The 72,089-nt window shown below is 38.9% G+C and overlaps 1 long non-coding RNA gene across 1 annotated transcript; it reads left to right on the top strand.

Moving 5' to 3' along the window:
* Nucleotides 1–13,090: 13,090 nt before the first annotated feature.
* On the top strand, nucleotides 13,091–66,235 carry LOC125693555 (uncharacterized). Its single transcript, XR_007377148.1, has 6 exons — nucleotides 13,091–13,335; nucleotides 15,781–16,716; nucleotides 16,798–16,901; nucleotides 62,942–63,051; nucleotides 64,313–64,470; nucleotides 65,854–66,235. It is a non-coding gene; the product is annotated as an uncharacterized LOC125693555 (long non-coding RNA).
* The last annotated feature ends 5,854 nt before the right edge of the window (nucleotides 66,236–72,089 follow it).

Here is a 72,089-nt window from a genome sequence, read left to right as displayed (position 1 = left end):
CCCACTGCTTCTGTTTTCGCTGTTACCAACCATCAGGTAGTTGAAGACTTTGCATAAATCCCCTCCAGGCCACCCCTTCTCCAACCCAATTCCTTCCCAACTTTGCACAGGCAAAAACAAAAATCCAAGCCATAACTTTAGGCCAGGTGTCCTGACAGGAAGACTCTTGCCAAATACATTCAGTGAATCCAAGCCCTGAACGAACTCAACTGCCCTCCCCAGCAAGGCAGCATGAACAAGTACAATATCTTTATTGTACTTTACAGCACCTGCCAAAGGTGTCGTTATCAAGGAAGATAAACACATAGTTCAGGCAAAAGACTCTGCCACATGTTTTTCCAGCCTTTGTAGAGCCAAAATGATGTTTCATTGTTGTTAGCAAAATCTGCTTCAGTGAATTTATGTCAGTGTCTCACTGTTTTCCTCAAGAAGACCTTGTTGGAAACATTCCAGGAGCAGGGAGACTGACCAAAAGCAAAATCAGATTTTATTGCTGAAGATCAGTCACAGCTCTGGTTGCATTTGCTGCTGTAATAAATGGCTTGAGTTTTATCCAGGTCTACAGTGCAAAAGCTGCTCCTTGCTATTTCAAATGACTGCTTCCACTGTTACTGTTCCCATGTAGGTAAGCAGGGTGCTGTGAAAAATGCCAGCATTTCAAATCTGGACTGCTCAGATAGTGCACATTACTGCTTGAGAGTCTTCTTATTGTCTGTCTTTTCAACCAGTTGGCTATGAGCTCTTCTTCCCATCCATAAAAAGCAGGTGGTGTACATACACCTGCAGTGAGCAATTCAGCAACCACTTCCATGCCTTCCCTTTGTGTTGTTGCAGCTGCTGTGGTTATTATCATGGCAAATCCTGACAGCTCTGTTCAAGGAACTGACCTGAGCCATCTCAGCTTCAGTAAATCCATCTGTATGAGGATTAATTTCATAAACATGAGGTTAGCACACTGTAGTCAAACTCTTTGTGTCAGTAGAGCATTGCTGAGCTGTTCTTGGCAGTACTTTAACTGACCCACAGGTTTCTCTACATCACAATTCACAGTGAGAAGGGGCATCTTGGGATCAGGAACTGCTGAATTTTGGTGAAGAGAAAAATATAATTAGTAGGTTTATCCAGTGATAATATACTTCTTTAGGCATTTTCATCAGGCCTGTGTGACAGGCATGATCCCAAGCTAGGTGAACTTTTAGTCTAAGTACTATTAGGTGCATTTATCCTTGTGCAACAGTGGAACAGAACTAGGCAGCACCACGCCATGTAGGGCTGACAATTTGGCTCCTGCCAGAGGAACTGGCGTCAGGATGAGTGCTGGATGCCGCAGCAGCACAGCCTGGCTCTCCAGAGGTGCACACTGCTGGGCCTGTGGTTTACCCACAGGGAAGTGCTAAGGCACAAGGACCAAGTTTCATACTGCCCAGCGATGAGTTCAACACCGTGCAGACCTGGAACCCAATGACACCATTTCTTCAAATGCCTTCTTTTGTTAAAATTTCAGCCCTAAGAAGGTGTTTTGGTGTATTATATCATTTTGTTGCGTGGTAGCTGAGGGTCTCCCAGGATGCAGAACAAGTTCTGTGAGGCTGAGCCATGGGCTGCTCTTGACTGTGCCATTTTCTCACTCCTTGTTCCAATTTTTCCTTGATTAGAATGATAAAAAATTGTTTTGTTTGTAGCCAGCAAATGATGTGCTAACTACCGCTAAACGACAGACATTTCTTCTACTCTTTCTAGGGCCATGCAGAGGATGGGAGCTAGGGGCACGTATTTTATCCACGTTTTCATCACGTTCAATTTGGAATTTCATCCCTCCTTGCAGAATTTTTCTGGCAGCCAACATATGGTGCTGTAGTACCTCACAACCCGGCTGCTGTATGGGCTGCCTGGCAAAGCTGCTGCTGCTACGGCTGTCAGACACACTGTTTCTGCCCTTTAGCGTTAGGTTGTTTTAAAAACCTGACAGGCTGTCATCCAACAGCTGGTCTTTACACAGGTGCCAGAAAATTAACCTCCAGGGGGAGCCTCATCTTCACCAATGATTCTGTAACAAGCAACAGTTTAAAGCAACAAGACCCCACAGGGGGAGAGCTGCAGAGATGGGGTGAGCATAGCCTAGGGCACGTGTGCAACACACCAGCAGTCACCAGCTTAAAGCAAATTTATCAGTCCTGCACTTGCTTAATTAAAACCCCAGTGTTGCAACTGCATATTTACCCACATTGTAACATACAGTAATTAGAGTGCATAGCAGAAATGCTATGCAGGTATGTCTTTTTTCAATCACAGCCTTGATTAGCATTACTTAGCAAGTATCATTGTGACTCCAGGACGTGGAGGCATGGAATCGATCTGCAAGGAGTTCATAGAATAGAATCATAAAATCATTTGAGTTGAAAGAGACTTTTAAAGGCCATCTGGTCCCACTCTTCTGCATTCAACAGGGACCAGAGCCCCATCCAGCCTGACCTTGGGTGTCTGCAGGGATGAGACACCATCATCTCTCTGGACAACCTGGGCCAGTGCCTCACTGCTAGGTAGCAACTCACTGACCATAGTTGAGTCAGCCTCATTGCAGGAATCTTCATATACCCCAAGGCAGTGCAGAAATGAGTTAATTAGTTAATTATGCATTACACTCCATTCTGACCACCGAGGAATGAAAAATCCTGAACACTGTTAATTAAGATTCTAATAAATATTTATTTTTGAAACTCCTTCAGCCTGTCTGGTAAACCAAGTTAACTAGTTAGAAGAAGAAAATATCTCCTGTTCCTTCGCATCAGGGTCACCTTCGATTTTGTGTCTGTGCCATGATATAGGAGTGCATCTTCTTTGACCTAGTTTTATCACTGTCACAGGAGGTGTCATCATCACCAATAGCAATGGCTGCTTCCCTTAGCAATAGTTATGGCAAAGTGTCTCAGGGATTTGCTTTGAAAATGAAGTTGGAGTTTGAAAAACAAAACCAATTTATGCTCTCCTGCATACTCCCAGATTGAGAGCATTGTTATGAGATCACCCATAAGAGTTAGGAAACAGATCATTAGAGTAATTCACTCGAGATGGTTATGCCAAAGCTAATTCACTTTTCAGCCAAGTAATAAGATCCCATAGGGTCATTACTTCTTTGCTACATCACCAAAAATAACGAGATTCATTTTTCTCAGATTATGTGGAAATGTACACTGTCTCTTATCATCCTCAGCTGAGTGGAAATGACTGCACAAGTTCCTTTCTTGAGATTTGCCAAAGGTGAAAAATCTTAATGTAAGATGTGAGATTTGAAGCATTAATACAAGAGGTTCAGATTGTCTTTTCCTGACAGTTGTGCCTTTTATCACTAGCAAGATGTGTAGAGGAATGAGCAACTGTGATAATGAGATTTCTTGTATATTCTGAAAAAAAAGGTATTTGTCAGAATCATTAATAATAGGATAACAGGATGCTCAGATGAAAATTGATTTTCACCATGTGTAATATAATTAAGTATGCTTTACTTATGTGCTTTACAAGCACTATCTCAAAACATGAATCAAGGCAGAGAGACCATAACTTACTCGAAGGGTCTATCAGTTTAGGAAGGTGATTTGTTATGCTCTTGGTAATGATGCATGTGCAGATGGTAATTCAGCTTCACCCATAGCAAAGTTCACTATTTCAGCAGAAATCCCGTCGTATAATAGATGTGTTAGGGCATATAGCTGAACAAAGACTTTCTCATAATCATTTCAAGGGACTTGTGCTAGCATAAACAAGAAGCTTTGGAGTTTTAGCTGATGGGACAGAAGATACAGTCATTTCATTCAGCTGGCTGCTGAACTTACTTTCTATCTATTTCTCCAGTTTGCTGACCTTCCCTCTGTTGTTTGCCCTCTCAGCTCCTGTGTTCACCTGAAAGGATGGACTTGCAAAACTCCCCTTGACTTTCACACACCTCAGCACCTCAGTGAAAAATTGGGAATTACTGGGAGAGAGGCACCACAGCAGCTTTTTATTTGCAACGTTGATGCATTTACCCAAAGACTTATCTGAGGTGGAGGATGAAATAAACTCCATATATTTCACCTTATGCAAGTACACAGGGCAACTTGCAATTTGTTCTTCACAGCAGGCTCACAGTAACACTTGCTAAACTTTTATTGGTTCACTGCTCACAAATCTCAAGCTTACAGAGAACTTGCAGTCTTGTCACATCTACCAGGTGTCTCACTGTCAGGCTACAGCCAGATCTCTAGTGCTACAGTTTTCTGCTGACAAGGTTTTGACAGTATTTCTGTTATAATCCCCTTGCATTTCAAATCAATTTGCAAGTCTTTATACAGAGCACATTTAGTTGAACCGAGGAGCAGTTAGTAGCTGATTAGCTCCCTTCCAGCGTCATCTCTTCGAAGATGCTTAAATTATATTAGTCTAGCTACTGTGTAATTATTTTATTTGCCAGCACTGATTAGCTGATTCACTGAAAATGAGGAAACTGAAAAGTGCTGACATTTTCACTTCAGAAACATATCTGCTAAGTGGTGTTTTTTTCTCATAATGACACCAGTTTTTATACCATTTCATACTGTGTGGGACTGTACCCAGGAACTGACAATTCAGCCTAAATGTGTATATAGTCTGAAATGAGTATTTATTTATGTCAGAGAAGTATCCTGAAATTACAATCAGTAGGACTCCGTTTTCACTTAAAACAGAAAGAGAAGATCATAGTGCAGAAAACACAGCCAACCCCTCAGTCCTTACAATCAAATAGGAATGGTGCAGGCTGTGAAAATAAATGAAAATATATAGAAGTTGTATGTTTTGTCCAGCAAGGTCATAGCTCACATGTGGACAAAATCTTAGTTTTCTGGCTTTTATTTATTCTAAGTGTTGCAAGGTCTAGACCTGGGGCACAGCAGGCAGAAAGGCCACTGAAGGAGAAGCAATGAGAGCAAGTGAAAATCAGAACTGTCTGAACAAAGGGAGGTGGTTTTACAACCATGGACTTGGGACACTCTTGTGAGGCTGCTCAGATGACCTTGTCCCCTCTCTGCCCACATGGGGAAACAAGTCGCTGCTCTGGGAGGACCCTGTGTATCCTGCACTCACCAAACCACATGGTGTTGTATTAGCATGTGCTCAGAAGACTGGTAAATGATGTGTAATAATCTCTTCATTTCTGCTGTGGGACCTGCAGGAGGAATGAGGATTCCTAGCTGAGAGCGTTCTCAAGAACAAGTACACATGGACACTACTATTTTCCTTGCTAGTAGCACTTTTAAGGAGCCACCTTTTTATCCCTCAAATGCCTTGAAAGTTGCCTTCCTGTAATAGAAATCCGGGAGAAAAGCAGCTGGCAGCTCAGACCCCTCTGGGACAACCCATCACATTCCCAGAGAACACCACCTCTATTCGTGCAGCTCAGCCTGCTCTTTCTGACACTAATGACAACCGTTTGTGCACCCAAGATTCCCATTAGCAGCAAGAAAACCTTATGCAAATTCCACTCCCATAGACATTTTTGTGACAGATTCGTGGTGCATGAGATTGCAGATAAGGAGATCTGCATTTAAATGGCAAGTCTCCCCTGTGGTAAGTTTGCAAAGTCCCACTGATTTTCAGTATGGCTGTATCACTTTGTGTTGGTTAAGAAGCATATTGTTTCCCTTTGCTTGGTACATTTCCTAGCCTAGACAATAGCTGATCATAAAATACATTCCTTGTATGTCATCTTAATTAGAAGTGACTAATTTAATAAACACACCAGAATTAATGTCTATTATACCATGAAAGACCTTATTTCCACAAACTGGATAGACCTTTGTTTCTCCTGCAACTGTAGCAGCCTGATTGTATTTGATCAATGTAATAAAAGGTACAGTAGCATTTTATTGTTTGCAGGCCTTCACTGGGAACATTAATTGCCTCTTTACTAGTGCTCAGTGCATTGGGCATGGGCATCCTTAACCGGAGTATTCAGCACGGTGTCTCAGCAGGGGTTTACACGATGTTCCAGTCTGAGGCCATTTTTCCACTCGGTTCTGAATTCAGATGATTCTTTGAAGTGAAAGAATAGAAAGAACAGTAAGTACAGAGTGCTTGCAGTGCACTGTGGCCATTCAGCCTTCCCCGCAGAAGGGCAAAGAAAGGTCTTTGTTTACAAATGCTTTCCAGTTTTGACCTGTGCTTTCAGAATAACTAAATTTGGACGCTGCACAGTGTGAGCAAAGCCACAAGGTGATGAGCCCAAATTCCTGTAGGGCTTACAAACCCTATCAGCAACATGTAGGGATGGGAATGTCTGAGGTAGTAGCTGGGACTACCGTTTTGAACTTTCAGTTCTGGATTTTTCTCCAGATGTGACAGTACTGCTGTAGATTATACTCAATACAATGATTTCTTCTGAACTTTGTATCTGTGAAATCCTGTATCAATGAAGCAATGGAAAAGCTTGTTAGGAAATCCCTTTTCAAAGGCTGTGTTTCCTTGAAGAGTGAACTCTAGCTCTGCGATGCTGAACCTTTCTTTTAACAGAAAGATCTTGCAACAGATTCAGAATTTGGTCACACTTAAGGCCTGATTCTCATTTAAACTAGAGCAAAGAATGAATAGCTCTGTTGAACATGAGAAATGTCATTAACATAAATATACTTAAAGAATCGTATCTTGCTGTCTCCCCGTATTCCACCTCAATGAAAAGGTTCAACTACGTTACTGGCAGGAATGAAACATGGAACTAGAGTAGGATGAGAAACTCATTTTCAGTTGTTGAGATAAATGCAGTTCTGCTATTCAAGCAAATAATGAAGTATATCCAAAGACTTCACAATGAAGAAGTGCACTATACTAATGGATAATACAACTGAACATAGTGAAGTATAAAGGAATAAATCCAGGTAAAAAATAATAAAAAATAAATAGTCACCCCAAGTGTTATTTTTTCAGCTAAAATGAAAAAAAAAAAAAATTTAAACATGCATACAAGTATTAATACTGTGGAAAAGCAAATATCCCAAGTTGTAAGTGCTAACACAGTATGGATTCAGATAGTTCACTTGACTGTTAATTGTCTTAATTTCCAAAAGTATGATGATGTCTTTCACTATTTAAGGACAGCTTCTTTGCTGAACCTTGGCAGGATGTTCTTGGATGCATTTCTATCTTTTTATTGCTCATTAAATATTAAATATTCTCAGTTTAAGATCTCTTAGTATATTAGTAACAATTTATCATTAATATCTACAAGAAGGACATTTTGACTTTTGTAATGGCATATAATAATAATCTCTAATGCCATTGTTATCCTTGTAGACATAGAAAACAAAGCCTCAGATCTTGATTTTTATCAAGAGTTCCTACCACACTATCTGGGGCTCTAAGCTTTCTTATAAATTTCTCAAAGCAGCAGCAGAATGGCTGCTAAAAATACTACTAGCAATTTCAATGCAATTATGAATAAAACCTTTGTGAAATAATCTGTTTACATCAAACGTGTTTGCAGTGCTCTGTATCTCCAAAGCAACTTCAGATCTGATCAAAAGCCACATGGTAAGGAAGCTTCTAATTTCTCTATGTACGTGACATCTGTTTGATTCCATTTTCTAATCCATTTTCCCCTAGAGATAATAGCAAAAGTTGTATTAAATGCAATAGAATTAGATTTGGCCTTTTAAATTTGTATGCCCTTTTTATTAGAAGTTGTGAGGGCATGCCGTGGAAAAGACGGGTGATAGGATGTCACAAGACTGTAAGATCCAAACCCCTTTAAGGATGCTGTGAACAAAAGACAAATCCTCTGAAATATGTACCCCCTTTATATAGGGCCATAACTGAGTCATGCCTTTCACCAGTGAAGTCAGCTGACCCTTGCTATTCAATGTATTTCATGTTCTCTCACCCAAATGCACATACTTAACTTTGCAGCTATAGCTCACTGTGTAGCAGAAATCCCATCAGAACTGAAATCTCAGTACCTTTCATTTATTTCTTGCTGTGAGCCTAATGAGAAAACAGCCAGAGCTACCTCAGAAACTAAGAGGAGAAATAGCACTTTTCAAGAGTTATCAGGAAATTCAAACACTTTTGAATGTGGGAGCCAGGATGAGCAATTCAAATATCATGAAATATCATTAATAAATAATCATCTCATTCTCTGTGTGATGAGTTGAGATTTTGTGTGTCAGAACCACGAGAAGAAAACAGTGGAATTGGACAGAAAACTTAGCCAAGGCCTGATGAAGAGAATTCAAGCTTATCTAATGGTTTCAATGGAAATTGCAATGCAACACTTTAATGTCCTCTTTCCCTTGTGAACCAAATTCTCTCAGAATGCCCAAATAAAGTATGCCCTTAAGGTTTTTTTTACTAATTCCAAAATACACAGAACTGGTATCTTAAAGAGGAGCAGTGCCACAAATGATAATCTTGACAGGAATGTCTGATGTTTTCCAGTGTCATATTTTCACCAGCCTCTCTCATGTCTGAGTGCCTTTCATGTTAACGCAACACCACAGCTACACCAATAAGAATGGCAATATTTCAATAGTGTTAATAGTCTGAAGTATGTTAAATCACTTCTTTTTCCACACCAATTCGGGATCAGAATGTGTATGTGTTTTGTTTTGTTCTGTTTTTAAATGCTGTCAGTATTCAAAGACTTTGGTTGTTACCCAGTTTTTTTGCTAGTGATGTGGAGAGCCATTTTCATAGTTCCCACATGGGAAAACCTTTCTCATTTCCTAATAATGCCATTGTTTCCATGTCAGCAGTGCTAAGAATCATTGACCTTGAGCAATGGCCACCTTGCTGTTTAATCTAAAAGCACAAAGAAAGACTTTCAGTCCTGCAGAAGGCTCAGGATAGCATTAGCACTAAGACCTAGGATCTGTCTGATTAGACAGCATGAGGAAGTTCAGCGATGACGTTATTTTTTTTTAATGTATATCTCAAATTGCAAAGCAGACATAAAAAGTCAGGTGATTGCATTTGCCAGAAAGAAATATCTTACGACAAAAGGCATAGTGTTAGCTATTCAGCTGCAAAGAAGGAGGAGTATATCTGAGAATGGGAATCCTCATGAAAACAACACCCAGTCTGGCACTGCTCTCAGGCAGAACAAGCTGTGTGGAAGTGGTCAGCTATGTAATTCATACAATTATGAAGATCATTATGCTCTGCTGTTACAAGACTGGTGGGTGATCAAATAACCCTATTGCTCCTCCCCTGCCTGCAATTTCACCTCAGCTAGCATGAAGTGTTTCCTCTTTGTCGGTGTTACCTAAACAGTTACTTAAACTGGCATTCAACTGGGAGGCTTCTTGCATCCCAGCTTCAAGGCGCCATTTGGTTGTATTTCCACACACACTTCCCTTCAACCTGTGATGCACAGCTGCAGATACATTCTGTCCTCACTAAAGCACTGAACCCATTCTGCAAATCTTTAGGTTTTGTGCCACAGACTCCTGAATACATGTAAAGATTCCTCTTTATTACAGAACCAGGATGCAATTAACACATCTTTGCTGAACTATGTAGATTTGAACTTACCTGTCCGGTTTCTAGGGAAGATCTATATTTCTTACCTTTGATAAGTTTAAGAAGAAAGAAATTGCTCAAAGATGAAGTAGAAAACCTGGCCTGAATTATTTTGAGGCCTTTTATCATGTCTTTCTAGATAGTTTTTGACCCAGCAGGCTGCAGCCTCTAACACATAATCGGTACTGAGTGGTACGTGATCACATTAGAATGACCAAACTACAGGGAGGGATAGAGGCTTTTTACACTTGTGTCACACAGGAACAAAGCAAATAACATTTTTATTTCACTCTCACACGCTGTAGGATGTCAGGCTGTGCTTCATTTTGGGACTTTCAGTGAAAGAACTGAGCACAGAAGTAACGGTGCCTCAGTGGGAGATGTGCGTCAGTGAAAGATGAATAAAAACTGACAGCAGACACCAGGGTGTATGTCAGGGAGTCCAAGTGACAGCTGTGATTGTGTGGAGATGAGGAAGGGGATGAGTTTCCTTTGTTCCCAAGGCATTTTGTGTAGCCTGTCCTAAGACTCAGCCCCAGTAGTTTGTCTCTATTCCTGGGACCATTAGAGGTATTCTGAGAATTTCCCCTAGCAGCTCCTCCATCAACACGCTCCATTAGCTCTGGCAAAGCATCACTGCTGTCTGCTTCAAAAAAAAGAAAGAGAGAAAGAGAGAGAGAAAGAAAGGAAAGAAAGGAAAGAAAGGAAAGAAAGGAAAGGAAGGAAGGAAGGAAGGAAGGAAGGAAGGAAGGAAGGAAGGAAGGAAGGAAGGAAGGAAGGAAGGAAGGAAGGAAGGAAGGAAGGAAGGAAGGAAGGAAGGAAGGAAGGAAGGAAGGAAGGAAGGAAGGAAGGAAGGAAGGAAGGAAGGAAGGAAGGAAGGAAGGAAGGAAGGAAGGAAGGAAGTTGAAAATATACTGAAGTTGATACATTTGTCAATGAATAAACAGGAAAATGCAAAAAAGATACTTGAGGTGAAGAAAGGTCCTACCTTCACTTGGAAACATCAGAGCACTGGGGTATCCTGGGGCATACTCACTAAAACAAGATTTTTCTTGTGCTACCAGAGCATTGCTGTGCTGACTGCTCTTGATGTAGCTGCCATGTGCCATTTCCTACATTTTCCAAAGAAAATGAAGAGGTTTCTGAGAAGGACATAGGACAGAGTTATGCCCTGAACAGAAAACAAGTCCTGTCCTCCACCCTGAGTGGCTGAAGAGACAAATTCCATGTGGGGTTTGCCATGCTTTTATTATAGTATACGATAAATTTAGTTTCTACTTCGTCTAGTATCTCACTGCCAATTTCCATCATGGTGACATGAAAGTCAAGTCCCCAGACAGAGAATCTGGAAGCAGTTTTTAAAAAGTAACAGTACTGTAAGTGATCATGATGAAATTTTCTTTCTTTCTTTCTTTCTTTCTTTCTTTCTTTCTTTCTTTCTTTCTTTCTTTCTTTCTTTCTTTCTTTCTTTCTTTCTTTCTTTCTTTCTTTCTTTCTTTCTTTCTTTCTTTCTTTCTTTCTTTCTTTCTTTCTTTCTTTCTTTCTTTCTTTCTTTCTTTCTTCACTCTTTCTCTCTTTCTTTCTTTCTCTCTTTCTTTCTTTCTCTCTCTCTCTCTCTCTCTCTCTCTCTTTCTCTCTCTCTTTCTCTCTTTCTCTCTTTCTCTCTTCCTTTCTTTCTTCCTTTCTTTCTTTCATTTTTTTTTCTTTTTGAAGGGGTGCATTTTCCATCCAAGAATTAGAACATGCATTTTAAGTCCTCCTTAAGTATTCTGTTGCCTAGGGCAGGAAGGTCTCATGGTCCTCCCTTCCATGTGAAGGACAATGCAGGTTTTCAGTCCAGGTCTGCTGCTGAATACTTTTGTGCTCCTGCAGTCCTGCTCAGGATCAGTTCCACAAGGAATGCAGTTCTCTCCACCTCCCTCCAACAGCTTTCATTCTTCAGTCTCATACTGCACAGCTGTGAGCCTGTCGCCCCGCACTCTTGGCAGGGGTGTGCATCTAAAACTGAGGCTTGGAAATCTGAGTTCAATCCCAGGCTTCACCCATTGGTCGTCCCAGATGTCTGCCTTGCAGACATCTCAACATGTGCTTGTGCTGTGTTTGGCATGTGGGAATCTCACTGTCTGCCTTGATCCTCTTGAAAACACCGTGATAAACTTATGCATAATGTGCTTGTTATTTCAAACTTTAGAGTCATCATAATTGACAGCTGCTTTTCAACTGCACTGTCCTCTCATGATAGGCAGACTTTAAGGTAAAAGAATGGATTTTCACCCATGCAAACTACAATTAATTTCTTAAAGCAAAATGGCTCATTTGTCCTGCACAGGTCAAAGTCACATACAAAACAATAACAATCTGCCTTTTGAGGTGTCTTGTATTTTTGACAGTTTTAGCCCTCAGCCTTTGATTAGATAAAGGCCTTAATATTGCATTACAGCAGAATTACCTACATTATGGCAGCTGCTTGTTGCAATTGTGTTGACATGAGTAGCTTCTCGTGTGAATGTATTCTGGTCTTTCTAATCTCTTTAGCATCAGCAGCAGGACATTTTATTTGCAATTGATTTTTAAATTTAGGAGTAATTGAAGTTTAAGCGCAGTTACCTTCTTACAACAAGGACAGGTTGATACTGTTTAAATCCTAATTATGCACTGATTAAAAGTGATTGCATTGCCAAAGTGAACAGGGGCTATAATTTGTTTCATTCTTAAAGGCTCAGCATAGAGAATTAATTATATTTCCAGGAAAACAGATCAACATAAAGAGGAAGCAATTAAGATTTCATTGCTGAATCATAAATTTCCTTGCAATCTTTGGATGGTAGACGAGGTAGACCTAACATTGAAAGCAGATCTTGACGGCAGGGAGAAGCCATTTCCTAGTTTTGGTATTTGATGGTATAAGCTTTGCTTGCAGTCAGTTATGATGAGTTTTGGTTAAATGCATAAGGTAGAAATGGGTTTGCTTTCACTTGGGAACATCCAGTTTTGCAGTGTTCTGTTGTTTGCTTTCCTTTCAAATTTAATAATGAAATGACAGCCTGCAAATTATTCTCATATAATAAGTAGGATAAACAAAACCAGTCACACTTTTTGTATGAGAAGGAGTCATTTCATAAACACCATAAGGAATTAGAAAGCACAAGAGGGAAACCAGAGCAGAAAAATACGTTTCTACATTAATGACAGTGAAAACCTGGGGTCTAAACAGGTTAGAGCTGGGAGCCCTGGATCTGAGTTTTGTGGCTGTCACAAGCAATGTTTGAGTAAGGTCTGAATGATCCCAGATTTAGGGAAACACTTAATAGAGACCTGCATCTGCTCAGTGTTACTTTTATTACTTCATATGCAGGATATGTCTGTACAGTGGGCTCTGCTGTTGTTTCTGATCTTTCAGTGATGGAATATTAGGATTCCCCAAGATGTGTACAGACAATTAATGCCACCCTCGTGCTGGAATTTTGATGTTTATTTTAGTTTTGATTGTAGTTGTGTTTTGTTTTTTTTTTTTTGTTCTTTTTCCTCTCTATCTGAAACAGTGTTTTTCTTATTATCTACCAGCCTGCTAACAGGACAAATCTCAGTTGCAGACAACAGGACTACAAAACTGAAGTTGCCAGAGTGCTTTTAGGATCATATGAGCCACTTGGTGCTGTACACACAAAGCAGCTGAAATAACCAGAAGCGGAGAAGTCGGTGAACAAGGGGTGATGCCATCTCTGAGACACAGAGTTATAACAGAGCAAGCTGACGTTATAAAGTGGCTGGAGAAACTGTGTACTTCCTTCAGCAGCAGAGGAGCATAAAGTGGTATGTGTAACTCTCGATTGCTTTGGCTTTCTCACTGTGCTTTCCTGCATGCTTTATTCAGACACAATGGCAGTTGAATACCAAAGCAGCCCACCAAAGGTGCTGTTATTTTGAATTTCAGCAATCCTCCATCATTTTTGAGCAGAGTCTGCAAGCTGTGGAAGCAAATTGGTGGTGTGGTTGCTGTCTGAAGGAGTATCCTTTGGTACCTATTGATTCAACTGATTTCATTTTGTAGAATGGGTTGGAAAGGGCTGAGCTTTGTCTTGTGTCACAAGGATTGGGAATTAAATCATTCTGTTGCCTTGGGCTCTGATCATGTTAACTCCGCAGCCTGCAGGCAAACATGGGCATGGTGCCTGGCACTGTGGTGATCTGTATTGTCATTCAGAAGATGAAACTGTGCAACATTCACTAGGAGCCAACTGAAAAGTCACTGGAGGCACTTTGTGGCCTTTTCTTTTGATGAAGAAACAGATCTTACTGGAAGAGGAGAGAGTTGCCCTGTGCACCAGCTCAACTCTGCTTTTTCACATCACTGCTTGCTAGCTGATGTTGGTCCCTGGCATGGGGCTCTCCAATTTTCATTAGACTCCTAAGAATCCTCCCAGTATTTCAGTGAGAGCATTTAGGATACTAAGATATATGTTGTTTTCTTTGACATTTTCATCATTGTTGCTGATTTTTTCCAATCTGTGGAAAGAATTGTGACTAGGAAACCACTGTGGTACAGGAACTATATGAATTCTGCATTCTTCTTCATATGTTTTTATCAAATGATAGATACAGCCTGTCCACTCCATTCTTTCTCTTTTTCCTATTCTGTGATAGCAGATAAAGACACCAGTTAAAGCCAGTTGTGAATATTAGGGCTGTTTTCAGCTCAACTTCTTAGCAAAGCAAGGCTTACATGCTTACTCTGCATGCAATGTTAATGTCTTATGAACACTTCTAGCCAAACTCTCCAAACATACCAGAAGAGCTGAGTTACCAATATACTTTGTTCCTACATTTTCTCCCATTTCAGCCAAAAGGAGCACCCCAAAAAGTCATCATCAGCATTTTTTTGCTGTAAGTGGGAAAGGTAGAAAAACAGCAGGAGAACTTTACATTTGCATAAGGAGACAATATAAAACCTCAGTTTAAATTGCTTAGTATCCATTCACTGAGAGACGCACATCCACAAGAAAGGAGTTGTGCAGCAACCGACGTTTTCTTATGTGAATACTTGTCAACTAGCAGACAAATCAAATAAGTCAGTTGGTTCTTTCCAGGCTTACACTTGTAACGTTGATCTTAAATGCTCCCTATTTCTGAATTCTGGTCCTGAGTCTAGGTAATGATTTCTTTCTCAGTAGTGACTTTCTGTACTGGTTGAAACATAAACTACTTAAATAACTGTACTCAATGCTTATTTATTGTCTCTTGCAGAATAATTTTTTCCAAACCTTTCTTGAACTATAATGTTTATCTGGGGAGCTCTGAATGTAGTCCATCCTAGATGTCTGCTCCAGATATTACCAAAAAATTGAATTTTGCATAATTCTTTCCATACGTGCATGTTGGTTTCTCAGTTAAATGATTTATGGACTCTTTCAGGATCAATTTCTGCCTTTGAGAAGATACAGAAAAAATAGCAGCCCTAATGCAAGAGGAGGATGTGAGGAAAATCAAAAAGCTTTGTGTTACCAGAGCAGTAAAAAAATATCTCAAAATGTTTTTCTTAAGAAAGCAGGTTCTGGCATGACCAGGATGTTTTCAACTCAACTTTCTTCTACCTTGTTTATACAGGTGATCATCAGTTTTCTTCAATTTCTGGTGTGTCAGTCTCAAAGGATATTTACAGATCACATAATATTGAATTAGAATCATGGAAGTGTTAATGTGCAATATATGCAACAGAATGGTGGCTAAAAATCAACACTGGTGTTCAAGCCTTCAGAAAAAATAATGAAAATATTCTACTCCTGAGATTTAATGCAAAGTGAATGAAAAGAAACAGTGACAATACTTTTCCATGCTCTTAGAACTAAGAGGATTCTTACATTAATCAAAACCTTTCACACATTCTTTTTTCCCATGCTGAAAATGGATCAAAGTTTGAAAATACAACTCAGAGATTATTATGTTTGCATGAGTATTTTACAGTCTATAAACAAGACCTTTATTAAGCAAGCAACTTCTGTATGGAAAAAGTTCAATTTCCCATAAAGAATTCACAGGAAGAGTTGTATGTTCAAAATGTACTTTCTATTTATTTCAACCCAGAAACTCATCTGACCAATTTCCTTTTCAGGAAGGAGGATAAGTGAAAGCATATGCTTGGTCATTCTATATTTTTTTAACTTCTTGAATTTCAGCAATAAGGAGATTTACTTGACTCAGCCTGAACTAGAGATGGATAAAGATTTTTGATACAGCTGTGAAACTTTCTGCTTCTTTCAGAGCTGAAGAAACACAGCAATAGAGCCATCTGCCACATCTGCTTCTGTTATGAAGAATCAAGTATAGTAAGGAAGATGATCCGTGGTCATGGTACATGTTAATATCACCTTCTGACAAAGCAGGATTTTCTTACGTTCAGTTACATACACTGACCTGGTATTGAGTGGAAGGATCAATGCCCTTTTACAACCTTTTGAACTTGTTCAATAGCCTTTGCTTCTGTTTGGAGAACCTGTTTCTTGTTAAAAAGCTTGAGCAACCAAATCCATCCTCCTTGAGCATTGCAGCTCACACTCCATAGAATCACAGAACTCTTGTGGGCTTTCCAAAGTCTGCCTTCTTAAGCTGATGGTGGTCTCCCATGATTTCCTTGAAAATCCACACAACTGTGATGAGCCAGATACCTTAGACTTACAAGGACAGCTTTCATTAACAGCCTTGAGATGTGAACGCTCATTGCTGCTTTGAAATCAAGGCCAAAAAAGCATTTTATTTTTACTTGGCAGTATTAGAGAGCTCTCCACTAAGCCTGTCCAAAACTTTTGTATTATTTGAGATGAAGTGAGAAGAGAAAGCTCCTTCTCCAGAAATTTTGTACTGTGAGTCTTTTGTTCAGCTGAACCCAAAGGCAGAATTTGGATCAGATGTTGTATTGTAAAATGTCCATTATTTCCTGTAGATTTTCCTATCACTGTTCAACCCAGCTGGGCAAAATGGTAATATTCATTACCATTTATTTTTCTTCTTTGAGCTATGAATACAACTGTCATTTGTCTTCTGTCAGTCTTATCTTCCTGTTTTTGGTGTTGTTTTTTTGTTTATTTGTTTTTTTGCTTGTTTGTTTGTTTTCCTAAAATATTTGGTGATCTGATCAAAAGGATACTGAGGAACTGTTGTGTGTTACTACCCTGGGTAAACTGGCATCCACTCCTGCAGGTGAATTTCATATCTAATCAGATTCCTACTGCATGACATCAGCTGCATAGAATTCAAATCAATACAAAAGTTCTCTTGCAGGTTTGAGCTCCTTCTGAGGGATCAGCTATTTCATTTGGCTGCTGTGTGCTGATTGCTGGAAAATAGCTGGGATGGTCTGAATGACAGTCTTCATTTCTGGTTCGGTGAGTGCTGTGAAAATTCTCTGTATTTTAGAGTGTTATATAATAGAAAGTCTTCTCAAAACTTTCAGTGGCAATCTAGATTGTCTTAAAAGCGTCTAATTCTCTGCCTTATGGGTGACAATAATGCAAGTGCTACAGTCTAAAAAGCCAATGGATGTGCTGGTTTCTTGTTGCTTTTTGTTTTTTGTGGATAAGTGTGCTTTTAAGCAGCTGTGGTGAGTGGTTGACTTGTGAGCTGCCAGAAACTAGAAAATGAAGTTATGCCTTCCAAGACGGCACCAAATAGCACAATTCAGCTGGAAGGGTCTATCAAAAATAATCTAGTCTAGCTGCCTAATCTTTTCAGGATTAGCCAAAAGTTGATGTGTATTAATAAATACATTGTCTGAATACCTCATTAACACTGGGATGACATGACTTAATATTCAGTTGTTAAATCTTGTATATGCTTGCCGTATGCGATAGGTTGAGAGGCCTTAAGTTGTACCAGGGGGTTCTGGTTGAATATTGGGAAGAGTTTCTTCTCAGAAAGAGTGGTGAGGCAGGCTGCATGGGGAGGTGGTGAAGTCAGTGACTGTGATTTTCACGATTTGTGGAGATGTGATTAGTGGGCACGGTAGGGGTGAGTGGTGGTTGGACTAGATGATTCTAGTGATTTTTGTCCAACTTTAATGTTTCTATGATGATTTTTCCAGCCCAAAATCTTGTAGTTATAACCTTGGCAAGTTGTTAGGGATTTTCTTATTTTATTTTCTCATCTTTTTAGGCAATTCAAGAAGCAAAACTATTTCACTGACTTAAAAAAAAAAAAGACCTAGTAGTACAAATCTCATAGGAAATGTTATTTTTAGACTAGTTTTGTTACTAAATCCATAAAACGAAACTCATATTTTGATTAATCAGCCTTTAAATTAATGTAGAAGTATAAACACATCTTTGTTTCAAATCACTTATGAAGAACTGCTAAGTTCAGAAGTAACAGTGTTGTTGCTCTTCATGCTTAACTCCTGGCATTCCTGTTTGAAATGAAAGCTTGTTTGAAGTAAACAGGCAAAAATTCCTCTAACACATTTGTTTATGATGTTTACAGGGGAAGTCTGAGCAATGAGCTTATGAAATGAAGTTACTTTTTAGGTAAGAGCATCACAGAATATAACATCCTCTATTACAGTCTTTGTCTCTTCGTGAAACTTCAACCTCTCCTTGGCTTGCTTTGATCGCACAGCAGCCTATTTATGGTCAAACTGAGAAGCCGAACAAAGGTTATTCTTCAGTCATTTAAATGACTTTACTGATTAAGTTTGACTTTTCATGTGCAGTCTGTTTTCAAAAGAAGAAAAATAAAGGCCTTTAATCTGCTTGAAAATGTCAAGGAAATCAAACCATGTAGTACAATGCAAACTCATCTATTCATGTTTATCAACAGTTTCTAGATCAAGATGGTGCACATCTTTAACTAGTTCTGTATCTGGTATCTTTTTGATACATGAAGTGAGCTGACTCTTGAAATTAATGGAGAAATATCTTACCCACCAAAAATCACAATTACAAGTAGTAAGGCTAGTGCCTTTGCTAGCAATTTTCATGACTGGCTTGATGATTAATTTTTTAGGAATTAGCTTTTCTACTATTTTGAGCTTTTCCTCCCCATGGGGAATTCTGAGCTGGTTGACCTAGTTGAATCCTGAAGACCTTTTGCACAGCTAAAGAGTCAGAACGGAGCCAGTCAATTGACACAGAAGGTCAAAAGATGCTATTACATATGGAATTGATGTACTGGAGTCTTTTGTAAGAAAATATCATTTAACAACTTAACCCAAGATGGAATTTCTCACTGAAACAGAAGTTGTGTCATAGAAAGTAAATAACCTCAGGATTACAGTACTTGCTTAAGAAATCGCATTACAAGCCCATGACTCAGACCAAAAATATGAACTTGTGTTTTCTGAAACCTGGAAAAGTATTGTATTTAGAGCTAAGTTATCAACATTGAGTTTAGTTTGTCACTTCTCATTAAAATACTCAATTCATAAATCAAGCAATAAACTCAAGAATACAGCCTTACCGTTATAGTTCTAGTTCTCAATAGTCAGTCTGTACATTGATTCAAACCAATCCTTTTTAGAAGTATCTCAGAATTTCTTTGTTACAGAAGTTGCTTATCTGTATGGATGCATCCTCCTGAAAGAAACTTTAGGATATTTCTTTATTTGGCTTGAAGTTTTTTTTGTTTTTTTTTTTAAATAAAAAAAAAAGAAAAAGCTGATGCTGCTGTGTTTTTTCGCAGCATAGCCATGATAAGTCCAATCTGTGTGCTGATAACTCAGGATCTTTCCTAGATATAGAAAGCTTTCATGATATTTCAACTCCTACCCATTGAATATCAAAAGCTAGAGAGGAAATCTCTTTTTCTCTGAAAGACTGTGAAGCACTAGTGCAAGTGTTTTTCTGTTGCAGTAGCTTTTAATCCCATGTCTGAAAACACTACTTTTATACTAAAAGCTTAGCTCTTTAAAGGATGTATTTGTAGCAGTGAAGGGGAGGTGAAAAGAGGCAGAAATGAAGATCTAGGATCAAGAATTCCATCAATATGAAGCTGAACTGGATGGCTTCCTAGCAGCTTTTCTCAATAACAGCTTCATGCTTCAGAATAGATAGAAATTAAATTAAAAACCCAGCACAGTCTTGCTCTGTGTTTATTACTGGTAATCTTTCACTTCTTTTTGAAGCCTTATGATCATACAATCTTCTAGGGGGAAAAAAATTCAGGGTGTTTGTGTGTTGCAGACTTCTTTTCCTAGTTAGAATACTAGAGAAAAATAGAAGAAATAGCGGATGATGTTTTCCAGATAGGGGAAAAATAGGACAGTAAGACTAAGTTTCTTGCTGGAGAAGAAACTGTCCTGTGCCAGGGCAGTGAGAAGAGAACTGCTCTTTAGAGCCAGAAAAGCTTACTGATTGCAAGCCTTCCTTTTCTCCTGTGTTGAGAGTGGATGTATTTAGCAAACATAGGCCCAGCACCCTCTTCTTCTAATAAACACCTCTCAGTGTGAGCAGGATGTTCCTTCCTTACCTGCTTTTGTATCTCCTATTGCAGGGCTGTTTCATGCTCAAGAGGTGAATAGATCTTAAATTTCTGAAAGGTTTCTCTTAAACAGGAGAATTATGTAGATATGCTCAGGAATATTTGATACCTCAAATATAAATGCTGCCCAAGCATTCCTAGATCTTCTGATGATGGTTTGACTATTTCTGACTATGGTTTGACTGTTTCAGTAGGGCTCCCTCCGCTTCTTTTCCCCCGCTCTTGCTCTACTTCCTGCCCACTTCTTCTTGAACAACTCACTCATCAATTTCTGTGTTCCTTTACTGCCTTTCTTCAATGCTACAGAGTAGATCAGCCATCCCTGTGATCCTACTTTCTCTTTCTTTGCGTCAGCATTCACAAATTGTACCATATCTTAAGTCATTGTAGTCTAGAATAAAGCAACTAGTTTTATTTTTGAAATTTTCTGTGAAATATAGAAATAACTTCTTTCTTTCTGCATTTAATACTACATTTTTGTGGGAAGTTGTTCAGTTCACATTGCCTAAAAATGAGAATATATTGGTTATGATAAAATTAGGAAATTCTCTATTTTTTTTTTTTTTTTTCTTCAAGTATTCACTGATTTTTATTTCTTTTCCTCTGGAGCAAAGGGCAGAAGTCTGCATTTGAGCACAAAGGGAATTTCAATGAAACCTGCTCCAAGCAATTCTTTGGTTATTACTTTTTAATACTTACCCGTTAGCATACTTCCCTCTCTACTTTGACATTTAGCTTTAATCTGCGTATAGATATAAACATCATTTCTGTGCTCAGACTTGAGTCTGCCCCAGTGCCCTTGAAATGACAGGCAGAGGTGAAGTGCATGAGAGGAACATGGCAACAGTATTATTGTGTAACTGAAGAACAGATGTTAAAAAAGAACAAAATCACAATTATTTTATTTTCCATCTAAAGTACTAAGATTCAATCCCAAATTCCCCGCATATGAGCCCAAGAGAATAAAAACCAGAAATAAATTCAATTGATACAACTTTTCCTTGTAATTACATGGGTAGAGATCTATGTAGCAAGCTCTAAATGTCAAGAGTCCATTTGGCTTCTCATTCCCAGGAGAGCTGTGCTGAACACAGGATTTATTTGAATTTTATTCTGAGTTAACTTGCTTCCTGATCCTCTCTGGAAGGCAAAATCAAAAAAAATTGGAGTAGAATTGAACTCAAGAACTCCTCTAATGAAATTCTCCTTGTTGTCAGACAGAATTAGCTGTTTTGGTAGCATTACTCTTTGATGCCCATCTAGCTTGCCCACAAAGATTTGAAGACTGGCAGCTTCGCTACAGGCTCTGAAAAAGGATAGCATGCTTCTTTGTTACAGTCTATTGAATACATGGGAATCATCATTGTGTTCCTTAAGCCTTAAAGAGACCTTCACTTTCATCCACCTACTCTGCATGTGTAGATCCCTGGAATATGGGTGGCTATAAGTATCACTTCTAAATGCTCTTCTGTAGATTTTTTTTTTTTTCCCCAGCCTTAAGGATTCTAAGATCATCCAGTCCAACTGTCAACCCATGCCCACTGACCACGTCCCTTAGTGCCACATCTCCATATTCCCTGAACGTGTTGGGGACAGGGACACCCCCATCTCCCTGGACAGCCTGTGACAGTGCCCCTCCACTCCTTCAGAGGAGAAATTCTTCCTAATATCCCAGCTGAACTTCTCTGGAACAACTTAATGCCATTATCTCTTGCCATCAAAATGGAAACATTCTGCAGGAGCAAAGCAGGATCTGGACTTCAGAAGTCTACTGGAAAGTGGGAATAAAGATTATTGTTATCTAATATCTGCTACTTGAGGGGAAAAAATCGATGTTCTAATTTAAAAATGACCTCTCACTTAAAATAGCAGGTAATGCAATGTAAGATAAACTGAGCTTTTGTAAGTTTATGAATTAATGCATTCTGAAATTATTACATCTCATCTAAAAACTCTGTTTAGAAATTTTACAATTATGAAAATATTTCACTTCTGGAGGGGAAAAAAGTCTGTAAATCACTCCAATATCTTATTCAATACAAAACCTACTCTCAAGTTACAAAGTCTTCTAACAGATGTGCTCTATAACTCATGAAACAGTTTGGTGAATTTGTATCTAGTGGGAAACAGTTATGAAGGAGAAGGGTCTTACCATTTCATTGTTAGATCTGTTGACGTTGTTTAAAATGAGCCTCCAGTAGTATGCTTCTGTGAAGGAGAGTATTTAGGACTACCCCCAAAGTTTTACCATCTGGTCACACAGTGGAGCACCCTGTAGAGAAAAGACATTCCCTGAATCTCCTATAGGCAGAAGCAGGATGAGTTATCTTTGCTTTGACTGTGAATGTGACTTACTTAAGGGCCAACTCAGATTCTGCTTGTATGAAGTGTTTAAAATATGCAAATTCCACAGTTCCTGAAAGGACTTCAAAATATCTAAAGACAGAGGAAGAAGGTGCAGTCACTGTGGTCTGGACAGCTTCTTTAGCAGCTGTAGCCACCCACATTAGTTGTTAATTTTCTGCCAGGCCCTCCAAAGCATCCAAACTTAAATCAGAAGTTCCAGGCTTCAGCACAGTCATTCCTAAGCAAAAACATAACATGTCATGAAAATCAATTGGGCTGTTTGATCACACCAGTCACTTTTGGTCTGACTTAATGAACTTGACTCAGCCTCTCAGCACAGACGTAGGAGACAGCTTAAGGCAGAGAAGATTTAGATTTTCTTCCTAGAACTTGGTAGTGGAACTCCTGTAGCTTGCAAACTTTCCTGTTAACTACATTGCTTTTCCCTGTATGTGATCCAGTCCCTTTAGCACCACAACAGGTTCTACCACCTGCTGTCCAACTTCTTAAATGCTGATATTTAAGCAAACTTAAAGGAGTTGGTTGTTTTATTTAGTTCTCAGTAATTTCATATACCAGGAGATTTTATCATCATTATTATGTTTTATGCTCCTCTTTCATGAAGTTTAATCTGTAATCCTCACGGAAAGTCTTCATTGTGAAACCTTAGGGATTTTCTGGAAGGTGTCATACTTTGGTGCTAATCCTTGCATATGTAATGCTCTCTACTTGGATTCATCTGTTCCTTCTTCTTGTTGCCTTTTAGGCAGAAAAAAAAATTGCTAGGTCCAAGGAAATACTGTAAAGAGGAAAAAGATATCACATCTCCAAACAGTGACCAGAATAGTGTCAAAATACTTTTCCTCAATCTCATTTGCTTTGTCCCATGCAATAGGATGTTGTTACAGGTGGACAGTAATTGTGGTACTCCATATATATACTTAATGTAGAAAACTAAGCTGTTAGCTCTTCTAAAGAACAAAAAAGTAAGAGAGCCTTTGGCAGAACTGGTACTATAGGTCACAGCTTAAGTGTAGAGACATCAGATGAGTCCTGTTGTGCAGCTGAACCAGTCTGCCTAATAATCAAGTGGCCCTGAAACCCTACTGCCACGTTAGGTTTTGTTTTGTGTTTTTGATTTTTTTTTGAACAGTTCCATCCTATAGTAATCAAATATATACTGCCCGAGGAAAAAGAAATGATGTACTGTTCGACTGATAAATGCTTTTGTCATATTTAATTGGGTTTATTCGTTAAGCCCTTTCCACTTTCCCTGCAGAGGTTAATCAATGCACACACACATAAGGACCTAGAAGGTGATCTGAGCAGAAAGTGTGAAATGCCTTTGAATTACAGCAGTTAAAGAGCCCTCTGATTTATCATCTACATTCTCTTCACAGTGCTTGAAGGACTTTGCTTTAAAATTACGTTAAAACAAAAGCAGCCAGAGAGCTGTCTTATTCAAAATGTATAATTAAGACTCTGCTTTGTTTTTTATTGTTGCTTTTTTCCTCTTCATGCTTTAATATTTCAAATTCTGTTTCTTTCTTGAAGAGTGTTTCCTGCAATCCAAGGCAATTTCTGCTGCACCACACTGCACATCATGTTGAAAACCTTTCCCTCCTCACCCAGTGTCCCAGAATGGGAAGATGTTTGAGGATTTCAAAGCTGAAGTTTTCTTTTCATTTTCAGTATATTTCAATTCTATACCATAGAACTGTATAATGTCACTTCTATCTGGAGTACAGATATTAGTTCAGGTCCCCATGATGATATCTTGATTCTCTGAGTCCCTTCAGTTATTATTATTATTATTATTTTAGAGCAACAAACGGACATCTATCAGTATTCCTGTTAGAGTGTGACTGGGTGATGGGAAACTTCTGTCACTATGTGGCCTTCCTCCCCAAACTTGACAAAATCCAGACTCAAAAGTCCTGCATAGCCATTTTTACTTTATTTTATGTAAACAATTTAATGTGCAATTTTTCTTTAACTGAGGTCATAACATATGCTATGATAGCAGCAGTACTGTAGGTGCTGAGAAGAGGGAACGGAGATAGACACATTCACAACTGTGATGAATGTCATAGCCAACAGTGTGAGCTGTCAATCCAATGTTCTGTGGCTGTGCTTTCATGTCAAATGCTGGCATATCTTCACTTACATTGTCTTCTGACCAGATGTTTGGGTGCCTGTGGCCATGTTACTATATTGGTATGCCTGGGCTATTAACTCCTAAGCCTCTGAGTTTCAGATTGATGTGGTAGCTGAGTTTCAACACTGGCAGAGATGTGGATTGTGACACGTTATTTGCAGGCACACAAGGCAGGTCTGGAGTGGCAGGCTGTCTGTTAGACATATTCCCTTTGCCCCTGCTTCTAGAAGGTCTCAGAACTTGATAGCACCAACAGAATCTCTTCTCCAGGCGTCCCAGCGCTTTCTCACAATACGCTTCTGTCCACAATTCACCATTAATCACTCAAGTTGATAAGCAGAGACAAAATTTGTTGTCTGCTTTGCGTTGTTTGAGGCCCTTTCCTGAGAAGGTGACATCTAAAAATATGTCCTCCCTAAGCACATATGCCATCTTTGATTGCACCAACTCAGTTATCCTGGCTGCTGCTGTGACTTACTGATCACTACCCTTGATGTTGTCTGATGTATTCAGATGCTGTTCACATTTGATTAGTATAAAGTTTTATAAATATAAAGTTTTCAAAGTAGCATCAAAATATCAAACATCCCACTGTTGAGCACTGGTGACCTCACTTCTGCCTTGTACATAGAACTTTATGTTCTGGTCTTCGGCCACTTCGGAGCTGCATTGCATTGATTGCTTCTATAATTCATTTTTCCTATGAATGAGATATCACTGCTTTACTGCCAAAGGAATTGAGTGAGATTCCTGGAGCTGTTGCTTGAGAGATATCTATAAGATTTGAACTCTCCTAACCAACAGATAATTAACTTCCTGTGCTGGTTTTCAAGAAACTCTGGCAGTAAAATATTGCTTTTGCTTTTTGATATTAAACATCTCCTCCGCAGTTTCATAGTGAAAGAGTAATATGTTATCTGAAATGGGAGGCTATAATACATTCTAAACATCCTCTCAAAGATCAAGATGGTAACATCCTGCAGTTATTCTGTAGCAAGTACTCATGGTTCAATCTTTTGATAACACGCGGTTAAGAAGATGAAGCTTTTCTGTTTTTGTTCTCATAATCATTTTGCCAGGCACAGCTGTTTGTTTGGTATGTGACAGATTTTTCAGAATGTGTTCTGCTGTATTTCAGTGAGAATGACCCACGCACCTTGATACAAGTGCTGATAAACTCAACCTCAAAAGCACAGCTAATTTTCAGTTCAAGAAACTGATCTTGCTCCATCTGTTCTGTAGTTAAGTAGTGCTCCAGAGTTTCTCAGAATGAGTGGACAGCAGCACTGCAGCTTGGTGGCTCTCTGGTGTGCATGTTCTGCAGACCTGCCTGCACCTGGGTTGGAGCTCATACAAAGAATGCTGTGTGCTCTATAACAAAATCCCTCTAAATCCTATATTCTACCTGAATCAAACTATTCAAAAATATCTCTCAATTATTTATTTTGATAGTAACTGATCTAGGTAATTCTCTAACTGAAAAACAAAGGAATAATATCTTCTCAGTCCTTTGAGATGGTTCTGTCCTTCAAAATACTCTTTCTTCCTTGAGTATTTTTGCCAATCAACATCTCAACACAAAATTTTGGGTTTTCTTAGAAGTTGGAATTCTGTACTGACTTGCAAAGCTGTAGATTTAACACTGTCATTCAGAATTCAAGCTCTGGGGTATTTACCATCATTCTTGAAGGGATGAGCTCTCTTTCTGGGGACAGAAAGGAATGACTTTTCCTTCTGAGATGTTTCATTTAATAACTGAGTAATCTACTGGTTAAGTGTGTTTTGTTTGTTTGTTGTCCTTGAAAGAAAAGCAGTTTCTGAAGGCAATGTAAAAGTCTAAATAGACGCATTTTGCCACAAACTTCCTGTGTCACTGTTTCTGAGTCACGTAATCTCCCACATACCTGTATGTCCATATGTAAAAAATGAAGGTGGGAATGATGCTTCTGCTCAGCTGACACAATCTCCTTTCAGGAGAAGTTTAATCCAGCCACAAGTCAGAGATTAGTCACTAACCCTTCTCCATCAATTAGTTGCAGTCAGTCCTGAGTACAATTTGTTAAAGCCAAACATGTGTGACTGATTACACTGGGCTGCATGAATTCTGTCTTGGCAGCTACCAGATTGGCCCCCTCAACAGGTATAAAAGCAGTGGAACCCTTCCCAGTCCAGAATGATCTGGCACAGTTAATGTGGTTAGTACTGACCTGGAACAGAAGTTTCTTGAACCTATTGGTCAGAAGTAGCTCAGTCTCCACCTTTCTCTTGCCTGTGTCCTGCAAATGACTGCAAATGGCCAGCAGCCAGATATTTCTTTACTCTGTTGCAGGTCTGGGGTCAGCATTTGCTGTAGTCAAATAAAATATCCCTCCTTTCACTTCTATGAATGTTGGATCAGACTTTGAAGAAGTGACATTTTTAAAAACAGCAGAGAAATGAAGTCCCTGAGCTAATTAGATATGCTGGCATGTGTATTGCTCCTTCCATCTGCCAGGCTTCAGGGAGCTGTATGGCTAGGAACAATAATTCTTCATGTTCTCATGGCAGATACCGTATGGTTTCATTTCCTCTGGCCATGACTCCTAATAGTGTTGGACTTCAAATTTCAGCATGCTGTAACATTATTGTTACATCTGATTTCACGTTAACCATATTTTACCTGTCATTCTTTTCATCTTGAAAAGTGGGCTGATTTTAATCTGCCTTTTCATTTCAAAGCAGCTGGCGAAAAGGTTACAAATCCAGCAAGCAAACAAGTTTTCTGGCAAAAGAGATATGGGGAATATCATCATTACATAAACTATGTCATTAGAAAAAGACCCCAACTCCCTCAGGGAATTGATTCTTCTCTTCCTTCTTTCTTCAGATGTTCCAGTTATGGAACACTGACTTTGTTTTCTTGGATTAAGTTTGCCCAATGTGTGCTTCAAAGGATAATCCATAGAAATTATCAAAGTATGCACATTTTAGAAGATAACAGCGAAATCTTAACACGGGCATTCATGCAAAGTTTAGTCAGAGGTTTTGTACTCGGGATCTCTTTTCAACCTCTTTCTTTCAGGGGGGTTCTAACAGGAACAGTTCTGTAGGCAACAATCTGAGAAACTTATTGTTGTATCAAAGATAGTTAAATCAAGCATTGGTTAAGTTACTCTTAAAGAAATGAACCCATAAGCTAGTTCTAATGAATTAGATTCTTACAGCCATTAAAAGCTTTTGTGGGTTTTTTTTTGTTGTTTTTGTTTTTTTTGGGGGGGGGGGTTTGTTTGTTTCTTTTTTGTCTCTGATAACAAACAAAGGCAAGCATCATCTTGGAGAAATTGTGCCCTAAAAGTGGATTGACTCAAGCAAAGTCTTTCCTTCTCAGGGCTCTGAATGAGCCACCTGAGACTATGACAAGCTGTCCAATTTGCTCCAAGCTGTATTGCTCCTGCACACTGCCAGGTGCCTTTAACTCCAAGCCTCAGTTTCCTCATTAAGCTTTGGCTGAGTAATTGGAGACTGGTGAGGGAGGACAACTGGAACAAATCTAGATCTAGAAATCCAAAGCTGTGTGTTTTCCTGCTTAACTCTGGCAACCTTGCTAGCATTTCCCTGCTTGCTTTTCTGACACTGATCAACCAGGATGTGGATCCATAAAGTCATTCACCTTTGGGTGAGACATTTCAGGCAGCAATAAAGGGTGAAAGAAAGCAGTAACAGGGCTACATGAACCCCTAAAAGGCTTGCAGCTTCCTAGAAATGTGATCACAACCCCACTCCAACTTCTGGTATTTTGATAGGAAAGAATTTTGTTAAAGTTCCAGCTGGGAAAAGGGCAGGAGAGGCTGGCAAAGGGCAGAGGCTGGCATAGAGTGTGCTTGAGGAAGGCAAAATAGGGTGCTTGGGATGGACGCCATGGTCTCTCAGGTGGGCTTTCTGTGGAAGGTTGCTTAAAGAAAGAAGCACAGACATGGGATGAGTCTTTGTGTGAGCTCATAAAGGTGTGATGGGAGAAAAAGATCACAGGTGATCATCTCAAGGGAAAGAGGAGATGCTTTGGTTCAATGCCACCAGGCATTGAAAGGGGAAGTGTGGATCTTGCCCTCTCAGCACTGTTGTACTCATACCTCAGGGCACTTGGGAGGTGGAAGGAGGATTTAGGCAGCTCGGGGGTGGCGTCAGTAGCAACAGTATGAGCCAGTATAGAAGTAACTCCCTATCCCACCAAGAGAGGTTAGTGGGGAAGCAGTAACCATGGCAGTGGCTGCTGCAGCCTTCCCAGGCTGCAACGTGTCCTCTGTTGAAGTTTATAAGAAATAGGATCTTAAGGGGAAAAAAAAAAAAAAAAACAAAACAGTTTGTCCTATTCCACTGAGATCTCTGGGGAAGAAGGCTTGCCAGAAGCTGGTTTTTCTTAATATTTCACCATCTCTTGCTGTCAATGGAGGTTTTTTTTTGTCAGGTTTTTTTTTTTCATTGAAGTCTGATGATGATTCTAAGTAAATCGTGTCAATTAGGAGTCCCTAATAACTTCTCCTCCATGTGGAGAAGGTGCTGGCACAGCTACTGTAGGGCTTTGATTTGTGAAGAGGAGTAAAAAGCAGTCCTTTGTTTGGCTGAAGGATCTGAACACCTTGCCAGTGAGATGCGTGTTGATCTAGTCCATGCTGCAGTTTGGGCCCGGCAGGGATGTAGTTTCATCTTAATGGATTATGATTGCTACAAGGCTTTAGCAAAAGTCAGAGGCAAGGTAGGCATGCTGCCTCCCTGATTCCATCACCAGGCTCCCATGCTTTCCTGCAACACCTCCCTGACAAAAGGCATTCATAAGTAAACAGGACTGTCAGAGTGTTGTAACTGTCTGTCTCCACAATTGAAAAAGAAAATTGATTGATTATATCACAGATTACATCCTTGTGCTTTCCCTGGCACATATGCTGCTTGCACCTAAGGATGATGTACTGTGACTGTCTCTACCTCAGCTCTGAAGCTCTATTTCTTTGCTTTGATTTTTTTTTTTCCCTCCATTTCATGATGAGGTTTCCTCCATTTCTAGACATTGGTTTATTTGCTGTGCTGCCTCTTGAGGAGAGGTAAACATTAGGAAGTAATTACCCTCAGGCCAGCTAGCAGAGGTTTTCTACTGTGAATCAGAAGGCTTTAGAAGATCTTTCCTACCAAGATGATGGGCTTGTAAATGTAATCAGTGGGCTATTTATGAAGAGACTTGTCTGGAGATTACACAGTGAGAAGGGGCTGCCATTTAGAGACCCTCTTTCACATCTCTGCCAGCTTGGCTGGAATCTGTCATATGGAATATCTTGGACCATAGCTGCATCACTCCTAAGGAGCAGAAAAACAAGGCAAAAGTAAATACATCTTCCTAAGTGACAGATGCTGACAGGGAATGGTGATTGGTGCAGAGCCTTTTCTCTATGCATTTATTAAGATCAGAGATTAAAATCTATCATTTTTGTTTTCAGCCAGTAGATTAAAATTTTCCAAAACTCTTTTATTGAACATTGAATGTCTTGTGTAACACTTATTTCCTGTCTGATGTTTCACATCTTGGATGTCAGATAATGAATCATAATAAACTCTTAAGGAGCTTTTTTCTTTTTTTTTTTTTTTTTTTTAAACTTTGGAGAGTTCTAAGGTGCATGTCAAAAAACAGAGTGTATTTCACATTGTAGAAGTAGGCAAATAAAGTCAGAAGTTGATAAGGTTTGTTGAGTAGAGCTGTAATGTAGGTACAACTAGAAACAGAGAACAGAGGGCTGCTGATTGTATTTCATTGTTAGGCTCTTTTTGCTTCTTGGATCCACAGGTTTTCCAAGCAGTATCCAGTGATATTGACATTTATTGGCTTAGCTTCTAACAATAGCACAATCAGAGGTATTTGCTGCAGGAGGGTAGATTCACACAAGTAAATAAGAAGTAAAACTGAGTGGTGGAGAGCAAGGTCTTTTTTAAACATCTCTGCCTACAAAGAATCTGTGAGCATTACTGCAGAACTAGGGCACCAGTCTATGGATATTACAATCTTTGTACTGAGAAATCACTAATAACAGCCTTAGAGTTTGTAACTACTCTCTCCTACAAAAGGACAGTAAATAAGGCACCAAATATCTTTCATTCAGTACTACAGCTGAACCACATGTAATTGAATAGATCAGAGAATCAGCAGGTCTTACGGTTTTGAAGTTTAGAAAACAAGGGCCATCAATTTCTTTTCCTATTGCTCCTGTTGAGACTAGTAGACTCAATTTGGAGAAAGTTTATCTTTTCAAATGGCATGTGGTGCTTAGAGGAGGATTTCAGAGACAAACAATCCAGCCCTGAAACTTTTTTTTACTGTATTCAAAGCACAATTCTGATTTATTTTTTAAACGTGTTCCAAATTTAATATTGAATTTCTGTTTTAAATTCAAATATTTTGTTTTTATCTTCTGTATTTGAACTCACATCCAAAACACCATTATTTTAGCCAATGTAATTTTTCAAATTGCACTTACGTATGTGTAAAGACTTCTGAACTTCTTTCAGGCATCTCAATCTTGCAGTTGTCAGCCATTTAATCTTGCAGGAAAAGATCTTGATTTTTAATTCTTCCAGGTAGGATTTTTATGGCTGCTTATAATCTGATTCTAAAAATTAGCTAATCTCTGAAGAGCTCATTTTCCTTTCAATCCCTCTACAAAGTTGCCACAGCTCACTCCAGATTTTTTTGTTTACGAAGTTCATTTAGAGTTTATACCTTACTGGAGAAATATTCAGTTTTACATATTTACCCACCTGTGACTGTATTGTTTCCTTCATTTCTTTTGTTGATTGCTTGTTATCAGAAGAAAATCAAAGTTTTTCCCTTTTGTGTCTGGGAGAATAGGTATTTGACATGCACTTCAGTTATAGAAATAACAAAGAGTAAACAAGGCAGATATAAACGGTCCTGGTTGGAATCTGGATACATGAAGGGAACTATAAAGGCACAGAGCCTATGTGTCTCCTAATTGTGTCTTTACATTCATTTAAGCTCGACAACAACTAGAAGTCTTTGTTGAGTGGTCATTAGGTTTTTAAAAATTGCTCTGATCTCATTCCAGTATCTGGGTTGGTCAACAACATAAAATATCCCTAAATGACGCACACTGGGTTATTGAATTTAGTATTTGAGTATTTTTTTCTACTGTGTTGGCTGTGTTTGTTCTATTGGAGAAAAATTGTTTGTATAAAGGCTGTAAAGTTAATATCACACTTGCTCAGGAGGTCATCACAAGCTTGACCTATGAAATGAAAAAGGGAAAAAAACCCCCAAACTTTTATAGCTTTAAGTAGTAGTCAAACAATGTGTTTAGCCAATTACATATTCTGAGGGGAGGCCAGTCAGGGTACACAAGGGTTTGATGCACAATCTGTTTTTCCTGGGAATTTATTAGTATTTATGCCATTTGGTGATATTTGTAATGGAGATGTTCAGCACAAACAGCTTTGAAAGCCTGTTCTACTAATTTAGACAAATTTTGCCTCTTCTTTTCACAGCTGATGCTAGTTCTAGATCAAGCACTAAAACTGCTTTCTTCATGAACCTTCTATTTCATGTAACATATAATTGTTTGAATTGGAAGGGTCCCTTAAAGGTCATTGGGTCCAACCCTCCTTCAAGTGAACAGGGACACCACTTCTTTTGTCCACTGATGCAGTTCTGGCATCATAAAAAGTAACAAGGTTAATCAAGTAGGACCTGCCCTTTGTGATTCTATGACTGGATGTGCTTTATTTCTGTGGTTGTGATAGACATGGGATAATTTCCATTGATCCTCCTTTATGGAGGGAAATAAAAGAAGGGTTTCAGCATCTTCTGTATCCCAGGCTAAGTCTGAATCTCTTGTCTGGATGATCAGCCTGCCAAGAACTGATGGGCTTGATCAGTCATTATTTTTCTCCATTTTGTAAGAGATAATGCACCAGATTTTATTTTGTTGGGGTTTTTTTTCCACTTCATTTTTGGAAGAAAAAAAAAGTTTGTCTGTCCTAGTACTATTCTTCAATAATACTGATATTCTTAATAGCTTCTGGAGAAACAAATTTTTGGGAAAAGTTTGAAGTGATGATTAAAAAGATACAAACCTAAAAGTTTTTTATGAGCTTATGTTACCTGTAATTTTGGCTATATTTCTCTGCTCTAATTAGAGTAAATGACATAAAGATTAAAAATTGATAAATAGAGCCTAAAACAAGAAGAGCTACAAAAGAAGTCAGAAAATGAAAGAACTGGGAATTGCCAATTCTAGCCAGACCTAATATATGGCAAAATCCAGTATTTTCCTACAGTTAGGCAGCTGCTTTCTGAGAGAGCAGGCCAGATCCTGTCTGCCTAGGGGCAGAAGCCAAGCATGTCAGCACGTGTACAAGGAGCTTGGCAAAGAGTAGAGGGCAGCTGGAGTTGAGAAGCGAGTTAAAAGAGCTAAGCTCCTTGAGCTTGCAACTGTCAAATGGTGATAAAACATTACTTAGTACTGTGAGTTGTACAGCTTAGCAGGAAGCTGTGAGGTGTCGTTGTCTGGACTGCAAGAAATGAATGGCAATTTTTCTTTAGCCTGAAAGAGAGTTGATGAAATGTGTCAAGGGCAAGAGAGGAAAAAACTTTGTGTTTGTCTCTAGGTGTGATATTTTACTTTGGTGCGTGTTGCTTCAGTTCTTGTGAGAGGTTCTGATTTGACAGCTGTAGTACAAGAATGGTTCGATTGCTGCTGAACATGCTTAGTCCTGACAGCAGAAGGGCAAGTTTCGAAGTGCCTGGAAAGGCTACTCTCCAGCTCATCACTTCCACCCTACTGAAATTGGGATTTCAAGGGCTTTTACTCCCTTTCAGGCATTCAACTCAACATTTGGCATCAAGCACACCAAAAGCTTCCGAAATCTTTGCCAAATTGAGGTCTGTGAGTCCCATTACCAATATTCTCACTGAAGCAGCCAATTTTTACCAGTCTTGGAAGTGGTTTCACTAATGTGTGAGCATTTAGCTGCAAGGAACAAAACTGAGAAGAGCAGATGTGTTTTAATAAAGCTAGAGTGCAGCCGAAATAGCCTTTTGAGTACAGTTTCATTAAGATGAAAGTGACTGAAGACTTGCCCACAACTCTTTTCACAAATCTATCAATCTCAATTTCCTATTCATTGTCTGATTTCAACTGCAGAGTACAAAACTGCTGTTACACTGTGTGTGGTATCTATTTTCATAAAGTGTATTAGCTCCAGTATCTATTCCCCTCTGCTCCCAAATCATTTTAATGCCTTGTTCCGTACACTGCAAAAAAAAATAAAATAAAATAAAAATAAAAAAATATATAAAAAAAAAAGAAGGGAAAAATAAAAGGCACATTCTATTAGATAAACCTTTCTGGAACACTGTTGCTTCTTGTAGGTTGTTTCAGTAAGAGGTAGAATACGTGTGTAAGAGAGAGCTTTCAAGATTTTTGCAGAAGTGTTAAGGGAGAAGGAATCGTATATGGGATATTTTTCCTTATTTTGTGTGAAAACCAAAGCTTACTGAAGTCGTTGCACATTTCCTGTTTGAAGTTGGGAATTTTGTTTCTCTCACAAAATCACAAAGTTTTGCAAGCTCTAATCAGAGAGAGAAAAAATCTGTGGCCTAAGAAAATAGTAATATGTTGGGTTTTTTTTAATCAGTAGAAATAATTGAGTCTGACCATGAAGGATGATATTCCAGAAGCCACATTTAAAAACTGTATGAGATCTAGTGCTAAACATGAAGAATCCAACCTCCTGCACTTCCAAACATTCAACAGTCCTAATATCAGCATTATACTTGGATTTAAAATATGAATCCCTACCTACTATTTGGCTGCTTTCCTGCCATTCATTCACTGTGGGACACTCAGTCTCATCACTTGGTAATAAAACCATTGTCATAGTTGTGGCATTATGGAGAGTAATGAATATGAAGAAGAATTCGACACAAACCCAGACAGATTACAATCAAATCCACTGTGTAGAATAGGATCTCATGTGGAATTCAAAATTAAGAAACAACAGCACAAATCACTTTGAGCCTGTGCTCTGCAAATTAGTCTTTCCTTACAAAGAAACAAGTTAATTGTGTAATTTGAAGTGTTTGTTTTCCCACAGACCACATATATTCAAAATTGAATATATGATTATAATCTTTGTGAAGGGTATTACAAATAAAAGTAAATATAACAAGTCCTAGTCTAAATCCCTGTCCCCAGTGGGTAATGACAATCTCCCACTGATTCCATTTGGAGCTCTAGTTTTCATTATATAAATTACTGAATTCTACAGTCACATTCTGTGTTGAAACCTCTCTTGCAGCTATTCCAGTGTCTGCTGATGTGAAAAGTGCCTAACATCTCAGTGTAGCACATAACATCCCTTTTTGTGTGCTTTAAAGTGAATGGGTATTAGCACTAGGGAAGGGCAAGACAAAGTTGGCTGGAGGCATAGTCTAAATTACTCCTGTAATAGTACAACTTTAAAAAGTAGCCAGGCAGGAACCACAAAACTTAAATCTGGGGGTGCATATCTACTGCACCCTCACTATCGTATCAGTTAATACTTACAAAATATATGCCCCAGTGTATGGTGTCAGAGATGCACAGCAGTATAGAACAGGAGAGATTCACAGGGACAAAAGTCTTTTTGGTGTGGAGGTTAAACAAGAAAGTCACAAGAAGATTTGTTTTGGTGCTGAGGTGTACGAACACAACCTTCTGCAGAGCATAGAGCTGGATTTTGGTAACTGCATGGCTGGGTATTCTGTTTAAGGTCATCCTTTCCAAACACAATATTCCTGTGTCTGGCAGTGTTTAGGTCAGAAATTCACTGGTTACTACTTCTCTCTTTGGAGAGAAGTGGCTATTTGATATATTATTTGACAAAGCTGGCAGCTAATTCTGGACACTAAAGGAGCTATTTGGAGCTAGAGATATTTCAAAGTTATTTACATTTTTCTTTTATAATTAAATGTCACTATTTTAAACAAGAGATATAAATGTTATTTTTGGGTTGGCCGAAGTGACTGTTAATATCTTCCAAATGACTCATGGGGGACTACACTGGGGGCAAAGGAAACCCCTCCTTCTGCAACAGCTCCACAGCTCACCCTTACTGCCTGCATGTTCTGTCTGCCCAGGTTTACTCTGGCACTCAGAATTAAGCATGGGACTTCTTCAGGAAGGCTGCCCCAGCAAGGAGTATCTCTGTTGAAGGTTAGGTGATGTTTGTGCTTTTTCATAAGAGGTTAAGGTGACAGTGACCTTAGTTTTCCAACTTAAAACAAGAGGATTAACACGTGCCAATCTTGTGTTATGCAGGCAAGATACCATGTTTCCTTTCCCTTATATATCCTTAAGTTCATCCAAAATTAGTGGTTGCAGTATCAATTCTCTGCTGCTTCTTATGGTTTGTGCTAGATCTTGTGTATCTCTAGTAGTATAAGTAAGTTAAAGATAGCTCAGATGTGTTTTCCCAACTTGCAGCTGTTCCAGTGCAGATTCAGGCTTTTCTACTTCACTTTATTTCTGAGACTTAGGGCAATGCAAAGAACCTAAAGGAGATGACATAGAAACGTAACTCGTGTTCCCTCTTAGTCTGGACAAGCACCTCCTTTGAAACAAATGGAAGAGAGAGATTGTATGTTAACATACAGACCCTACAACTTCAATTCTTGAAGTGAGTGAGGAAGCAAGCGAAGAGAGTCCCATGGAGTTACAGCTGTGACAACAAAACTTGTGAGCAACGGAACTGAGCTCTTCCAGTATGTCTGATACAGGAGTGATACAACTGGTAGTTCAGGCTGACCTGAAATCTTACAAATTAAGATAAAGCCAGATCACAGTGATAGGTTTTCTAGGAAGGGTTTCTGTTAGGATTTTCTGTGGCTTTGTATTGTTTCTTAAAACAAACAAACAAAAAAAAAAAACCCAGATAACTTATGTCCATGTCTTAATAGTTAACAAACAAAATGGCTCTGTGAAGAGAAACAGCTAGCAGGAGAAACTCCCCACAGAGCTCTCCATAAATAACGTGTTTCTCAAAGTGACTCACCAGTTTCTCTGAAAAATCTCACTTTTCTATCGATAAAAGGTTCAGAGATATTGAACTAGAGCGAAACTTGACATATGTATTAGCACATTGCCTGAAATGGTAGCCTGGCTCTGTGTGTTAAGAACAGCACAGTGTGTGAGGACAGGCTGGGATGGGGCTTTTCACCACTAATTAAGAGAGAGGCAGAGGGCTGGCTGGCTTTCAGTATTGCACGCAGCACTTGCTGACACAAAGGGTGCTATTTTTCACACCCTATGTTGGACATATCAACAAGGGAAGATATTTTAAATCCTATTGAGTGACCATCGTTTGTAATCCTCGTTGGTATCTCTCTAAAGCGGAACAGAACAAGATTTCAGTAACTAATCCTTGCTTATACTATATATATATATATATATATATATATATATATATATATTTAATTTATTTTAAGAATTGTTGTTCAGAAAATCTATTCTGACACCGTGAAACATGCAGGGCAACATGCAATGAGCAAAATCTCTCAATGTCTTCCTGGAATTACCACCTTTTGAGGGTGTTCGTGTTCTGTGACTGATGATCCAGAACAGCTAAAAGCCAGCCAGATCTGCCACGACCTTATAGAAAAAGTTATTTTCTCTTCTGATCATAGAAGCTGGTTATCCACAAACAAGAAATTCCGTGCCTTGTTTCTCTTATGAGACACACTGTTGCCAGGAGAGCATGGTGAGGAGTGCAGTTGTTTATCAAGAACTTCTAAATGTATTAGACTTCTTGGCTATGTTGTGAAAGAAGAAATGTCCACGCAGCCTATCTTCAGCACTGCCCAAACAAGAATGCTCAGGGAACAATAAGTACAGGAGAAGAATATAGATTAGAAAATATATGGAACTTTCCCTCAGTTTTCTTCTAATCTCTAAAATTTCCAACTCTAAGCCTTCATGACTCAAACATGGTTTTTATAATTACAGTTATCTTCAATGATTTTCTTCTTTTTAACTTAATCAGTTGTTCTTGAATTCATCCTTTACATCCTGTTATTGTGGAACAAGTATAACTGAGTGGTGGGAGCTGCCTGTGATCTCCTGCCCTGTGTGTTTTACCTGAGGGCTGAGCTTACCTGGAGAAATACAGTACCCCAACCCCTCCAGAAAAAGGAGAATGATCTGACTGGTGGAAGTCAGGCAGCTCTCCTGATTCCCAACAAACCCATTTAATGCCTGAAAGCACTGCTGACAGTTGAGTCAAAAGAGATAATATCTGACAGACTTTGGGGGAACAAACTGTGATTACATAAATGCTTGCATATCAAGGTGAAGTTAGTTTGTCTGTATATTTACTATATCTTCCAGCATGATACCTGCCTTGTTATTAATATTCATGTGCTCTGAGTTTTCTCATGTCATTTGTAAGACGGGGAAAATTCTCACTTACCAAGGCATTGTAATGATAAATAGAAATCAAACACACTAATCTGCTCAACTGTGGGGCTGACCTACAGATAAAAGAAACTGTTGACTTTTTTCTCCCAAGAGCAACAGTAGTCAGAGTTGTACTTGCATAACTGCAATCCACCACAGATACCAATAGTGACTGAAGAAAAACTTGTGTTATCTGTTATTTGAATATTTATGTACTTTCTGTGATAACTGCAATTCAAAATTAAATTTAAAAATATATATTCTTACAGTTCTGTAAATGTTTGGCCAGGAGATACCATATTACTGCAATTTGCAATCCTATGTTTGTGGGATCATTCAATAAATAACAGCATCACAGCATGTTCTTAAAATGCTGAAAAGTCTCACCTTCGCTGTTGTTCAAATTACCACCTAGAAATGATGCTCACTGAGATAGCATTATTATTATTATTACTGCTCCACAGGGCTATTGATCATTTATACATCCCTTTTCTTTCATCTTATGCTGCTCTAATAGTTTTCTGCATAGATTCCTTGACTGTATGATTGAACACTAGATAAAGGAAGGCTGATTAGCTTCTTAGTCATTTAATAGTGGTATTCAACATTCAGGAATTATTTTACAGTAGCCATTTTGAGGACTTCTTCCCAATCAACTGACTTTTTTAAGAGAAGGATGTCAGTTCTATCCTCTCAAAGACAAGCAATGACCCATATATATGGTGAATGCCCAACCCACTAAACAGCACATACTCAGAAATTATCATCCTCTCAAAGGTGGAATTTGTGTATGCCTCTCATAAAACTGCACTTCTGCCTTGTAGATGGCCTCCAGAGGATATCAAATGTACAATATCAGCCTTTTCGTGAATTTTATGATGATTTCCAAGGGTAATTAGTGGTCATTAACACTAAGCTTCTACAAAACCATCATGAACTGGCAGGAGGGTTTGTTCATTGTTGTTGTTGTTTATTTATTTCTTCATGGGTCCTACATGGCACAAAATAATAGTGGAAGAGAAAATAATGTGAGGGTCAAGTTCTTAGTGTTATTTTGTATCGCAATCCTGCACACACATTCAAGAAGAAACTATAAATGGCAGCAGTATGGAATTACAAAGAAATAAAGAATTCTGCCTCTTTTTATGACTTCATGTGCTGTTTCAGGCAAGAAGCTATAAATCAACAGCAAGGTCATAGCAACAGATCGCAGAACAGGTCAGTCTAGCACAAACAGGATTTTACTCTGGTACGGACACGGGTTACTTTTGTTACTTCTGGTTTTGCTTAGTGTGGAATTGAGTACTCCAGGTATCAGTGGCACTGAGGGTAGTGTATGCAGCACCAGAAAGTCCACTGACCCTGAAAGTGTGGTCTCTCCCTCTTTTTCCTTTCCTTTACTCTTTGTTCCCTTTCTTCCAGGTGGCTCACAATTCATTTCTGGTAGAAGGAAGAATGTTGAATGTGTCTCTTCTTTCCCTCTTTCTTCCCTCCCTTCTTTCCCTTTCTTTTTGCCGTTCTTCCCTCTTTATTTTTTTTCTTCCAAAGCTTCAAAATCTAACCATTGCAACAGGATTTAGTCTGAGTGAATCTAGCATCCATGTAGCATTTGATCATTTATCAGTGGATCTTCACTTGAGTCCATCAGTTTGCTTATGTAGGATCGCCTTGTGTATTCTGACCTAAAATACTTCAGGTCCCTTTTTAGCCTCTGATTACATAGTCTCCCATTAAAAAAGGAAAAATGTTGCTGCCTCCTTTCCCTTATGCTGTAAGTTAATGTGACCTGTGCTATTCTACTTTCTTTCTAATGCAGTTTTTATGGGGCATTATTATTACTTGCTTTCATAATGTTAATTAACGTCATGTATTTTGACAAGTGTTCTCACTCTACTTAACCTGTCTAGCTTGGTGCATGCAACTTATTATTGATCCAAGCCCTTTGCTAGACCTTGAGATAGTATTAGACAATTAGAATGTGGAATGTGGCCTTTCTAAAAGCCATTTTCTTCAAAGGTTTTGTAGGAGTAAGATCTTATTCTCTTTTCTGCAGGGAACTATCTTTCTCAATCTGTTGCTGACAAGGAGGAGAAAAAAAAAAACCTATAAAAAAAACCATATTTTTACCACTGAAAAGAAAGAAAACATTGTCGTAAGAGAAAGAAGTAGAACTCTGCATAGGCTGCTAGACCTATCTGTGTTATTCCGTGGTTAGGGACAGCTCCTTCTCCAAGTAGTATGGAACATGTATGCAACATGTCTGTGAATTGGCAAAATACTTCACCTTTTTGATTGGCTCTGCCTATGGCAGCAGGGTTGGAACTTGATGATCCTTGGGGTCCCTTCCAACCCATGTCATTCTATGATCAGAGCTGGGAAGTGGATCGTGAGATATTGCATCACTGCTATGAAGATGTATCTGGCTCAGAATCATACAAAGGCTTAGGACACGTAAATTTCTTAAACAAACATGCAAGCTTTGTGTGTTGCAAATGTGGTGCAAGAATATAATCGAAATCAGCCAGTCATGCCATGTATCTTAGCAGCTGGTGTGGTTGTGTAGAAATGTTATGGTTACCCTGCAGGCAGCTACTTTTTTGAGAAAAGCTAATAAATAAAGAAATTAGAATTCCAAAAAATTCAAAGTTGTATCAGTGCTGCCCATCACTGGATGTTCCAGAACAGACCGTGTTTTGATTATAGGTATCAGTGGATAGAAAATTCCAAAACTTCAAATGAGATGCAGCATACATCCCAAACACCTGGTTTCAGGAAGATGCATTCAAAGGAAAACAGTTCCTAGTAGCTCTTTCTAGAAAGATGAGTAGACTGTCTCAAAAGGCTATAACATTTTGGCTTGTCTAGCCAAGCAAAGTGGAGACTGAAGAGAGTTAGATGATTACTGTCAATGCACTAGAGACTGAAGTGAATACCAAGTAAAATAGATAGTAAAGCTAAGAGAAAAGTCCTAAAATGAGATGAGTGTGTGGGAAGTGATGAGTGAGAAAAAGCTGGCTATGAATTCATGTGTATATTGGAAGTTATAAAAATGTTTTCCTTCTAGCAGAGATGTACTTTTCTAGAAAAACCTTCCAACTGGGTCAGACAACTACACATCATTGAAGAATTTTGTGATGATGTCCTATGTAACGATTTCTTGAAGTAGCTGAAGGCTGGATTCCTAATTCTCTTCAGCAAGTGAGAAAACTAAAGGCACTATTTATTATCAGTTTGGAGATAAACTTCTCTTTTGAACCAAGCGTTATCCTGTAGCTGTTCCATAATTTGTGATTCAATTGCAAATTCTGACCTTCTTATAAAGCTGCTGTATAGAATGAGTGCACACAAAAACATGTGTCTAGACTTATATCAGTTCTAGTGATATGGGGTTCACATAAGAGAAGTATGAAGAAAAGCAGTGTTATGTGCAGCCTATTGGCTAGACTTCAAATTGTGGGGGGAAGATTGGTTATAATCAGTCATGTTTTGATTATAGATGATTAGGTGATTATAAATCTGAGCAATATGTATTTCTCCTTGAAAATATTTTATAAACATCGTTTCTATGGTTGCTTCGAATGTTTCTTTCTCTTTTATTTTCCACTGGATTTTCAGGAAAATAACAACCTGGTAATATTTGAAATTTAAAAAGCTAAAAAAAAAAAAAAAACCCTACACATTTCACCATGTAGAGATTTAATTTATTTTTTATGAAAATCTTTGGTGATATTTGAAGTCAAGTTTCAAACAAAAGGCAGTTACAAAGATCTTTATTTAGCACTTTCTATCATGTTTTCTTTGGGAGAAAGAACTATGCAGCCATTTGCTACTTGACATCCACGAGTTTTCAAAATGTAATATACAAGGTTCAAGGGAACCTTGAACAACTCAAAATACAGAGATGTTCTGTGCTTGTGCTAAAAAGGTAGGAAAAGAAAAGGTGTACACATTCAATGTACATTGTGTTCATGTGGACAGCATCTGCTATACTCATTCATCATCATTCATAGAATTATGAACTACAGTGCAATTCTGTTTTTAACACCTGGGCTTGCTTTAAAACAAAAACTACACTTATTCCTTCTTTCTATCAGCCAATTGCTAAAACTTTTTTGTCCTCATTTTTTTCTTGTTTTTTTCGTCCCTTTCTGCCAAATAATTTCTGCTTGAAATTAGCAGTCTAGCATGTTTCTTGCCTCATCAGAGTCAGACATGCAGCACAATGGAGTGCTGTGGGAGTATCTAATACAGAAAAGTGAATTCTGGCATCACTCTTCATCGGCAGAGTGCAAGCATTATTAGGATTATTTGATACAGTGCAACGTTAAGAATAGTTTAAGATTTAGGCAATAATTGAAGAGCAAGCCATTCTGAATTCCCTGAATGCATGAAAGGATGAAGTTCAGGGAAATCTGAGATTGTGCAGGGAAATGAAGATGAACAACTGTTAGAACAGGGAATTATATTTCCTGTTCACTGCCTTGCAAAGCCAATCTGTTTAAAACTCTTTTCGAATAGTGGAACCGTAAGGTCGCTTGACTTGTGATTTGTAAGGATGATTTATATTAGGCTCTGTGGTAGATGGATCTTTGATGTGAATCATTGCAGCTTCTTTGAGAAATAGATTATACCAATAAAGAAATAGCTCAAAGAAAAGGATATTGGTAAAATACTGGCTTCTTTCTTCTTTCTATAGGAGAAGGATGGGCCTCACAAACAGCCTGAAGTTTTTGCTCCTGTGGTTAACATGGAAAACATGTCATACACCAAGGGGGTGTGTTAATTACCATCCTTGCTTCAGCTGTCACTAGGGATTTAATAGATAGCTATGAGACAGAAGTTCTTTAGCTGTTTTTTGAGAGTGAGCTTGTATGTATTTAACATTCCCGTCTCCCAGTATTGGTGCATTCCTACTTACTAGGTAAGTAGATGCATACTACTCACTAGAGGATAAACTTTTTAGATTCTATAAAGAAGCTGTAAAGGCCTGCCTCTAGGAATAATGTATTCCACTGATGTTTTTAGAAACAGTGTCAAATATTGTGGAATTTTACTTAGAGAAAGAAAGAAAGAAGTCAAAAAGTATTCTATAGGGGCAGTCAGGCTGTGCAGTTCTCATATATGAGAAATTTACAACTATGTTTTTTGTAAGAAAAAGAAATAGTCCAAGAAAAGTGATTTCATCATACCTTTCAATTTTTATAAATGTCCTACTCTGTCTGGTTTGAAGGCACAAATTCTCTACTGTAGAAACCCTTAAGATGATTGGGTTTTCTGTGGTGAAGGTAAATTACTAGTTTCAGAAGTACTTAAGTTCTGACTTAGCTTTCTAACTTGTTCCCCAAACCATGCACTACGAGCTTGACAAAGAAATTGAAAATGCTGTAAAAATATATTTGTTATTCAGCTGATTTAAAGGAGTGAGAGTGACATCAAATCCCTTTACAGATTTAATCTGTCATCAGTTTAGTTATTACTATGAAATCGGAACATTCATGTATGGAAACTGGAGAGATGGTGTGTGTTTAAGTATAACTGAGCTTCAAATGCACAGAAAAAACTGTTCTAATTCAAACAAATTAATTCAGATCCTTTGCACTCTGATCTACAGAGTCTAGGCTGAATGATCACAGCATGTGTCTGGCTTCTTAACATATGAATTTGTTAATTAACTCCACTTTGTGTAGTTACGAATGTATAAAATGTTTCAAATCCACATCTGTTTGTTAGAACAGCTATAGTGGGTATCCTGATCTGTTTTGTTTTGATTTTTTCAGAAATGTAAGCAGAAATTGATCACAGGTGGCATTTAAGTGGGATAATGTATGTAGAAAACCCCAATTGAGTGTACCTGCAATTCCTTATATTGATGGTGAGAAATATCCCATACCCTCCTACAGTACATATCTTTTTTGATCCTACAGCCTTTACTATTTAATAATCATATTAAATAGGTGGTGGTGTATTCCCATAGTAATCGCATCCTTCCCTTCTTCATGGATGCAGCCTGGAGGTAGAGGAAAAACAACTGTTTTCTGAGGGAGTTCTAGCTTGTTCTCATTGTGTGCAAACTGTGATATTCAAAATCAAGGCACAGTGTTGCATTAATTTGGGCATGTGAGTAAGTTTTTTTTCCTCTCATGATAAAGCATATGGCAGAAACAGAAGAAACAAATGGGGGAAAAAGATGAGGAGATAGAGATTTTCACACATAGTGAAGTGAAGATTATTTTCAAATGTCTGAGTTTAAGACACTTGTTGCTGTTGCTGCAGTTATTTTTGAGAACTGACTGTTTTTCCAGGAGTTGGCTTGAATCTGAACAGCTGAAAAACAGCAATAGCAGCTTGCAGGTTTTTATGTACTCCTCTCACTAGTGAGCTCTTGCCATGAAAATACTGAAGAAAGGCTCCCTTGCTCACAGTGAAGGACTGACAAATGGAGACTGATGTTGTCTCTCCTCCTTTGACTTCTCGTTTATGAAATGCTTGCTAAATAAATAACCAAACGTATTGATTTGTTACGTCTTTTTTTTCTGCTGAACATTTAATGTGATGGCTTTCAAGCTGATTGCTAGCTTTCACAGGAAGATTGAGATTGAGGAATGTGAATAGACTAAGAAAATGCATGGAGCTGTCTTTCTTGCATCCATTGACCCTGCTCACCCTCACAGATACGTCACTAGCATTTCAGCTAGTAAAGAACAGGAAAGTGAGATTCTTTTAAATGAAATTAATGCACTTGTGTTCTCCTCTGTGGAGACTAATGTTTGTTTGGACGTAGAGAGAAATAAATGTAATAGGTATGTTCTTTTACTTCCAAGATGAAAGATAATGGTCAGCACCACTGCAGTAGAGACGTGTAAGCTTAAGCAAAAAAAAAAAAATGCCATTGTCCTACAAAGTATTTGCTGATTAAGTCAGTTAGTTTTGAACACTGAACTTGCCAAATGTCAGCAAATCCCAGTTAGGTGACTTCAAACATTCTCATTTTAACAGGCCATTTTTAAAGTGCTCTGTTCTTGTCAGATATCTATTTACTAGAGTATTCCAACAAATGCTAATTTCCAGGCTTTCAGATTAGTAAAGACAATACTTCTATTTTATGATTTACAGACAGTAAGATTGAAAATCGGAGGTGAATTTTTGCTGAATAGAGCTGGTGAAAAGAAACATCTGTGACTTCAACCTCTGCCTTTCTCTCTACCATAAGCCTGCTGACATTCCCCCATCACAGCATACACTGACTTTCACCACCAACAGAAGCATGTCATATGTACTGCTCTGCTATTGCAGCCAAGTACAAATTCAAGCTGGTCACAGGAGTTACTATCACATGTTGGCTTCTGAGAGTGCATTGCAGTCTGTTAGTTCGGTCATAACTTGTGTGAATTGCACATGCAAGCAAAGCATTCTGTAGGTCCCTTTCCATAAGTACCAGAATGAACTCAAGACCACAGGCAAAGCAGGCAACAGTTTTGCCTCTAGTGTGTGGCAAATCCTATTACTCCACACAAAGAAGAGGACAGTGAGATGAAGATTTCTTCTAGGGCAAATAGACCCTTCTGAACCCACGCTTCCTCCTACTCTTAAGCTTCACCAACCCCCAGCTAGCTCCTCCCCAGTCTTCCTCAGGTGTCTGAGATGTGTTAAGTGAGTGTTGAGGACTCCCTTGATAGATAATTACGTAAGACCAAAATGAGCATTTATTCATAAGCTGCAGTGGGCTTACATAATGCATCTTCTCCCCTGCCAAATGTTTTTCCCCTAGGATTAATGCTGTTAATGGCTGCGTTACAGGAATTAATTATCTCTAGTTCCTTTTGGTAATATTTTACAATGAATTTGATGTCTGTTTCTTGCTTAAATAACAGTCATTAAGTAGGACAGTAACTTTTATCTGCTGAATACTCAGTTTCCAGCCTAGCCATATTTTAGGACATCTGCCAGGAGTATTGACAGACTTAAATTTAAGCAGATGTTTAAGTGCTTTTTCTTAGGTGAGATCCACTGATTAGAATTTCACAGGACTGATTCGTTTAGACAATAATGCATCACCAGAGAGGGAAACAGAATTTAACAACAGTAGTAGTGATGTCTAAATTACTTTCTAGATAAGATTCCTTCCTCATTAATAGTTATTTTCTCCTTTTTGAGTGGGTGTGAAATAATTAAACTTTAATCAACTCCAGAAATGCTTTTATATATATACATATATATATATATATATACACACACACACACATTTAGTAGGTGACTTAATGGGATCAATTGGTACTTACAAGCTTATTCCTAATGTGTGTTTGCATGAATAAAGAAATTATGTACTTTACTGATGAGAAATCAGTACATCTAAACCTAATCCTAACTAGTATTTGGATCAATAGCAAGCCATTGGACAAAAGGAAATGTTAATCAGCAATCTGTCTTAGAAGCAGGCAACATTAGTGTCTGGGAACCTTCATCACATGTTTATCTTTCTCCTTTTTGATATAACCAGGGGTCAATAGCAGCAATCCATCAAACTTTCAAATTCAAATCCTTATGAGTTCAGGGGTATTCTAACTTGTCACTTAACTCTAAAACGTCAGAAACAGAGATAACAGGGGAGAGATGGAAGTGGTCTGTGAAATACATACAATCAGATTAAATAGTTATCTCACATTTTGGGAATATTCACAGCTGAGGCTGTGGCTCCAATGACTTTTCAGTCTTTACAGGCAGGTTGGTCCCCCAAATTTATTCAGGCTGATTCTTTTCTCCCTATCTCTGAAACTCTTGGTTCTCTTTCACAGAAATTAAGAAAAAAAGTCCAGATTTGGTTCTCTCCTTGAAAATTGGCTTTGTTAAGCTGCAAGCCCACACTCCTTAAGCCACATTTTTCCTCATCTTGGGGCTCCCAGGAACTCTCAGTGAGCTCCCATCCCCCTTCTTTTGGGGAACAAAGCTATATGTGAATATATGTACTGTTTATATTACTAACAGCTATAGATAGCAGTAGTCAATACAGAAAAGTATCATCATAGAATAGCTTGGGTTGGAAGGGACCTCAAGGATCATCCAGTTCCAATCCCTCTGCCAAAGGTAGGGCTGCCAGCTGCTAGATCAAGTTCTGGATCAGATTGCTCAGACCCTCATCCATCTTGGCGTTAAACATCACCAAGGATGGGTGATCCACAACCTCTCTAGGCAGCCTGTTCCAATGCCTCACCACTCTCACAGTGAAAGGCTTTCCTCTGAAATCTGATCTAAATCTTTCTTCCTTTAGTTTAAAACAATTCCCCCTTGTCCTATCACTATCTATCCATGTAAAAAGCTGATTATCCTCATGTTTATAAAACTCCCCTCAAATATTGGAAGGCTGCAATGAGGTCGCCACACAGCCTTCTCTTTTCCAGGCTGAAATTCATTGACCAGCTTGTCTCTGCCTTTCTGATAGAGTTTGGCCTTATTGGAGGTGAAGAATCTCACATTAGGCTCCATCAGGTCTTTTATTCACTGACTTCAGTTATCAATTCTAGCCAGTGACTGAGGATCTTTACTTGAAACATCACTTCAGATTTAACTATTCCCTGAAAAACCATCTCAGGAAGTTAAATTTTTTGTTCTTTGTGAATTTCTGCTCGTGAGTCTTAGTATTGTTTTCCTAAAACATTTATCACAAAAGAATAGTTGTGTTTAAGAATTATACTCAAGAAGCATTAGTTTTAATATAGAAAAAAATACATATTAATAGCATTAAAACCTGGCCTTTTCCATGTATTCCTTCATCTTTCTTTCCACCTAGTGTCATTTTACAAGGAATCAAGTTCTAGAACTATAAGCTTCACCCAGTTTTGTGTAACTTCTGCCATGGATGATTCTCCATCATATATGGTAGCATCACATAGGGCTGGTACACATTATATTGGCCAGAATCCAATGACAATGTTTATTTTTAAACAATTGTGAAAATATCTTCTTTCTGTTCTAAATACATACCTGGTGAATACTGGAAGACTATCATTTGCTCATTTATCTTGATTACATATACTCAAGCATTGTTGACCTGTTTTCTTCCTTTATTTCTGCCTGCCTGCCTTAGCACCAGAGCAGCTAAAAGAGAAGAACTAGGAGTTGAATGTGAAGGTTTTAAATCTTGTCTCACTGCACAGAATTTGATAGAAAATATCCTCTTGACTTCAAAGAATACTGAATTCTACTGAGTTGTATAAAATATCTGTGACAGATCTGGAAAATTAACCTACTCATGCTTAAAACCCCGTTCAATACCTTAATTACTCATTGAAAATATACAGAAGCACCATCACTATTATATGTCCATCTATTCTGATGGGAGCACCATCTATTCTGATCATGACTTTCAAAGCAGTAAAACATTCCCTACCTAAAAGTAGCTTTTCTTCTAAGACAGTCCCTGGATGCTTGCAATTTCAAGTCCCTTCCTTTCAGTTCTTAGCCAATTATTAGCCAAGATTCTCTTTTTGTATGTAGCCATTTAACCTAGCATCAATTTTGTGTAAACAGAACGTGCTGTTCATTAATCCTGCAGTAACTGCTGAGTTCTTCAGCAATGTATGGGTGTTTGAAAAAAGACCAGCTATGACAATTAAAATTGTGTCCTTCATCAAAATAGAATGGTTGCAAAGAGCTCTTTCACTACTGTGTAGCTATCAATCAAACACAGTTGAATGTGGGCTAATAAAGATGTCGCTTTCTTTCTGCTGCCTATGGTGAGGAAGAATAATAGCTGACAAAGGGCAGGAATGGAAACACCTGGAGCAGATAATTGCATGCTGCTTACTGGGCTCTCTGGCTCTGTTCTGAAGCTTGGTGCAGTAATAAGGAATAATGCAGTAACTGCATAGTCTAGGGAAAAGAGGGATCAGTAAGGCAGATTATTTTCCCTTTTCCCAAGTCCTCTGCTCAGTCTTTGTATTTTGAACTTCACAGAAACATCCCCAAAACAAGAGATGTAGCAGAAAGCTACAGGCAGAAGTGCTGGCTGTCCTGCCCTTTGTGCCTTGGTCCTAGCTTTGAAACATGCTTTGAAGGTTGTAACAGAAACCAGACTCTTCATCATCAAAATATGAATTTTGACAGTGTGACCACAGTAGCTGAGACTTTCATTGGAACAGGCTCCATCTTACAACCAGCAGTGCTTGTCTCTACTCATGCAGGGAAGGGTCTGTGTGCTGTGGAGGGACGTAAGATGTATTTTAAGACTCTCTGAAAGAAGTTACTGGCAGCATTACCTGAGGAAATCAGGATGATGGTGGAGCTGGTGAACACCTGTGAGTGCTTTGATGGAAAGCTAGGAGAGAGCTGGGACAAACAGATCCAGAAAGTTAAAAGTGTTCATTGACACATTGTTAGGCAGAGTTTGGTTGCCACTGTGCTAGTGGTAAGCTGATTTATGGAATTATTTTCCATGTATAGATTAAAAAAAATATTCCAAAGGTTTCAGAGAAGGAAAATCTGTGGACTTTATTTAGGAATCACTATCACATGGTTCTGGCTAAGCAGACTGTTACAGTTCTGGGTTCCCTTTACCCAACTTGGCTGGGATTTTTTGCCACAGAAGTCTCAGTCTTTAAATTAAGGTATTGTGGGATATGTGACTGAGCTGGGGACTTCAGGAGAAGGCAGGCTATTAGAAGGATATGTTATGGAGTAACTGACCCAATAAGACCTGCATGAGATACTGTTAATTGTGTGTTAGTTCCTGTGCTGGCCAAGTGTGAAGTTATATGGGAACAAAATGTCACTGGAGTTCTCAGGAAAGTTCATGTCAGGTTGATATATACTCAGTTACTTCCCCCAGCAGGACAAGAGCAAAAACTTTGCCATTTTTTTTGTCACTCAAGATTTACTTCCCATTCCTATAGCCACCATTACAAGGTCTTTGAGCTCCAGGAGTGAAGAAGGAGAGGTTTAGGCTTTACAGCCTCTCTTAGTGCAAAGCCATTTGTATCGGTTGACTTAATGGGGGGGAAGAGGATAAGATCACTATCACTCCACCTCTCAGCACACACAGTTCTTATTTCTTCCCTTAAGTGCTCAAGTAATTCACAGGCAATGAATGTGTTGACTTGCATCTTATACGTAGCTTTTCCCATACTTTTATCTTTCTGTGACACTCTGTATATGCTGGCTTGTCAGATCTGATACGTGTTTAATGCTGCAAACCCTGGAAGTTTTAAAAATAAGCAATTAGAGACACTTTTTTCATTGGAGTAATGGCAACTATAATGAAATGCTGACAAATTGATCAGCTCTCCTGTAGGCAAGGCAAACAAAGGGGAACAAACAAACAACAACAACAAAAACACACAAAAATAAATAAAGCAGGTTCACCAGCCTTTCATGAAAGCAAATAGCAAAGTATTTGGCATGCTGATTGGCTCTCTATCAATCCTCTTTCTGTGTACCTACCAAATCACAGCAAATATTTGCCTCCTGGTGACAGACAAACAGCAGGTCAACGCTGAGAAACAGATCATGTTGGTTTTGAACTCAAAATTGAATGCCTCTTATTTTCTGGGTGAAAAAAGTAGAAATAAGATTCAGGGAGGTCAAACAATAATCACAGTAATTTAGGGAGCTGAGATTGGATGAAAGGTTTGCTGGGGTAGAACCATAGAACAGCCTGAGTTGGAAGGGACCCTGGAAAGTTCATCACATTCACATCAATTCAGTGCTGGGTTTATATGAGCACTAACACCAGAACAAAGTATACCTTGTTTATGAAGAAATTTGATTTGTGTCAGTTAGGTAGTCTCTGCTACAAGTTCAGTACAGGCTCTCCAGCTATCTGGGCTCTGATCTTCTGCCCATCGTATCTACAGACAGAGATGATGTATTCCTATACTGCATCCTCTGTGCTGTGCTGAATGTCCATAGAGAGTACCATAGTCTATGTGGAGTTTTTGAGAGGACTAGAAGGTAAGTTAAAAGGGAAGAAGGAGTTCTGGGTAGGACAACAGTACAGAAAATCGCAGAACACTTGGGATATTTTGCTAAAAAATAAAAAATGAGAAAACAGACTTTCACCCCTTATCATCTTTTCCTTTCCTTTCCTTCTTTCTTGAGCATATTAATATTCTATCACTTCTCGTTTACTTGATGACCTGGCTCACATGTTTTTGACACATTAGAAACAAAACTTTCCTCAGCTTAACAGGAACAGCTTTAGAGAAGTCTGCTAAGGCCAGAAAAGGAGCTTTGCTGCAATGGGGTATGGATGACACTGGTGAAGAAAAACAGTGTGAATAATTCATGCAGCATATTCAGATGCTATGTGGTCCTGAACTAGTGTGAACACACTATTTGCTTTGCATTCGTAATGTTTCATTAGCCACCACAGAGATGAGCAAAGCAAAGTCATTAGCTTAGTGTAATGTTGTTTTAACACCAATTCTTGGTTGTAATACCATGCAAAGACTGTGACTACAAAGGACTTTGGTTACTTCCATGGGAGTTTGCTTTCAGAAATCACTTTCCGCTCCAGGGAACGGTTGCTGGAGAGCAACTTAATTCTTCCATCTCCCAGCTCAGAAAATGTGATTGTGTCATCTGAGATTTCAGGGCAGAAGGATATCAAATCCCTAGTGCTGAAGAGATCTTTTTCACAATGCAGACCTCTCATGCTGTCTTGTCAGAACTATGATGTTCAGATTGAACCAAGTTAGAGAGAACAACAGCTCCTACCCATTCCTTTTAGAAGTGTCAACTGAAGTTATTACTGGAAGGTGCAACATGGTGAAGTGTGAAAGGTTAGGATCCCATTGTAGAAGGGAACTGAGCATGGCCCTGTGGGGATTAACCTGCTACACAGAGAGAAAGCCTGGATGAAAAATTCTGGCAGAAAAAAAAGTCAAATTTTAGATACAAATCTCACTCTGGCGTTGAATCACCCATTTCAACTTGGCTAACCTTGTCCATGGCTGTGGGTTGGAACTAGATGATCTCTATGGACTTCTCCAATCTAAGCCATTCTATGTCTGTTGACACTACTTTTAAAGGTGAACATTTTAACCAAGAACTTTCTATCACCATTGTGAGAGATAAATCTGTAAACAACTGTGTTTTCTCCCATTCCCTTAGAATTTATCCCACCTTTGTTTAGCAGTTAGTGTGTCTCCTAAGTTTTTAATGACGATTTTAATTTTCAGTTGATCTAACATCCTTAACACAAGATCCCCTAGTCCCTGCTCTGTCTCTTTCTCTCTCTAAAATGAAAAGAATTGTTTCATCTTGGTTTAAAGAGAAACATACAGGCTTAAAAAAAAAAACAAAAAAAACAAAAAACAAAAAACAGGTGCTGAATTAAGAAGCGCCTGTCAAAGAGAATCTCTGATTTTCAGTGATGACTACAGGGTGAAAAGGACAGGTGGTATTTATACCTCAGGAGAATCTGATCGAAGACTTTCTACCCCAGGTTGCACCTCCTGTGATGTTCTTCCAGCTGTTTTAATTCTTGCTTCCCACTGGCTGAAGTGCAGGGTAGTTTGAGAAGGCTCTTACTGTCTGTGAGAAATGAGCTTAGTGATTTTAGCTCTAGTCAGAGATAGTTAGAATTTTAGTCACAGAGTCAGTGAGTTCAGACTCTATAGACTATTCTACCCAAAGCACATTGGCACATGAGCCAACCTTGTGTCCTCAGTGGAGTATAAGGTGAACTGGACTAGGGCCTGGTTATTTTCTCTGTGTACAGTGTGCAATTAATATGAAAGGTCCCTGAAAAGTCATACCAGTTCTTGTAATCACTTTGCAGCATTGCTTCAATATTGACTGTGTGAAATTTATGGCAGTTCTGCTAGAAAAAAAAACCTGTACAGAAGTATCTGTGTTTTTCTTGAAGAGAACTAAGCAATTTGTCTCAATCCATGCTCAGCTCCATTTCAACATTAAGCAAAACAGCTTAAAGCTAGACCATATGCTTGAAGATTTCTGACCTAATTCAGATTTAGGATTGTAGAAGGGGAATTAATTCCATGGAATATTCAAAGGGTAAACAGGTGTATAGAAAGTGGAGAATCATGGGCAACATATACGCTAAGGAAGGCTGTTAATTCTCACATGGTCTATTTCGTATCCAGAGATCTCAGAGAGAAGTATGTGAAGCTGTGAATGGGAGACTGATAAATGCTCGTTTGTTTTTTGTTGTTGTATTTTCTTTGCAAATTACTGTCATGCAAACACAAGATAAAATATAGACCAATCAATACACTGCTGTGGACATTATGTTTGCTCACTTATTACTTTATGCTGTGCAAATAATATGGTCTTGTATGAAGTTGAAATCTAAAAGCAACACTGGATTTGGCAAGCTGGGCAATAAACAAGCACAACTGGAGTTCTCAATAGATGAATAACAATCAAGTTATTTAGAATTAATATACAGTCAAGCCTGGATTGTAAACAGGAATTAATGATGACTGCAGAAAAGGAGACTAAGGTCTAAGATCTCCTAAGGTCTAAGTCTAACTCAGGTCAGTGAAAAACAGGTCTTGACCAGGGATTGGTGATCGAAGGAGGGATATGACAGTGTGACCACCTCAGGAACATTGGAAAAAGAAATGTGGGCTGTGTGGGATTCATGATGGAGACAGAGCAATAGTTTGTGGCAGACTAGGGAACAGAAATGATGTTCTGAACTGGCCAAAGTAAGCTGAATAATACTAAATATTTACTGTTGGGTAACCAAACACTTCAGCACCTCAGGTCTTTGCGTAAATGTTTTGGGTTCTTCTCAGTATATCCATTAGCAAATACAGTTTTGGTACAAAAGTGATGTCCAAACTGTCACAAGAAATTCTGTCTTCTCATGTCACCAGTTTTCAAGACTGTCTCTGAGGTCTTCCTGCCAGCATTTATATCAGCCAAGTATCTACCTCAGAAAGCAGTCATTGCTTCTGTTCCCGAACCTTAGTGCTGTTATGTGCATTTCTAGAATATTTTTTTTAGATAGAACTGCAAGTGGTTTGTTGCATCTGTCGTGATAACTTTGGGCCCAGCCATCTTCCATCTGAGGTCAATAATAAATTTCCATAAATTTAAGGATTCTACTCAAGTAACAGATGCATGTCTGCTTTGGAAAGACATAAACATTAGATCCCATGGTGGGGAAAAAAGAAAAAAGAAAACTATACGGGAGGATTAAGTCTTGTACAATTGTTTAAAACAATAGACCTTTATTTTTTTCTTCATCTGTGTCTGAGTGTTTCATACATTGAAGAAAGAGGCAGTGAGCTTTTTTGGTAAAAATAAGTTTGCTTTCCTAGTTTTACTCTTACAGTAAAACTGTAAAGAGGAATCGTATTGAAAACCGTATTCCAGGAGTACTGACAGTTTATTTACCACTGGAAATGGAAAACAGAGATGTATATCAAGCACCTCTTTAAACAATGCCCTCCAAAATCTAAGGCTTGTTTTATAGATGGTGAAAAACTCCCTGGAGAGTTTTATGTGTTGTGTGATAACATGGAACAATGGGCAAATGGAAAAAATGCAAAACATGAGCAGGACAGCACTTTTACTCAGTCGCTTGATATTTGGATTTTCTTTCAGTAAGGTTACTCAACTACTTAAGGATTCATAAATGTCTGAATTTTTAATCACCATTATTGCCATGAGCATTACAACAGAAGCAGCTGTACATCATCCCAACCATTTTAGATAATATTGGACTTTGCAAGTATAAAATTTGATCAGGAAGTGTCAACTGTATATAAATTAGAGGAGAAGGTCTCTTTTCAAGTGCAGTCGTCAAAATACATTCATGATCCTGTTATTCAACATCCACTATTCCTCTAGCATACTCTCTCCCACGTGGATAAAATAAATACAATTAATTTGAAAAATTATACTCCAAAGATATCTGTTATTAAACAGATTTTAAACATCTTGTCCACAAACAAATTCCTGATCAGTTGTCTTTCCACCCCAGGAATATCCTTTGTTGTCTCATATCTCTTGGAAAACTCTTTCTTTGCAATTCTGTCTGGATAGGTCCTATGAGAAACCGAAAGGCCTTTAATTCTCTCTTCCATTCCCAAAGCTGCATGTTCTTCTTGCTTTCTTAGTTCTTAAAATAGGTGAACTCTAACTACAGAGAAAAGGTGTATCAGTGCTATCTCTAAACAAACGGAGATCATTTTGCACAAGCAGTGCTTCCTACAAATCCAACAGGCATTATATTTGCCATAACTGATCAGTTCAGGGAAATCTTCATGTAACAGGACTGGTTTATGTAGAAAATCTTCATTTTATTATGAAGATATCTACTCTATCTTTGTATGAGTGATGTAAGTACTGGAAGCAGCCTAGGTATAACAGCATAAATTTGAGTACCAACACTGACACCCTGATGTGTTCAGAGGGGAGAACTTCTACTTAAGTAATGAAATTATGCCATCGTGAAAACAAAGACAGAAGTGTTTACTCACTGAGGTGCTCAGTAATAACTCCTTTCAGCTTCATTATGTAAGAACAGCAGATATGATGTTAGTGATACAATCACCTACTTCAGTCTCTTGGTTACAGCAGGGGCCAATAGCAGATGCCTCTTGGAAAATATAAAACAAGATGACTGTACAATGAAATTGTCTCAAAATACTCTCACATCCTCTGGGAAATTGTCAATGAGAGACATCCTGTACCAGAGGTGTATTTCTGTATTTAATAGCCCTCCATGGTTTTGTCAGCAGTGCCAAGGCTTACTCACTGAGTTATGAGAATACATGGAATGTATTCTTACATGGTTTTTTAAAGCATTAAAATAAACAATACATTCAGTTGAGTATAATAAGGTCAGCCCCTTTCTATACTTTCATGGATACTCTGTGGATTTCAGAAGGAGTGTAGCAATCAGGTTGACACTTGGTTTTGGGACTATAATTGTTTGTCCAGTTCTGCTGTGGTCTCAGCAATCACCGTCAGGACTATCAGAAACAGAATAGCATAAGCACAACTACAGTTGGCCAAAGAGGCATTTCTAAGATGTGAGCTGTAACTGAATGAGACATATAGATGGTCAGAAATGCTCAAAGGAAATCAACACGTATATCTTGGATTTTACCTGGAGCCAGTGAGGGTTGGAATGAGGTGACAATAGTGAAACACTATGGAAAGGAATACTGCAAACTCTCTGAAATTACAGTATTAAACTAATTTAATAATTGGGTAAGGTTGAAATTTTAAATGTGTTTTTATAAGTCAACCATAAGTTTAGAAAGAAATCTACATGTACTCACAAGGCATAACAAAGTTAGGAATAGCAAACAAATAATGAAATTCAGGAAATACATGTATTAGAATTATTATTATATATATAATATGAATACATGTAAATACATATGTATTAGAATTATTATAAGGATATTCAGGAATGATTTAACAAGTTAAAATATTTATGTTATATATTGATTTGTCTTTGTTCAGTTAGACAGGCCTCCTCAGAGATAAGAAAAACCTTTGTTTGCCCTTTCTACATGTTAGTTAGAATGCTCCTGTCAGAAAACTTCTCATGTCACCAAAGATGTAGACACTGGGATTATCCCAATCTTACGGTTGAAGAGATAAAAGAGATGAGACCTTCACTGAAGATCAATACAGCCTGTGGGAGCCTCCTGATTCAAGGCTTTCTCTGTCTTTGATTCCAACTCAGTTTTTGTTATTTTAGGTGTGATTGAACGAAAGTATTATTTCTCTGATATTTACATATAATTCCATGGTACTTCTGAACAGCAATGCTGCATGTATCCGCTACAGACATGCAATATAGAGTTGTATTCATTATTAAGTTTATAGTACTGAAGAGCTTGTTTTGAATGTGATAGGCATTGCAATGTGTTGGTTTATTTTAATAGACAAGGTATGTGGTCATATCCATTAAGAAAGTGTGATTCTTTTGTTCAACAGAAATTTCAGAGCTTGAGCAGTTAAATAACAGTTTAAAATTTTCATTTGACATTCATCTAAATAAATTCTAAACAATTTTAATTAGCTTGGATTCAATTGGAAATTGAATTGAAAGATATGAAATATAGTTTAATTCATTCCAATTCATTCACTGGAACAGGTTGCCAAGGAGGTTATGGATGCCCCATCCCTGGAGGCATTCAAGGCCAGGCAGGATGTGGCTCTGGGCAGCCTGGTCTGGTGGTAGGCGACCCTGCACATAGCAGAGGGCTTGAAACTAGATGATCATTGTGGTCCTTTTCAACCCAGGCCATTTTATGATTCTATGATATGATTTTACTCCTAAAACAACAATATTTTTCATCTTTCTGAGAGAACTACCCATCAGTCCTATCTTTTTTTGTGTGCGTGTTTTTTTGTTTGTTTGTTTTGCAAATATAATTTCCCTTTTTATGTTTACACCACATCCTATGCAGCAGGACTCTGAGGGTGTGGACAGAATTGTAACCTACCAACTACTATGTGACTATGGTCCTATCACCTACTTCATGACTTTCAGTGTGAGGATCAGCTAGACCTATCTGTAGCTGACTTGGGTAGATTTGGTTGTGTGGGTTGATAACAACTACTGATAATTCTCCTTTGGACAGCAGAAATATTAATCTAGAAAGGTCCTTCTTGTGGAAAGACAGAATTTGAACCATTCTTTCACATCTGTTCATTTACCTTTGCACACTAGCTTCTCCATGGTCAGCATTTGAGTCACCATCTTCAGTAGCAAGTTGTGACCCTGGAACAGCAAATGCCTTGAGCTAGCTGTGTTGATGCATGGTCACTTCTGGAATTGCCTTCTTAGAAATTAGTGCTTTTCCCTTGTAAGAAACTTAATTTACATGCTGTTTTTTTGTTGCTTTTTTTTTTTTTTTTTTTTTTTTTTTTTTAATATATCACATCACCTATCCATCTTGAAGTCCATATATGAAAGCTGAAAATTGACAATAATGTATGTTTGTCACTTTGGGGACTTGAAAAGTAGTTTAGTATTAAACTGCCCATGGAAATACAAGCTGAATTATGAGAGCAAACAAACAAAAATATATTAGATGTTCTCTAGTTCATGGTATAACGTGTAATAAATAGTGAGGGCTAAAACATAAAAGTATATATTGTGAGAGGGGAGAGGGAAACATTTGGCCTCTAACATAAATATGTTTTCAGAAAGTTGTTTCAGAGCTGGTATGTGAAATGTTCAGAAACAATCCAGTGTCTTTAGGCTACCCGAGTATCTCTAGGACACTACACTTGCATAATAAAAATAAGATCTTAGGCGTACTGTAGTCTCTTATGTGCTCTCTGTCTGTCTGAGGCTTTGGTCTCTTTACCAGCAAACTTTACTTTCTGCTCATGTCTCACCCTCCAGCAGCCAGGGGTGTTTTGTGGGCTGTTACTATAAGAAGGATCCTAATCTCCAAGAACACGTTGACATATGAATATGAAACAGACAACTGCTCCCCGCTTTCCCAAGTCGTGTTTTGTTTCTGTAAAATGAAATCTACCAATTTGGAACTTCTCTTTAGATTAAGAAGCTGACAAATATTTAAACCTTTTTAAAGAGTAGAAAAGACCTGGCTTATTACATGATTGCAACTACTCCTACTCTTTTTAATGATCTTTGAATCAAGCTATAATTTTGGTTTGAGATGAAAAGCCTGATGATATCTAACTGGGGGTAGATTAAATTCCTTGTGCTGCAAAATGAAGATTCTTTAGGTGTTTTTAAATGTAATGGGATAGGAAATTAAAAAAAAAAAAAAAAAGGGGCTGTAATTAATGTCAATCAACATTGTTCTGTGGAAAAAAAAAAAAGCTCTTGTCACACGAAATTTAATTTTTTCTTTGAACAAGGTCACAAGATTGGATGATGAAAGTATCTCTGAAACTGTAATGTTCTTAGAATGAGATATTGTTACAACCAGCCCTGCCTTGGGTTATGGGACAGAACTGATTATGCTTTTATTTCCCCAAGCTATACTTTCTCTTAATGTATTATGTCACAATTCTTTGAGGTGTTTCAAATGGAATTGCCCCAAAGTTTCATTAAACATCTAAAACAATCATAAATACAGTACATGGACAAAGAATTAACTAGTGAATCCTAAATGATATCTGGAAAATCATTAGCGAAGGTGTGACTCTTAAGTAGGTATTCTGGAAGTGATTTTACTTTGGAGCTATATTGTCATACATATTTCATAAAGGGTAGCAGGGAAGTATGAAGTCATTTCTGATTGTGGATGAATCATTTGGTTATTTGGCCAATACAAATGACTTCAGGTGTTCCAGCAGCAAAACGGTATGTTGTATCCTGGAAAACAAGAATTCTGAAAAAGGGTTTAGAAATCAGGAAACAAATTAGCTCAATAGAGTGATCTGATCATGGGAAGCTTATTTAGGGATGAATTTTACAAATGCCTTTGGAATTACATAGGTTACATCCAAAAGTAATGTGAAAAGAACTACTTGAAAGCCGCTATCCTTTTCTGTGATTCTATAAACAGAATAGAGGTCAGAAAACAGGAATTTTTTTTTTTTTAAGCTTACAGTTTGTAAGCTTAGCTTTTCTAGTACGGTGAATTTAATCCTGTGTTTTGAACGGAAGATGGATTCGTGCCGTTCAACAGTGTCCTGAACTTATCTTACCTGCAGATTCAGATCACACAGCAAAACACTTTACAGTCATAACATCAAGTCCCAGAAACAATAAGGAAGTCCTATCTATAAGAGACAATCTCAAAGAAGTATTTTTACAGTTAATGTACAGAAGTACACTGGGAAAGTCTTTAATCTGGAGAAGTATATCAAGTCAAACATAGTCAAATGAAACATAAAGGGCGATATTTGGTTAAGCTTTGAAGTTAATTAATCACATAATGAACCGCTTAGAGACGTGGTGACCTCCTTATATCCTGAGGTCTCCAAATCAAATTATGAGGCTGATACTGACTTATTGAGCAATGCTAAGACCTCTGGCATACCTCTGATTGGGAAGACTTGGCTAGTACACCCTTCTGGCCATAAATATGGACTGCATATAGCTCTTTTCAGTCTGAGCTCCCAGCATCGATTTGCTTGTGTTTCACAGGCTGATCCCTTAGCCTCTGTGCATCCCAAAGCTCTTTGGGTCAAGGAGAGGAGGGCAGGCCAGAGCACAATGCTTCGTAGCAAAGGCAGTGCAGCGTGTATGGCATTGATTTCTAGATGTCATCTCATGAAGAATTTGATCTTTTAAGTTGCACAAAGGACTTGAATGCTTTTAGGCAACCAGTAGAGCTGGCAGACGAATGCTCTTTTTTTTTGGGGGGGGGGGGGGGGGGAGGGGGAGGGAAGGGGGGGGGAGGGAAGTATTGTCGAACTTTTGAAACACCAAAAAATGTTTGGATTAAAGTGAGGGAGAACTGAATATTTTTTTACTCGCTCCTGAAAACTCTTTCTTCTCTGAATATGTTCTGTGGAGAAAATAAGACATTTCTAATTCATTCCAAGTCCACACTAGAAGAACTACGAGCACAATCTTTCAAAAATTCCATGAAAGTAGTGATTTATTTCAGAAATATAGCAAAATAAGACATTGCTTCCTCTCCATATGTGCGTATGTGTATATAAAGGAAGGAATGCGTATATATTTTATATGCAAGTTATGTATTCACATCCAAAACACACACTTTGTGAGGCTGTGTAGACTTTCTCTGGCTTCCTGTAAGATTCCCAAGGCTTGAGGATGTGTTCAGCAGGTGCAAAAACTCCCTTAGCCAGAGAAATTCAGCTCCATCACTGCACGCTTGAGAGAGTAGCTCAGCCATTTAGTGGCAGTGTAAATGCAGTACAGACAGCTACATTGTAATTGCTTCTGTTGAGAGTGAGACAGCATTATTTCATTGGAAGCTTTTGGTTTACGGCTACACTCGCACACTCTAGATCATCTGTTTGCCTGGTGATGAGCTATAGCAAGCAGCAGGAGCCTTCAGATAGCAGGGAGCTCAGGTAAGGTTGTATTTGGCACCATCCAATGGCATGCAGTCCTGTGGGTCTTTATTCATTTCAGTTGTGAATGCCATGGCAAGATAAATTCAGCTTTGCTCCTGCAATAGGAATGGTATTTCTCCATGCTGTTACCTACTCTCATGGAGCCTCACATGTGATCAGAAAGGCAATAGATACTACAGAAGTTTCAAAACTTGCCTTCTGAAAATGTCCCATGTTCAAAGTGAGAAGCACCACCACAAGTGTGGAAAGAACTGGAATCCAAAATTTCTTTTTTCATGGCACGACCCCTTACATCTGTACATTTTGACTGACAAATGACTGGTTCATTTGGATAAAACCCAAAGATCAAAACTAATAAATGTATTGGCAAGAACATCCATGGAAACTAGTTTATTTAAGACACTATTGAAAGACATTTGCCAAGTGGGAATTTTAAATATATTGTCCTCAAATGCATGCAATGGGAAATCTGGATGCCATTCAACCACATAATGGGGGATACATATTGTATCATTTAAGTGAACAGTCACAGCAATGAAATTTTGATTGCGCAGTGTTCTCAAAGTGGTTATAAAGCGATCTACTAAGCAGAAGTGATTCACAAGAACGAATCTAAGAAAACAGTACACTGTTTTAAGGATCAGTACACTCATCCTAAGGATGACAAGAAAAGAAAAAAATTGCTGTGAGATGTGCGGATGAATGTTGCTTAAGAGACAACAGTGAATGCAGCAAAGTTAGAGCAAGCTGCCAGGCTGTGTCTGACTCTCAAAACCTCACAGCCTCAAAGAGGGCATGGATCTACTCCCGAGGGGTCAGGGCAAACTTGAGGATGGCCATCTCTGGGGCTGCTTCCTCAGCTGAGCGTGGGCTCCTCACCCTCAAAAATGTCTGTAGCAGCAAGCACTGCCCTAGGGAAAGATGGGCAGGGAGTGAACTTAGGCTGCAGAGTGTAGAAAGTGTAAAAATATTTCTTGGTGTCTCAGAGACTTCTTGTTCTTTTATTTTTATCTTTGTTCCTGCTAGCTCTGACCCCAACTCGCCTTCTTGTCTGGACAGAAAGAATTAGCAGAGCTTTTTCCTCCAGCTCTTCGCTACTGCATTTCTGGGCCCTGACAAAAGTCATGGCTTCATTTTCTTTAATTTCTTCCCTGTCTTTTCTTGTGTTATCTGTAAGTGCTAGTATCCAAAAAGATGTGTTCTCAGCAAGACGTTCTACAATACATCACCCCATTGATCCATACCTGTCAGCTCTCCTCTAATTTTCAGCTTCTCTTCCCCAACCTTCTTAGGGAATGAAAGTGGGCAAATGGCTGCTGCTCATCTTGCTGCAGCCACAGTCATCATACAGACCCAGTGGGGGGATACAGCAAATCGGCTCTGATTAGCAAAGGTAACCCAGGGACTCTGCCATGCTTGTGCTCTACAGTGAGAAGATCAGCAAGGTCAAGTTATATCCAAGAAATCAACCAACCATTTTTTGGAGTGCCAGCCAAAATCCTTATGTGACCTGACAAGAACTGAGGAGCATCAAAACCTCACTGCTTTTCTCTCTGTGTGTGAGGGACATTGGTTCTGACCTGCCTTTTCCAACACAAACATAGTTCTTTGTGCGTACTGTAAAAACACACAGAAAGAAGTGCTTCACTGCTCATTCGTCCCATGCTGGGGAGGAACAAATTGAACAAACAAATGGCATATGTTAGTCATATTGCTTCGTACACTGCTGGAATGTGTTCAGATACTCTGGTGCCTTCTATTAAGTTCACTGTAAATTAAATATAAATGGTTTTTAAGGACTAAACTGTGACATCTGAAATGAAGTTTGAATTACATGAAGCCAGACAAATGTGATATCCGTTAGAAAAAGCATTTTCTAGCCTTTATGAAGTACATGCATGTTGTGAAAACACTCATCTGGCTAAATTGAAAATGACTGAGGAAGGTAATTCTGGCATTTTTTAGTGCTATTCATACTATTTGAGTAACCATGACTGTAAATTGGCTTTTTTTACAGATACTGTGCATCCTCCTCTTGCACGAAGGGCAGATGTAATAATTTTAAGTGGCATCATTGAAGCTGGGCAGACAAATGACAGCTGACAAAATTGAGTGGAAGTGTCTCAGGTTGGTCAAAATCTGCAAAATTCTTTGTGAGAAAAAAAAAGAAAATCACGATTTCAAAATTCTTTTCCTTTTGAAAGCTTTGCACCTATTTCACTTTTAAGATTAATTTTCTATTGCTCCTCTTCTCAGTATTTTCCCTGAATATTTTACACAGTGGTTAAAGAGCATTCTTCAAGGATATCGATAGCATCATCCATCCTTTCATTTCAAAATTCTCTGACAGGCAGCACAGAATTTTGCAAATCCATCAATCCTTTTAGGGGGATTAGGAAGGAACAGGACCAGAGTTTTTACAGTAGATTTCCTCTCAATTCCCAGTAGTTTAACGATTGTAATCCTTTCTCAAACCAGAAGGTGGCAAGCACTCGTAAAGTATGAACTGCACGACGACAAGAACGTCTCCTTTCCGATAAATCTCAGTCACCACTGTCATCTGCTCAGCGTCCAGCCTTGGGTTTTCCAGCCAGAGATCTCTGTTTAACAGCGTCCCGTAAATCATAGCAGGACAGGACTAAAAAGGGAAACATGGAAGGGATTGAAACATTTCTTCCGTTATCATTAAAAAAAAAAAAAAAATCTAAGACAAATGTAGAAAATAATTGTGCAGAAAATAAAGCTGACCGGAAAAATGAAATTTCCGCACTGGCAAAGGGAGGGCTCTGCAGGGATGGGCTCTCACTGCAACGGCTGACAGCAACACGGGACACCTGCAGCGAGCCCTGTACAGCCACTGCCCCATACAAATGGCCATTCAGCTGCAAAATGTGGTGTGACAGTTTGCATGGATTTTCCCAGAAGGAGACTAGGCACTAACCTCAGATATTGGTTTTCAGCAGTGCCAAAGCTGTGCAATTTTCTGCTCATCTACCAGTCCTAGGAAATAGAGTAATTTATATGTACAAATAACAACAGGAGAAAGCTAATGTATTCTGGGTGTGTTGGCAGGAATTTACTTCCTTTCTTTTCAAGAATTTCAAATTTCAATCTGTAACTGATCCAGGGGAAGAGATCCCTCAGGTCATCCTACATGGGGAAAACTGAAAGGTGAATTAATACAACCTCCAGATAAATGCCTTACGAGGAAACAATATGCTTTCCACTTTTGAAATGTTTACTTTGTTAATTAATTTTAGCGCTTGGGCTTAAGACTTCATGTCAGTTGGATTCTTTTCATGACAGCCTGTGTTTTATAATACGGCATGAATCAATTGGTGGAGAAGGTTTTCAAGCAAAGGACTACATTTCTGAGCTTCTTTTTCAGAAGGCCTCCAAGCACCAGGAGGGCAACGCAGCCTTCACTGCCCATGAGAGCTGACAAGTGCTGATGACTTGGAGGCTGTGACCATACGATCCTGACATTAATCTGGGGCTGGGAGTGAGAGCTGTTCCTGCTTCCTCTTGTCCTCCATTATCCAATGGGTGAGTGAACACACACTGACAATTCATGCTCATCTACACCAGCCCATGCTAGCCAATCAGCAGGAAGGTGAGCTTGGCCCCTTGCACTTCTGCATGCAAATATGAGAGAAATCGGATGCAAGGACATGCTGGGGAATGGGGAGAGCAATGCCTCTGTCTCTACAGTAGGGCATGGCATAGCTTCAGCTTTTAGGGCGTGACTGCCATGTTCTGAGGGGCAGGAGCTTGTTGGGAGTTTTCTGCTTTGCGGAGATATTGCAGTAAAGGTGCAGACTGGATCACAGATGGCTCTGAGGAAGGATGCTGATCTTACTTGCGTTCAATTCATACTGAGAATCCACATAAAACTGATTTATCATAGAATCATAGACTAATTTGTGTTGGAAGGGACCTCTAAGATCACCTGGTTCCAACCCCCCTGCGATAGGCAGGGACACCTCCCTCTAGACCAGGTTGCTCACAGCCCCATCCAGCATTCACATCCTCACAGGACAACTTGTTCCAGGGTCTCACCACTATCACCATCTCCAAGTTGTTCCAGTGTGCCCATCCTGTACCTCTAATAACCAAACCTCCATCCAGGATCATAACCTTAGGCACATTTAGATTCATAGAAAGAAAAAAGACCACTAAGATCATCTAGTCTAACTGCCAACCCACTACCACCATGCCCTCTAACATGCCCCTCACTACTTCACAGGAAGCATCCTGGTGCAGATGGCTTCATAGTCCTTCAGCTCACAGCTTTACCATGGGATTGGCTTTGCTCCGGAACAGAGTAATCACAGCATATTTCACCTCTTGTCCTCTGGTTACCTCTCCCCAGGCTGCCAGCCCGGCGCTGTTTGCACTTGTGACTCTGAGCTCAGAGTGAAAAGCCCTGTGTTTACTGAGCCTGTAGGCTAAGGGAGTTCAGCATGCAAAATTCTGCTGCTCTCTGCAAACTTCACACCAACCTACTGAGCTGTAACCAATCCACCCACAGCAGGAGGAACAGAGTAGGTAACAGCTGAGATAACGCCAAGAGATACACTGCGGACACAGAGGAAAGCTGTGATAAGTACAGAGGAAGTTTGAAGCAAATAGATTTTAATTAGAGTATCATTCAGCCCTTTGGATATTTGCTGGGTGCAAAGCCAAATTTGACAGGGCATTTCCTTCCCAATCATCATGTACGTTAAAGATGGGACAGAATAAAGAATGAAAATCCTAAGGGAATCCTAAACAGAGAGACAAAAATAGGAGTTCAAAGGGTAAATTGTTTCATTTGCCCTGCTTACAGGTATCTACAGGTATCAGGTGGAAAAATGTTATTGCTTGCTCAACTCAGCTTCTGCTTAATTCTGCCAACTGGCAAAATGTTTATTATCCCACTTTTAATAGGTGTCACTGCAGACCTGGACTGCTGCGGGTGCCTTCTTCTGGACTGGACTCAAAGTAAGCACAAACCAAAGTATAGAAATAATCAAAACAAGTTGCTATTGAATAGGATTTGCAAGTGAAGATTCTTGCAAGCAGAAGGCTGAGGCTGAAAAGTGAAAGCTCCAAAGGCTTTTTGACTTTTTAGGAGAAAAACTGCCTCTACTTTTCTCCTGATACACACTGGTACGCTCTCTGCTCCTCCACACCTGCAGAAATGGATGGATGCTCCAAGTCTGCTCCTTTTCTGTTGGAAGAGCTGTGCTAGACAGCTCAGCAGTCTGCAGGTGCCAGCCAGAGTGTATCTTGCCAAGAAAAGGAGACTACTTCGTGCCTCTGAAGGAAGGTTTAGGGGCTGGTTTTGCACTGGAGAACTTATTTACAACATAAAGACCTTCCTGTTTAAGACAGACAAATCAGAAGCCATGCATCAAATAATGTTTCAGGGGATCTCAGCGAGTCCTCTCAGATGAATACAAAATTCACCTAAAAATGGATTTCCAAAAGAACTGACAAGCTGGCTATTGTGTCACATGGACTTTTAGCAGGTGGATAAGGGGTGAGAAGGGACAACCAGAAAAGACACAGCCAATTCTTATGTCAGTGTTCTCAAACTGCAACCATTCTGTTTTCTTTCTTTGCCTTCTAAATGGCATTTTTACCTCATTAAAATTAAAGTAGATTTTAATATTAAAACAGCTGTTAAATAATGTGAAAACAGAATAAGTTCACACAGATTAAAAATGTATATACATATCCTTTTTTTTCTTTGCTCCATTTCTCCAGATTCTACCAGGTCAACTCAAACAAAATGCTTCCCCTCGTCTGTCCATTACCAGACCATGATTTATTTAGCTTGAAGCCTGTGCTTAAAGGTGCATCCAGAGCTTTTTCCAACTGCTGGTATCACAGTGCTGACACTGTGCTGTGACTCTCCTCTGTGACCCTCATGCTTTCAAACATCCTCTGCCTCAGACTTCCAAAGAATAAAGAAATAGCTGTGGTTGGTTTGCTAGGTCAAAAGCCGTCCAGCTGAAAACAGACTCTTACTCTCCCCATAGCTATGCCTGCAACTGAAAACGGGATTTTCTTTTCAAGTTTTGTCAGCTTTCCAACTCTTTCAAAAAAGAGATTGAAAGGGGAATGAAAGGAGAGAGGGATGTAAACCTTAACGTGCGTACAGCTGTGGTGGGGAGCAAATGCAGGGAAAATTCGTACTGCAGTTGGTGTGTCCTCCTGCTGCCCAGGCTGAAGCAGCTCCTGTGGCTGCTGTGCTGTTGGCGGGTGTTCAGTGAATCGCAGCTGAAGATGCTCATGTGAACCCATGGGAATCTGTTCTGCCAAGTTCCTCATAGCTCTGCTCGGTTTGGTCTTATTTTTATTTAATGCTCTTCTCTTCCCTACTGCAGTTTGGTGCAGCTTCTCTCTGCATCTTCCATGAAGATGCAGGGGTGAGAAGTATTGCAGAGTTAAGAGAAGAGAAAGTCTCTCCATCTCTCTGTGATCTTGCTCAGACACGAGATTTAGGAAAGGAAGAGTGGAAGGCTCACTTGAAGGCGGCCTGAGAGTCTGCTGAGAAAGGATGTGCCGCAGCAGAGGAGGTGATTGCCACTCAGTCCTAGCTCTTGCCCCCAGAGAAGGCACAGTTTGAGAACTATCAAATTTCCTAAGTCCAGTGAAATCCTGAAGTACAAGGCAGCAGTGTGTCTTTCAGGGGATTTTTCAGAGCAAAGAGACCACAAGAAATGGTTTACCCAGACTCTAAGATGCTCCAAGGTCTGCATTTTCACCTTACCTGTCTGTCACTGTTTGGAAATGTGTGTCGTCGTTTATTGCAACACTCATTCACTATCCACACAGCTGCTGAGGCAGAATCAATGCTGCACTGAGTTCTCATTAACTTCTGGGTGAGATGTGCATCCTCCTGGCTCTGCTATGAAAATGGCTGTGATTCCCCCCCCCTCCACAGATGTCCCTATTTGTCACTGCGTTTGCAAACCTGACCCTGGAAGTCAGACTGCATTATAGCAACAGTCACCAGTCCAGAGGGTAATTAACCAAATAGTTGTGTTTTTTTTTTTCCTTCAGCACCAAACAAGCAAACAGCAACAAAATGCATCTTGGCAAGGTAATTGAAAGAAACTCATCACTTTTAATGAAAGTTGGAGTGATTGTATTCTAAGCCAGTTAATTACATCACTGCATTATTGCTGCCTGACAGATGAACTTAATTTACAGTCAGTGGGGAGTTAACCCAAACTAGAAGCTCATTGCAAAGATTTTATTGATTTTTAATGAGCTTTGGACTGGATCTTTGAACAGGTTTGCCTTCGTGTTTCTTTAATGCTGATTCATGTAAAAATAGAGAATCTAAGTCTACACTTAGTGCAGTTTTTTCAGGCAGAACTTCTTTAATGATCAGCAGTGATCGCATTCATAATGTAAAGTAACTGGGTTCACTTCTGACAAAATATTCCAAGTTAAAAAAAAAAACCTAAAATATGACTAAGTATGCCAAATATCCAACGTATTGTTACTAGCATTATATCTGCTTGAGGTATAGTAATCCCTTGTTGAAACTGGTGTTCCTACAAAAGGGATGTTGCTTTCTCACTCCAAATGTTACTATTTTGATATTCTTGTTTTCAAAATGTCATTTTTTTAAATTATTTTTTCACATTAAAGTCTTTATAAAGCCTGTATCACACAATAACTGAGTAGCATCTTCACTTTCAAGTGCTACTTTTCACATCTGAAGCACCACTCTCTCCTTTGGTGTTACAAATGAAGACACTACCTTCAAAAAGAAAGTAAATTGTCATTCATTTTCTGACTATTTTTAAGCTTTATTAAGGAACTGTTCTACAATTAAAGAAAATAGGAAACCTTTCACTTTATCCTTTATTTTCCTAAGGCAAAAATACTACTTTATATAAGGTAAGCTTGAAAGGGGACATTTTTCTTCCAAAATCTCTTTGGGAAAATGTTCTTTCTCTGCAGGATGTTTGTTGCAGCTTTTTTCTTCTTGTTGTTCATAAGACATTGAACCAAATCTCTTCCCAATCAAACGAAGAATGCAATGCATTTACTGTCTTCATTTCATGATCCACACTATAGCTGCAATCTAGGTGCTGTCTTGAGACAGTTAGATCCATCTGTGTGCTTCTGGACAGATTTTCAGTTCTACAGCTGCTCAGTAAGACCTAAGCTGCTTTCCAATTAAATCAGTGCTGTTTAATCTACAGTGTTTATACAATACTTGCTTTGAGTCACAGATGAAATTTGTACATCTAGAGACCATCTCTTATAAAAATATGTAAAGTAAGAATGAACACCAGAGACAGAATTATCCATATACAGAGATGGGATTTACAGAAAAGAGCTTTCTTGTGATGCTCAAACCATAAAAAATGCATCTGAAATTTTATTGTGGCTTTCTGTAATATCCAGACAGGAGCCTGTTCTGCTCTGCTCCTACTTTTTCAGGGCAAGTGTAAAAAGTTGAAAGTTTCTTGCTGTTGGTTATGTACTTGCTGGGAGAGTAAAAAGGTGAATTTCTGCTGCCTGTGCACTAACAGACAGTAGCTAGCAGGGATGAACACCTGGCCCAAACTCCCTGGAATTTTAAGTTCCAGCCTCAAAAGCATCTGACTGATCCTTCACATGTTTACATAAAGCAGTGTCAAATATCACACAGATTAAATGTTCGCTCCCTGAGACGCACGCAGGCTCAGCAAGGTTTAAAGTTCTCTTTTCAGCTGCTATAAAAAGCACTGCAGCATCTCATCGTTCCCCATGATGAGGGTTTGTCTCGTTTCTAAATTGCCTTTTCATCCCACCTGCTCTGGTTCAGAGGGGTGCTGAGCAGGACTCTCTCCCTGCTCCACAGCAGGCTGCATTGCAGTTGCTAGTATTGAAGTGTTGAGCACACAGCTGCGAGGCATAGCCTCTCACTTTTACACTTCAATTTCACGTTTTTGTTTTATACTGTAGAGATTCAGAGTTGAATCCTCTTATCAGCCCAAGCTTTGGCTCAGAGTCTGAGGAGTGTTTGCACCCTGATGCTAGATCTGCTATCTGCTAGGGAGGAGTCAAGAGAATAAACATTTCAAGAAGGTGAAAAACTCAAAGGCAAACTTGCATGTAAAGTGGCAGCCAGCAAAAGGTGAAATGTTAGCAGGCAAGGGTAGTTCCAGCTCTGGGAAAGAAAAGCCCTGTTATGAGCAGGAAGGCTCATCCGGGCTCTGTGACAGGAGGAGCTGGTAAGCTCTCATTGTTCCTTAACCTATGGACTCTGGAATACTGGGCAAGTCGTTGGTGTCTTGGTTATCACTGAATTCACCCTGACCTGGGTAATTTCATGGGATTTCAACATTTTTATGGAGGTACAGAATAGCATACACATGAAGAAGAAGAATGTAGGTTTGATGACAGGTCTGGAAAAAGAAATGAATCAGGGGAGGAAGAGGGAGGTGTTGTATGATGGAAGTCTGCTAAATCTTGTGTGGTGTGGAAATGTCTTGCTTCTGGCAAAAAAAAAAACAAGTAGGAGACATAGTTTCATAACAGAGGCAGGTTTAAAACAAAGGAAAGTATATACTTCACACAGTGAAGAGTTCTGGACATCCTTGCTGCAGGATATGTGTTTAGTGTGCAGTTGAAGTTTATGGCTTCAAAAAGAAACTGGACAAATGCATTGTAGAAACATCCCTTGGGAGCTATGGTCATCACTAACTCCACAAATAAGCAAACTTGAAGCAACTGATGGTTGAGAAAGCAGTCTTCCCCAGACTGGGAAAATATTACGTTGTATTTTCTTTATTTTAGTCTTCCATGGAAACAACATCCTGTGTAGGGGGGATGTTTGACTACTACATCTCAAGTTCACCCTGCATTGTAAGTTTGAAATTCAAAGATGAATTTACTTCTATATAACAAGTCATAAAATTCTATATAACAAGTCGTAGGTCCTCAGAAATGTAGCCTTCATTGATAGTCATAAGATTAGTTTGCTCAAATCCAAAAATCAGTTTTCGGTGATGGTCATTATTTTCAGATAATAAATGTTGTATCAGCAATTTTGATAGCTTTTTAATGCCTTTTCTTTTAGTACAATGCTACATGGAGAATTGCTTAATGTACCAAATTGCAACAAATTTAAGCTATCAAAAATGAATTTATAAGGCTGTTTAATGTATCAGTGCATTGTCATTTGCCAGGGAAATAGCACACTGTAGGCAAAGAAAACAAGGCAGCATATTTTCTTTATAATGCAAATGCACTTTATCATTTGCAAGGAAATTCAATACAGAAAGGAGCCAAAGTCTAACTCAAGGTTCAGTCTTGCTATGAGATTGCTCAGGTGAGCTCAGACAAGCAGATAACTTGTCCTGAGACAAGAGTTAGCCAACTAAACTGACTCCCAATTCAAGAACAGATTTCATGCCCAGTCCTCTGCCAGCTTCCTTTGTGTAACATTCATCCTTTACAGAAGATATTTGCAATTTCTGCTTGCAGGAATAATGAAAAAATAAGAAAAGTTGTCCCAGTCCAGGAGAACACAGTCATAGATCCAGATTCACTGGGAGTCAGGAACATGTTGCCATATTATAATACCTGAAAGGACTTCAATGCTTGGAAATCAACAATACTGTTAAGAGGTTGTACAGTGTATCTGCAGAGATAATAAGCACAATGTCTTACACAGAAATTAATTATGAAGCCAATCCCCTAACTATTTTCATGCAAACTAAAAACTGCTTCTTTAGATCACGGTAAAGTCTCCAGATAAAAATATCACAGATATCACAGTATCTGTGGCTTAGCAGATTTCCAGCTTGGAGCACATTGTTGTTTAGCCACAGTGATTGGGTTTTTTTCTATTTTGCCTGAGAATGATCCTGGTTCGTGTTGAACTCTAAAAGGTATTTTGGGTGTAGAGGTCTTTGAAGGCTGTAAAATGGCTCATAACTGAAATGCAGTATATCATAAGTGTGAAGGACTATATCATTAAACAGCCTTACAGAAGTTTCTTCTGCTTTTGCAGACGTAGTTAAAGTGAGACATCCTTTTTTTTTTTTTGTCCTTTTTTGGCCATTGCACACCAGTGACTTCCCTGGAACTGCTCCCTGCCTGAAAGCTTTCCTGCTTCAAAAGCTCTTTGTCCCTTTCTGTGCCATGTGCCAGTCACAGTTCCATGG

This window comes from Lagopus muta, chromosome 5 (genome assembly GCF_023343835.1).
Source record: "Lagopus muta isolate bLagMut1 chromosome 5, bLagMut1 primary, whole genome shotgun sequence".
Lineage (NCBI taxonomy): Eukaryota > Metazoa > Chordata > Aves > Galliformes > Phasianidae > Lagopus > Lagopus muta.
The sequence above is the reverse complement of the archived record's forward strand: the minus strand, read 5'-3'. Positions and strand labels throughout refer to the sequence as shown.